The sequence below is a fragment of the Homalodisca vitripennis genome, chromosome X (genome assembly GCF_021130785.1).
Source record: "Homalodisca vitripennis isolate AUS2020 chromosome X, UT_GWSS_2.1, whole genome shotgun sequence".
Taxonomy (NCBI): Eukaryota; Metazoa; Arthropoda; class Insecta; order Hemiptera; family Cicadellidae; genus Homalodisca; species Homalodisca vitripennis.
In genome coordinates this window covers 101860009-101932097 of record NC_060215.1, presented here as the reverse complement: position 1 = coordinate 101932097, position 72089 = coordinate 101860009, and the positions used below count along the sequence as shown (strand labels likewise).

The following is a 72089-nucleotide window of genomic DNA, read 5'->3' as shown; positions in this document are numbered from 1 at the left end:
CGCGAAAAAATAACCTAGAAATAAGTGGGGTGCCAGAAACTCCTAATGAAGACACAATATGCCTTCTAAAGGACATTGCTAAAACTATTGGAGTTGAAGTAGATGTAACCCACTTAAATGCTGCACACCGTATTCCTTCCTTCAATAAGCGCCGACCACCACCCATAATTGTACGGTTCCAACAAAGAATAATAAAAGATATGTGGTTAAAGAAATTCAAGGAAACACGAAACCTAAGTGCCAAGCAAGTAAACCCCGCATATCCAGACCAACGAGTATACATCAGTGACCACCTTTCTCCGGAAAACAAGCAATTTCTAACAAAGCTAAAGGCAAAATGCAGTGAAGTGGGCTACAAGTTCGCATGGACCAGAGATGGTAAATTCTTTGTGAGAAAGGATGAAGGGGACAAATGTCAAAAAATTGATACTGTTGAGGACATTGAGAAGTTGAAATAAACTACTAGGCCTGTCAATTTACAATTTTCATGTAAGTTTATTTTATGTTATGAAAAAATATTTTCTGTTTTAAATAACTAGATCCCTAGAATAACATTTTCTAAATAATATAAATGACATCAGAGAATTTGCAAGTAAGCCTTGATTCCTTTTTCTCTTCTACTGTTAGTGATGGTTATATCAATCTGATCCATGTCAATATAAGAAGTCTTAGAAGAAATTTCAATAGTTTTCTAGCAGAGATTCATTGTGTCAAAAATAATGTTCATTTCATTGTATTGAGTGAGGTGTGGATTGGGTCCGATGAGCTAAATTTGTACAACATTCCAGGCTATAAAATCCTAGCAACTTGTAATGAAGACTACAGGGCAGGAGGGGTTGTATGCTATGTGAAGGATGATGTACAAGCGGATAAAGTAAACTTAAGCATGGTAACTGCTGATGTACTTATCATTGATATTAAGAGTGTGAGTTTGTACTTTAGATTGGTATGCGTTTATAGGTTACAAAGTTTTCCAGAAAATGATTTTATTAATGAATTATCAAATATCCTACCAAAGCTTAGTAAAAATGTAATCTTGACAGGTGATTTAAATATTAATTTACTAAATGATTGTGTAAATACCCAGAATTACCTTAGTTTGATGGATGGTTGCGGTTTTCGGTCTATGGTCAATACTCCCACAAGAATTACACACAGTTCACAATCTTGTATCGATCACATTTTTATTAAACACAGAAAATTAAATTCATTTAAAAGTGCTGTGTTCGATATTGATCTGACAGATCACTGTGCCATAGGTTTTAAATGGGCAATAAACTGTAAGGCAAGTAAAATTAAGGAAGACCGATTAAACACACAGGTTAGTCTAGATTATAACATGGTTAGAGAAAAGCTCGAAAAAACCAATTGGGAACTTTGCTACAAATTCACTGATGTGAATTATTGTTATGACATTTTCAACCAAATTTTGACTGACATAGTAAATAGTAGTAGCAAATCTAATAATACAAATTCCAAGGTGATAAAGGCAAAGTCAATTAGTCCGTGGATGACAGCTAGGTTATTAAGCAAATTGGAAAAAAAGAAAAAACTATACAGAACTTACCGAAAGAGGCCTTATGATAATGTATTTAAAAACTATTACATTCGATTCTGTAATAACCTAAAACTTGAAATTGACACCGAGAAAACACAATATTATTCCCGGAAACTGAGCGACTGTAACGGTGATTCGCAACAACAATGGAAAATAATAAACAATTTAACGGGTAGGAATTTAAAAAAAGGTGTGAATCAGATAACTCTAGATAACGGAGTTGTGGTATCGGACGCACACGTTGTAGCAGATGAGATAAACAAATATTTTATCTCTGTTCAATCAGCTGACTATCACGGTCAAGAACAAACAACAACAAACTGTGCAAGCTGCTTGCCGGCCGCGCCGCTACCTGCGCTAGTCTCGCCAGCCCATTACGTTAATTCATTTTTTATGTTTCCAACTACAGAAACAGAAGTCGAAAATATTATCAATCAGCTAAAGAATAAACGATCAACTGGATTCGACGCCTTTAGTACCAAACTTATAAAAGAAATTAAAATATTTATTACACCAGTATTAACTTATCTTATAAATTGCAGCATGACTACCGGAATTTTTCCAAATAAACTGAAACAGAGTATTGTTGTGCCTCTGTTAAAAAAAGGAAACTCCACACAATTAAGCAACCTTAGACCAATCAGCCTACTTTCAATTTTCTCTAAAATATTCGAAAAAATAGTCAATATACGTTTAGTTAATTTCCTTAATAGAAACAATTTTATTAATATTAACCAATACGGGTTCAGGAAAGGGAAATCTACCGAAGACGCGCTAATAAACTTCACTAATAAGATATATTTAAATTTAAACGAAAGCAATAAAGTTACAGGACTATTCATTGATTTTCGTAAAGCGTTCGACTTAGTTAACCACAGAATTTTATTAAGTAAACTAGAATCAATAGGAATCAGAGGAATAGCTTTAAATTGGTTTACGACCTATTTAACAGGCAGAAACCAGCAGGTAAAAATTGAGAGCTGTCTTAGTCCCCCTCTAACCATAAATTCAGGCGTCCCTCAAGGTTCAATTTTATCAGCAACTTTGTTTCTTATTTTTATTAACGACCTACTTGAACAGACTTTTCGTGGTAAAATTAGTGCATTTGCAGATGACATTGCGATTCTTTATGCGGAAAAAGAAATCGAAATTCTGCATCAAAGGATTACAACGGACATATCCTTAATGCAACGATGGTGCTGTAACAATAAAATGCAAATCAATGTAAACAAAACAAAATATATAAATTTCGGCTTTATAGACTTTCTTTTTGAAATTCCGCTTACATATCACCTACAGGATTGTACGCAAACTAGTCTGTGTACCTGCCAAGCTATAGAACAGGTTAGTCATTTTAAGTATTTGGGAATCACTATTGATGAAAAATTGAATTGGGGAAAACATATTCAGGAGCTGAACAGCAAAATACGATCTACAGTAAGAACATTCTACTTTTTAAAACAATTCTGTGATAAATTCTTATTGCGAAACCTCTACTATTCTTTAGTCCAGTCAAGACTTCAGTACGGAATAATCTGTTGGGGAGGTGCGTACAGAAGTCTAATAGATAATCTTAGAGTATCACAAAATCATATAGTGCGTATAATGCTAGGAAAAAAACTCAGAGATAGCTCGTTCCCCCTATTCCAACAAATTAGAACTCTACCCATTCAACATTTATATGTGTACAAAGTGCTGAAACTGTTTTATAGAAGAAGTGGCAATGAAGGTACAACTTTCCTTGTATATGGAACAAGAAACGTAAATAAAAGAATTTTTAGAGTACCAAAAGTAAAAAAGGAAATATTTAGACTATGCTTTCAGTACGTAGGTCCAAAATTCTTTAATAAATTACCTATTAATATTAGATCAATAGATAAATTAAACCTTTTCAGCAATAGTGTATTTGACTGGTTAATTGAGATAGATGATGTTAGATTTTTTAATAGAGTCATTGGCTAAGGTTAAAAGTTACTGTTTATTTTATATAAAAATTAATTTGGTTTCATGTACCAAATTGTATATAGATGGTTATTGCATATAATGTATAATGTACTGTGTGTTATTGAATGCATGTACATGCATTTTGTAATAGTGAATATGCCTAAATAGCGCATTGATTTTTTCTTTGACAGAAGTTATTTATATGTTTATAATGTTGATTTGTTTTTAATGTACTATGTTTGCTGCTATGTTTTTAATTTGTTTTGTTTTCTTTTAATTCGAATTGTATAAAGAGGATACTAATTGTTATGTTGTTTTTACTGTTAATATTAGATAATTTTTATTCTGACATTATATGGATAAGTAATTACTAGTTATTTTATATTGGTTATATTTTTTGTATTCTTATTTTTTAATTCATTTGTAGTTTCAGGCACCTCGGAGAGTGGCCAGCATGTAATTTAATGCAAACTGAACTCTAAAAGTAATATTAAGTTTATTTTATTTTGTTAATCCTAATCACGCTACTGGACATGTGATTAGGCTATTCCTAAGATTTTATTTTTGTACTGTTTTTGTAATTTTTTGAAGGAATAAATCATTATTCTCATTATTCTCATATTCCATCTTGAAGAAGATGATAGGATGGAGTGCAGGGATAGCATTGCCTTCTAATCTCCGTTACTTAAGTGTAGGAAGGTGAGTAAGATTTCGTTTTCACCAAATCATTCATGTATATGATTTGCCAATGAAGAAGATTTTGAATCATCAAAATTAAATTTTTTTAAGTCCTTATTATATGGGTACATTTAGGGCCGGATGGCTATTTCTTACAGACAACCTGCATAACAAATCTAATAGATAAAATATAAAAATAAATTTAAAATAATCTATATTTATATCAAAATTTTGGATTTTGTTGAATAATTTTTTTAAATAAATCGTACACATTAATTATTTACTTCGTTAAAATAGGGTATTCTATAAAGTTTTGCAAGTCATTAAGGGAACATTAGAATTATATGATTATATGCTTACGAATAGCCTCCTTGTGTAAGCGAAGGCTATTTTGTTCTGTAACAGCGAGGTAGAATATATTGTAGAGATTAAGTATTTTATCAAATTAGGGGTCACTTACCATCACAATTTTAGTGAAAATTACATGTATAAACAGAAAATTGTGTACTAAGATTTATTGTTGTTTATATACTGTAACAACCACTACATTGCTTTGTTCTACTTCTTTTTAATAGAAAACTTCTTTTTGTAAAATCACGCATTTTGATAGTTTAATTATGTGCCAATAGTAATCTCGATTTAGAATGTTTTTCACAGATTTTTAACTACGTGAAAAGAATAAAACTTGTCACATGGAGAGATATTGCTATATGGATTGATGTGGAGTTAGGATAAAGTCCAACTTACTCAGCCAGTACTGGGTTAAACAGCTATCAACATCAATTATCCTTTCTTTGTGTCTTAATGACGCTTGTATACTCAAATCTACCTTGTATACTCAAATCTACCTTGTATATTCAAATCTACCTTGTATACTCAAATCTACCTTGTATATTCAAATTCTCTGTTCAGAAAAACCCACAAACCATTAATACTTCGATCAAATTAACTTTTTGGTAATCTAAATTCCCATCAATTTCACAGGCAGTTTAACTTAACATTGGACAAAACATTATGGTCAAAGTAACATACTGGTCTATACAATTCTACTTCGAGACACATCGAATCTATCTAAATTAACCACCTAGCTATCTTTCTAACCTGCGTGCAAAACTGGTTATGTAACGCAGATATGTGATTTGAAGTAATATAACACTTACTACAAATATTAAATGTCTCTAGTAATCCATTAATAATATCAGTGAAATTCTCACCTAAACCGCACTTAGCTAAGAATTTTTCAAATTCTTTTTCTAACCTCAGACAGCACTGAACTCAATTCAATGTTCACATCATACAGCAATTTAAACCATATTAGCAGTTTAATACCATAAAGGACGTATTAAACTCATAAACACTCACTATTAAAATGGTAAATCTTAGATAATTATTTGTGATTTCATGGGATACACTTTAGCTTTCTGAGAATACACAGAAAAACGGAGCATTATAGTTATCCATAGCTAAGGGGATTCGGATGGCTCAATCCTGCCAATGGCAATTTATTGAAGTGTATGTACCTGTTTTACAGAAATTATAAAAGATATCAATACGATTTTTATTTTGGGTTTTTATAAACTCGTCTGAGGTCTTTCACCCGGAAATTTTATTGCTTTGGAATACTATATTTTAAAAAAATGTCCTTAATACGCACTTTTTTCAAAAAATCAATTATTCAAAATATTTATTCTAATATTTTACCAAAAAATTGGAAATAATCTATACTTTTACATATTCTAAAATGTAAAAAGAATTACAATTATGCTTCTCGAGTAACAGGTACATATGTTATAAAATGAAAACTATCGGGAAATTGTATTTCAAGTTAAATACTACATTAATGTAAATTAAAAGTCTACCTCAGTGGATTCCAGGTCTATGAGCTGATTTGTCTGGGTCATCCTCTGCTTCGTAGTCATTCTCCAACCGCCTTTTGGCTGGAGTAGGCTTTAGACGACGACACTTTTCATTCTTGGTGATTTTTACCTCGTACTGTTTTGAGCACACTTACAAAGCTCACTCCCGGAACAGTACCTAGCTTTTCCAAAACTTGCAACAAACTTACTCTTGCAATGTTTTCAAACTTAAACAAGCTAAAGCCTCACACACACCTAACTCAGGCGTATTCCTCATGACAAAGATTTTCTTTAGTATGCGAGACCAGATCATACTGTTTAGTGACTCGCTCGGGTAGGTGCAAACATTTAAACATTTCTTGATGAATTCGAGGGACCTAGTCTTTTGAAAATGGCTTTATGTTAGATATGACAGTAAGAGGTATGGAAAATTTGTATGTGATATGATATAAAAATCTTCATTGAATATGTATAGAGCTCATCTTGTTAATACAGGGGCAGACAGTTTTCCGAGAGATGAGAAGGGCTCACACAAGGAACGGGGATGAAAACCTCATTCTCAAGAACAAAACCGATCCCTGACATGGCCTTATAGTGGACGGTGCTAGAGTATACAGACTTTTCCAGATATACAATATATAAAGTTTTGGAATAGCAAGCTGAGGAACCCTTTTCTGGTTCAAATTGTAATCTCAGAAAAGATCCCTACTGCCAACAGGGAGTTACATATTAACTCCAACTGAGAATTAAAGTCAATCAGGTATTTGTAACCGCTATAGCTCTTAATTATTCACTGTTCAAAGCTATCCGTTGTGAAGAGTCTCTTTTTTACCCTGCCTCTAATTTGTATCCCGGACTTTTTCTGTACACTTTCCTCAAATTCTTTGTCCATACATGAAAATAAATTAGTGATGGGCTAGTCCCAACGTACTACAACAACCTGTTCTTAATATATTTTACCCTTTCCCCCTATAAGCACTGCACATTAACTTCCCTATCCACACAGTGTTTACTTGCATAGCGCAAGTGTGAGTCTCCTATTAAAACGATTTATAGATCAGCCTTCAGTGTGGGGGAAGATGATGATGTAGTGGATAAAACTATACATTTATCACAGTTATTTATGTCTTTGGTCTAGATTAATCCCAAGATACTTCATATGTTTTTGCTGTTGTTTCCTTCCATCATCAAGGGCTCTTCCATCTTATTCCTTCTAGTAATAGGGCGGCTACCGGTCACTTTAGAAAGATTGACAGAAAGATCAGACTTTGAGCAACAGTGACCTACCACTCCAAGGGTTCTATTTTTTAGCTCAGTGACTGTCTCATTGTGATTACATAAAACAAGGATCACTACTTTATCAGCATAGTCTTGAGCAAACGCTCCATTGCCATAAACAGATTGTCAAACGCAAGGTTCCACACCACTGGAGACAACACCCCTACTTGCGGACATGCTATGGTGGTCCTTGCAATAATACCTCCATTATAAATTTTATGAATGCTGTGACGTTCCTGATATGTAGCAGGTTTCAATCCATTTGGAGCTCTGATCACCGTCAACCTCTTTTTCAACATTCAGCTCTTTCATCATTAATCAGGATCTAATCACTTAGTTGCCATAAGTTACTACACGGACAGCTATCTCTACGTAAGTTATCAGGATCTGATGCGGTTACTAAGTGTCTTCTTTAGCACACTTTTCCTCCACCAACTTAACCTGCACATATTCACATTGCCTCTTAGGTCAATCAAGATAGGCTTCTGGAGCAATGTTAAATTTCCAGCTTGCTTCACCACCCTTGAAAGAGAGCCTGGTTCATCTAAATGCTCCCCTCTCCTGTCACCATAAGCTGGTTCCAACTATTAGACCCTTTCACTCTCTAGGGGGAGCAGTATCAAGAGCTCACCAGATCTGGCTCTCTTGGACAAATAGTTATTGTGGTTGGTTTTGGTTAGTACCATGCGAAGTCTCAGGGGGGGTTCACCAAGTAAGGATTGGTTGTGAATAAAATATATTTCAAGCTAGGGCTATTGTGAGATGATTTAATTAGTAGGTTCGATCGGCAACACAACACACTCAAATGAACACCTTTTATTATTTACAGCAAACCGATTATTTTGAGTTCGTTTTTAAATAACAATAGAGATCAGCAAAAAAAATTTGGACATACAAGTATAATTTGTACATACAACTAAGCAAAACTAAAATTTTATATTGGTTTCTATATTACATCGAATTAAATGTCGTAGAGAGAGTATGTTACTCAAATTCTCGACGCCTTAGACCGTGCGTTCACCGATTATCCTAAAATAAGAACAAGTCGTATGTCTCTATTAAGCCTTGAAGAAAAAGCCTCCTAATTGCGTTTATTACGATTCCACATAGGCTGCAGTGAAATATAGAATAAGGGACCTACTTGTTCTGGCAGATACGTAAAAGGAATTAGGTAAAGACTGCTTAAAGCGCAGAGGACCTTTATTCTATCTAACAAATGAAAATTAACATGGCTGAAAATATAATGGATCAAAGTGAATGTATTCCGATATTTCGCAGTGAAGAAGAAAAGAGGCTTTAGACTCACTCAGCGAAAGTTTCCCATTTTTACTATCATATTCCTATCCTGACTAGGTGTATTTTTTTTAAATCACTGACATGAACAAAATTAGCATCAAGAAGTGAACACTGCTCTTACACTTTGTGAACATGTAATATGGTTTTTGTAACTCATAAGTAGTTAAGCCAATACTGAGCCAATAATTAACCAATACATATAATACATCATATACATTTATATTGAGTTTTCGACACGTCGCTGGTGTCGTCAATATCTTGCCTTGCATACTTAACCATTAAAACTATGAAATCTTGTGGCATATTATTCCAACGACACTATAGCTAGGAATATTAAAGTCTCTCACAATTTGACAATACTCGTAAGTGGGTTGTTTTGTATTGAAGTACGTTGATCTTATTATTGAAGAAGTCTTTACTAAGAAAATCTTCTTTGGCGTGATGTATTCTTAAGTATTTAAATGGCGAATATTTAACATTGGATCTATGTTTCTGTTTGATTATTATGTTCCTTACGTGTTTACAGCCATTTATTTCTTTTACTGTAGTTGAAATATATGAAATATAACAAAACGAATGGGACAGGCTTTTGTTTTCAATTTCGTACTTGGTCTATTTATGTAACTAAAATTCCTTGCTATTTTCAAATTAAACAATAAAAGAATAAATAATATTTGTAAGGTAACTGTTCCTTTGAATTGTATGACAGTGAAATAAACATTTCATAATTTATTGTTAAGAAGTGAATTAATTCTAGATCTATTAGATGTTACATGTGAAAAGGATAAAAGACACATATAGTCTTCTTCTGGAGTAAAATTATATATTAGATGTTTTATAATAACAGAAAAACCAAGAACCTTCACTAAATTATCAAGGGAATAAGCCCATCTGTTAACGGCAGTTTCATACAGAATCTTAGTCTTTTCGGAAATATATCTAAAAATATATTCCTATCCTCGGATTTACTGTAAATTTGAATAACTTAATGTAAAAAAACATAAAGTGGAACCTCGAAGTCACGAATCGTAACTGATCAGACTAATTACTTAGATTAAAGGTTATTTTTGACGATGGAAGGATTGTGAAGGAAACAGGATTTTTCCGGACATTTGCCATCGTTCAGTGAAACAAGAAAACAGTAACACTACGTTTCGAGATCTGCAATCTGATCTCTTCTTCAGGTAAAGAAATAACCTAATACATAATTACAAACTAGGTTAAATAAACAAATCTTACTAAAGCGTTGTGGCACGCCTAAGTCAGGAATCACAACCTAGGCTAATAACCTAGTTTGTAATTATGTATTAGGTTAGTTCTTTACCTGAAGAAGAGATCAGATTGCAGATCTCGAAACGTAGTGTTACTGTTTTCTTGTTTCACTAAACGATGGCAAATGTCCGGAAAAATCCTGTTTCCTTCACAATTACTTAGAAATAATAACAATACCCATCGAAAATTGGATTGAATTGGCTACAGTAGGTTCTGATATTTTACTTTTCGCAACTGAAAAGTTCTCTTACTTGAAGTACTTTTAAACTATCAACTGATTTTCAATGTCCTAAATGAGTTGTGATGTTATACTAGTTTTTATGGATACCTACAAAATGATTTAGACAGCACTCAAGGTTACATAACCAAAGATTTAGTATCCATTTATAAGGTATAGATTCTGATCAGCATTATAATACAAATATTAGAAGGTACTTTTGATTTTTGCATAGGTCTTTTGTGAGCTGGAATAGGCTAATAAGTTGATTAGCCTAATAATTATTTAAATGTAGAACTGTAGATTTTTAATTCAAGAAAACGTACATACTATAAATAAAACACTGACATTGCTAATTTATGGGACTTACTTATTTATGGGGTTTTCCTCACTAGTCTACTTCTAAAAGTGTAGGCTTAACCGAAACAAAATAGTGCATAGGAATATTCTCCTATTCCACGAGTATAGATTGTGCATATTTTGTATGGTTATGATCTCAAACTTTTAAATTTATCCTTACTGAATACATTTCTCTATAAATCATTCACTCAGAAGCACTGAATATACATTTAATTGTTATTTACACTTTTAATTACTGATCACTTAATTGGAACGTGCCAAGCACTGACCCAGCACCACTTATCAGCTTAGTGAGCTGTTAAAATGTTGTAGAAGAGGACGAGTTTATACACGGACACAAGATATTGGGTTTTATTAAACTTTTCTTTGCTGATATTTTTACATCCATGCAGTAGTTTGCCGTTATATATTTCAAATTCAAATACCCATACACGTTTTAATAAAAATAGACCTAAATTACCAAGTTAAGTTTTAATTTATAACATAATGCTAGAAAGCGAAAACGTAGGTAGTTAAGCATTTTAAGGAATGACGATTTTCTTTGACATTATATATTTTTTTGACATGTATATTAAATTAAACATTCATAACATTAAATATTCTTTCTTTACTAAATATTCTTACGACGTAAATACAATAGTACTGTGCAAAAATTATTATTACTACCTTCAGAATATTACAAACAATTTCGCTCGTTTCCTATTGCAATTATTAAGGAGCGCAAAATAATTTAACTAAGAAATTTTAACCCAATTCATAAGAGATATGGCACTAAAACTCGCTAAATTAAAATTGACTGCTCCTGTAAACATCCAGATTCACTCCCCAGACAACAAAGTATCAATAAATAAACTCCGACACAGTTTCCCCGACACATCAATCATAGTGAATATATGCCACTAATATAGAACCTACATCCTTTTACATGGAGGTTGTTCAATTTTATATCGCTATTTGCATAATGGCGTAGCCTACGTTCAGCCTGCTTGCCTATGTAGGCTAATTTCCCGACTATTTTTTTAATAATAACCATGCACTTTAATAAATTTTAATATTGTATAACCGTAAATAATTGTCGTGTGTATATGATGTCTGGAAAAGTATGGTTTCATGTAAATATATAGTTTTTTTTTATAATTTTATTTACTAGTTGTATTCACTTTTTTTGTTATTTTTTATTGATGATTGGGAGTAGAAATGTATGTGGTTTTCATCTCTCTACCCAAACAATTTCAAATAAGTACGTAACGTTGGACTTAGGAATAGGTCCAATCTAGCGACTATTCAATTAAACACCAAAAGTAGTACAAAGACAAAATTGTAATAAAAATATAATATACGTTTATACATTTATTTTCATATTTTCAGTGGTTGCCACTAAACGCAATTTCATATATCGAAATTATATGTCAAATAAATATATAATGTTAAAGAAAATCGCCATTCCTTAAAATGGTTAACTACCTACGTTTTCGCTTTTGCGCATTGTGTTATAAATTAAAACCTAACTTGGGACTTTAGGTAAATTTTTATTAAAACCTGTATGAGTATTTAAATTTGAAAAATATAACGGCAAACTATTGCATGGATGTAAAAATATCATCAAACAAAAATCTAATAAAACCCAATTTTTTGTTTCCGTGTGTAAAATATTCCTTTTCTACAACATTTAAACAGCTCACTAAGCTGATAAGTGGTGTTGGGTCAGTGCTTGGCACGATCCAATTAAGTGATCAGTAATTGAAAGTGTAAATAACTGATAAAATGTATATTCAGTGCTTCTAATTGAATGATTTATAGAGAAACGTATTCAGTAAGGATAAATGGAAAAGTGTGAGATTATTACCATACTAAATCTACACAATCCATACTCGTGGAATAGGAGAACATTCCTATGCACTATTTTGTTTCGGTTAAGCCTACACTTTTAGAAGTATACTAGGGGGGAAAACCACATAAATAAGTAAATCCCATAAATTAGCAATGTCAGTGTTTTATTTATAATATGTACGTTTTCTTGAATTAAAAATCTACAGATTTTTTAGTTACGGTATTTAAACTTTAGCTAATTCTTAGACTAATCAACTTTAAACCTGGAGAATAAAAACACAAAAATGAATTGATAAAAGAAAAATATATGATTTCAAAAACATATTTACATAATCTGTTTATTGTATATGTTCTAGATACTGGTGTATTAGAGTTTTGTGTTGGATAAAAGTATTAAAGCCAAATAAGAGCGCGATAATGCAGAGTGGCTATTGCTGTTTTACACGACACGAGTCTTGTACCGTCTTTTGGACAATGGGGATAGTCGCAGTGTGCTTCCGCCGTAATCCATGTGTCAGGTAAACTGCTTTAATTTTCATTTGCTTAGAATTGCACCTAACAAGTTTCCTGCCATTGCTTCCTTCTTTTTCATAACTTTCATAAGATACTGCATCAACACGATCAATATCAATTGGTTGGTTGGTATCTCTAGTATTATCCTCCACTACACAGTTCATTAGAGCGAGCAGGTATATCTACTGACCGAATAAATTATCATAATCTTAAGCCAACTGATGAAAGGCTTTCTCGATTGCTGGTCAACACGGAATTACTCATTTAGAATGACAACAGAGTTAATTCATATATTAAGACTACACTCAACAATTTTATTTTGTTGACACAAGATACTTCATAAAATTTAACACAATTTAATATAATATCCACTGAATTCAATAGAATTTAATATCCATGTTATTCGATTATTGAGTCTAAGCTAGTTATACATTTCAGATGAAAATCAAGCTGCTTAGGCAAGTCAAGAAATAAGACTGCAGTGTGTAGCATTATCGTACTCGCCCAGTTGACTGTTGATGGTAACATAACAAAATATATAGCTTATAGTTATAGAAATTAGGGTCTTTTATCTGTTGTTCTAAACATCAATGACATTAAGACCGTGTTCGAGGAGCTCATTAAGAAAAAGAAGGACCTATAAACAGAACTTTACATGACATAGAAAGCTTATAACAAGTAATAAATTTCGTAATATAATTGGATGGTCCATCCAGATAATAAAGCCATCTTATGAGTTCTTAGATCAGCAGTCTCATTATTATGGCTTGAATTGGCTATCCACGGCCTTGACATTTTCAAAAGTTGTATAAAACAACCTTCTATGAGAGCTTTTAGGGTGATAGATACTAACGAGTTTAGTTCACCTACTACCTCAATGATCTCAGATTCTAGTTCAAAATCAAAGTTTGCATTGGAGAAAACATCAATTTCTAGATTATTCAAACTTTACACAAAGATAAAACTAGCACAAACTCAAGACACTATGAGGAAGTTATGCTATGGTACAAAAAGGTATGCATACACCTCCAGCACTTGGTGTAATATTAGGAAAAGTAAAAGAAGATCAAGATCTGTTGAAAATCCCCGAATAAAAAAAAAAAGAAATTTGGTTAACGGGTCAAATTTCAGATTTTCTACAGGACAACCTAAAGAAAGAACTGCTTGTAGAGCTACAAACAATTAGGTATGGAATATATTTATTGAACGTTATCGACGAGATAAACAAGACCAATAGACTTGAAGTTCTGAGAATCCACCCTTATCACTGTGAGTTAATTCCCATTGAGTTAGTCTAGAGCCAAGTTATAAGACATGTTGTCATAAGAAGAAAACACATAACGTCAAGCTAATACTGACATATATTGGAAACGCTTTGAAGGCCGTCACAAAGAATCAATGGATGAATTACTAAAAGCATGTGAAAAAAATATTAGAAGACATTTGGACAATTCACAAGATTGTGTGGACCATTCATTATTGAATTGTCTAGATGTTCAACACACTCAGAGGGATGTGACGGATGATATATTTAAACTCGCATTCTTACAGTAAAACAAGGTAATCAACATAGTACCATATAATATAAATATAGCATACATACAATAGGATAAAATAATACAAAAAGAAATGAAACAGTAGAATTTACTGTGATTTTAATACAAATAAGTAATTTTGTTGTTTAATATTATTATTGTACTATTGACCACTTTAATACTTAATAATTTACATAATTGCAAATGTTATTTAACGTGTACATAATGCACAGGTACGCTATAAACACTAACAACTAACCTTCTTCTGACACATTTTCTTGTCTAAACTTTTCTTCTTAATGAAATAAATCTGAGACGGACAACAATTTTAGTACAACCGAAATAACGTATTTAGTCCGCGGTCCGGGAGTCAATGGTCCTGAGGACGGCTAGTACCACGGGAGCTGCCGTTTGGATATCATCGCTTATGGCTGCTCCATACTGCACGGTGAACGTGAAACCGTGTATAGTTCGTAGGACTGCTCTACTGGAAATGATTTTAGCCAGCCTGTTGAAGGATTGCGCACGCTATGCAGCAGATATACATGACGAGTAGCCGTTATAAAAAAGAAACCCATCAATTCTGCAAACTATACAACATCTATTTGGTTTAAGTTTATAGTTATGATTAAATTAATTACCGGCATACAATTTAGTCTCAGTTATAGGTATAAGGACATGTAGGTAATGTCAAAGTAAGTTATATGTGAAAAATCGCAATTTTTAAATTTCATATCATATTATAATAAGATTTCTTAATCTACCAAGATATCTTCAATGCGTGGTGACCAGGTAAGTAGCCAATAGAAAGTTGACTAACCTATGAAAACACTTCACCGTTTATCAGGCATCCAGAAAAACATTGTAGAAGGCCTTCAGGAAGCTATTCATCAGACATCAGCCTGGTCTTTGTGATGAGTGTTGAGAATATCACAATTAATTGTATGTGTTATCTTATCATACGTGCGGTGTACGTTGAGTCACCTTTCTGTTGCAACTTCAAGAATGCTTTGCAACTCTAGAGAGATTTTAATTTGACAGCGTAAATCACTTTGCGATTGTAACGACTTCATCTACGATCATTTATATTCAGTTCCTTTAGCCTTGTTGAAGATATTGTTTTGGAAGTTATAGACTTATAGCCACCTTCCCTTGTCACTATTCCAGTGACAAGGGTAGAAAACCTTTTCCCCCTCTTGGTTTGGCCCTGAAATTGAGAGTAGCTACCTATCCCTTCCTTTCCTGATGGTCCCACCCCTACTTTACCAACAAACCCAGACTAAGGTGTTATGCGACCCGTGCTGAGAGTCTCGTGGCACTGGGGGTATATTCAGTGTCTACAACGGAGCCTTCTGGGAACCAGGGGACACCCAGTCGTAATTACCCTTATCTTCCTAATCGGGTCACTGGGAAGATGGACCGCAAATACCCGGTTCTCGTGGGATCAGAATGGAGAATGAACTAAACCAAAACAAAACCAAAACTGAAACTCAAGAGGTAAGCGAAACTCAACCAGAAGAGCTACCGATTGAACAACTAAGAGTGTCTGAGATGACCCCAATGGAGGAAGACAGACTTCTCTTGTCAGAAGGCGAAGTTCGGCCGGAAGAGCCAAAAAAGAAGCGGCTCTCGAGAGGCGAACTACGAAAGCGGAGGATAGAAGAGGCTATCGCTAGAGGTGAGCCGATAATCCCCCGGAAAAAAAGGCAGAAGAGGTGGGAAGAGAAAAACCGAGCTCTGATGAAACCAAACAACGAAGCCGGTTCCTCAAAAGGGAACTTGGTTGTTGTTGGGGCCTCAGAGCAAGGGAAAACTCATTCCGCACCAGCCCAAAAACAACAAACCCCAAGCTATGCAGGTGTGAAGAGGCAGCGATCGCAGCTGACACCTGAAGAACAAGCAAAGGGAGGGGAGAAAAGAAGGAAGGGGCATGATGGAGGTGTCACTAAGAAGACACCCGAAACTTATGCCGAAAGGATCTCTGTGGAGAAGCTGGCTATTGTCCGGCTCGAACACCCAGAAGTGAAGCTATCGACGGAAGAAGCCAACAACCTGAAGAAAGTGCTGGGCAAACGCGCCTTTAAGGGCAAAAACGTTAGGATGTCCAGCTGTCATGTTGAAGGTGGAGCGATAGTGGTCGGCTGTGTTAACACAGAAACAAAGGAGTGGTTGGAGTAGCAGGTCCAGGAGCTGAGTCCTTTCGAAGGGGTTCAGCTGAAAATGGGCCCAGCTAAAAGTCTGGTAAGGATGTTTAAAGTATCCACTTTTATCCCTAAGGACATCGAGGTGGACAGCAAGCAAGAGCTGTTCGAAGCCCTCAAAAACCAGAATGACCTTGACACGGATCAATGGACTGCTGTTGGAGGGAAATCTAGTACCAACGGCGAATTCCTGGTCCTTCATGTGGACGAAGACTCCCTGAAGAAGCTGAAGACTCTGGCGATGCGCCCATTTTTGGGCAGTGACAGGATCACCTTCAAGCTGCAGGGAGGTAATGATCAATAGTGGATGACAGCGGTGCTCCAGATAAACTTACACCACAGCAGAGCAGCTACGGCAACACTCTGCCAGAAGATCCTGGCTGACGACATAGGCGTGGTCCTGATCCAAGAACCATGGACCATTGGCAGCCGTGTGATGGGGATGAGCACCGCTAAAGGTAATTTGATATATGATTCTGGCAGTAACAACCCTAGAGCATGTATATATGTCAGTAACAAAATCAAATCACTAAAAATGGCACAAATGTGTTCTAGAGACACAGCCGTGACAGAGGTTCACTTGCAGACAGGTGATGGCAACATCAGAATCCTGTTTGCATCAGTTTACCTCCCATACGATTCACCAGAACCACCGCCAACTGCGGAGATGAGGCGGATTGTGGAGTTCGGAACCCTTACGCGGAGGCACCTGATTGTCGGTTGTGACGCGAATGCCCACCACACCGCTTGGGGGAGCAACAACATCAACAATCGGGGTGAGTGCCTCTTGAATTTCATAGTAGAATCTAACTTAGTTATTATGAATCAAGGCCGTAAACCTACTTTTGTACAAAGAAGAGGTACAGGGGTAAGAGAAGAGGTCTTAGATATAACTCTGACTAGCAACTATATTGCAACTAAAGTTTTAAACTGGAGTGTGCTAGATGAAGCATCTGCTTCAGATCATAAGTATATCTCCTTTGACATGAGGTCGTATAAAATAAAGGAGACCTATAGAAACCCAAAGAAAACAGATTGGGTAGCTTTCAATGCAGAGCTAAAAAACAATCTAGTAAGGGAAAATGGATATCAGGGGCAAGGGGTCGAGGACATGGCGAACTCTTTGAAAAACGCCATGATAGAATCGTACCACAAAGCCTGCCCCGTGATTGAGAAAAACTCAAGGAAAAAAGCATGTTGGTGGAACCAGGGGCTGGAAACCTTGAGGAAAAACCTTCGCAGAGCATATAATACATGCAAACGTGCAGGGAACTGGGATAGGTACTCTGCTGCCCTAACAGAGTACAATAAAGAGGTGAGAAGAGCTAAGAGAAACTCGTGGAGAGAATTATGTCAGAGTATTGATAAGGCTCCTGACTGCGCAAAACTCCAAAAAGTCCTAGCTCGAAGCCCCACAAATGCGGTGGGTACTATACTTAGGGAAGATGGGACTCACACCAAGGATCCTGAGGAGACTCTTCAGTGTTTACTGAATACACACTTCCCAGGATCGTTTCAAACCAGTGAAACAGTTGTTAGTGAATGGCGGCGAGAACCTAGAGATAGCTCGTCTAAGGTGGACTGGAACTGTGCAAAGACTGTCATCAACTACTTAGGGATAAAACGGGCCTTGGAGTCTTTTAAGCCGTTCAAATCACCAGGTACCGATGGCATTTTTCCCGCTTTACTGCAGGAGAGTGGGGACTTGGTGATACCCCTGCTCCTACGACTGTTTAGAACTAGTCTAGCGACAGGAGTCATACCCTCATCTTGGAGGACCTCTAGGGTTATATTTATCCCGAAGCCAGGCAAACCCTCCTATGAGGTTGCAAAGGCTTATAGACCAATAAGCCTAACATCCTTCTTTGTCAAGACCATGGAGAAGGTTCTGGATAGGCATTTAAGGGACACAGTCCTCATCAATCGTCCCTTACATCCAAATCAACATGCCTATCAGAAAGGTAAATCTTGTGAAACAGCCCTACACTTTCTGGTTGGCAAGATTGAGCAAGCTATTGAACAAAAGGAAATAGCTTTAGCAGTGTTCCTGGACATAGAAGGAGCTTTTGATAATACGAGTACTCACTCTATAGTGTCTAAGCTTACATCCAGGGGTACGGAGAAAACTGTTGTTAGGTGGATAAGTAACATGCTTAAGAGCAGAAGAGCACATGCATCTCTGTGCGGAATCACAAGAGAGGTCAAAACGCAGCGAGGATGTCCACAAGGAGGTGTATTATCACCAAGCCTGTGGAACATTGTTGTGGATGACTTACTCTGGACTCTGAATGAACAGGGTATGTATGCTCAAGGCTATGCAGATGTTGTTGTTATACTCATAAGAGGTAAGCATATGGTAACGTGTCTGGAAATGATGCAGAGAGCACTGGCCATTGTGGAGCGATGGTGTGACGAAGAAGGACTTGTAGTAAATCCTTCGAAGACCGTCATGATACCATTTACAAGAAGAAGGAAACTGGAAATCACACAGCCAGTCCTATGTGGGGGCCAGATACAGTTAAGCAGGGAGTTCAAATATCTAGGTGTCAAACTGGATGATAAACTCACCTGGAATTGTCATCTGGAATACATAATCAGACGATCTCAGACTACATTGATGATGGTGAGACGTGCAGTAGGATGCACATGGGGGCTTAGACCCGACATGTCACACTGGCTGTACACCAGAGTCATTAGGCCAATGATGGTGTATGGCTCAGTGGTATGGTGGCCAAAAGTCCAACAGGTGACTGCCGCAAAAAACCTGTCAAAGGTACAGCGGTTGGCATGCTTGGGGACAACGGGTGCCATGAGAGGAACACCAACCGCTGCTATGGAAGTAGTGCTAAATCTCCCACCCCTAGACATATTCGTCATAGGAGAGGCTAGGATGGCTGCCTACAGACTGAAGTGCAATGGGAACTGGCATTATCACCATGCTAGTAAGCACTCCAAGATCGTTGACATTCTCAAACTGGATATTCTAGAAATGATGTCTGACAGAATGGCAAAGGTTACGGACTGGGAAAAACCATTTCAAGTCAACATTGATGAGAGGAAGGAATGGTCAAAAGGTGAGCCTGACTACATGAAGAAGGCTCTAACCTGGTACACGGACGGGTCAAAGACTCTGAAGGGTACTGGGGCAGGGGTCTGGGGAGCCAGACCGAGGGTTAACTTAAGCTTTAGCCTAGGTAAACTGGCAACTGTTTTTCAGGCTGAAGTTACAGTTACTTTGGCTGAAGTTACTTTGGAGCAACTGCTCAAAATCTAGAGCATTTGGTGAGGTGGGTATTGCACATGAAGGCTCTCCTTTTTACTCTGTGATTTTGGAGGTCCTCCCTCGATGCAGACCTCCACTAGACACACACCTCTTCTCCAATAATGTCACCTGGGAGACTGGCTCAAACGTCTGTTATCGGTGGTCTTATACCTGTAGTAAAAGATATTCGTAGTAGTTACACACAATGTGAATTAGGTAGAGAGATTGCATGTGCCACGTGTTTCCACCTTTGTATACTTTTTACTCTCAAATGAACAGCAGTGGCAGTGGAAATAAACACAAATTTAAAATTTAACTACTATACGTGAGCATGTTGTTTTATTGTAACGATTAATTGTTTAAGAGGCCCCGATCCTCTTGTACGCCACATTCTGCCTGTCCTCATGGGTCACTGACCTTTGCGAGGATGTGATAAAAACAATAAGAGGAAGATTCAACACCGTACCAATTCAATAGTACAGGTAAAAAGTGCTACGTTCATTTCCAGGAGTTGATTTTGTGGTATCTCTAACTCAGATCCAAATTCCAACGTCAGATCCCTTGGCCATCAACAATCCCATTACTTTGAAATAGGTTGTTGATAGTGTGACCGAACACAGAAAAAAAATTCCTTCCATTACTATAATTACAAAACAATTACCTCAATATTTGAAACTTTGTTCAATCTTTGTCTTGGTGAGACTTCTTGCTAAATATTTGGTTCCTATGACAGTCTACATCACTAAAATATTTTACCCCGCCAACTTTTCTTGCAATTACATACTAAGTTATATATTATATTAAACGTTTTCACAGTATATAAGTTATCATTATTAAGTCAAAGGGGGTTAATTAGGTTTAAATATACGCTCCAATTTGTTAAACAATTTTTGTGCAACTTGGCATAGGTTAATAATATTTCAATTTAGTTTGATGCAATTAAAATTACCTTAAAACGTCTTCTGGTAGCAAACCTACTGAAAAGGTAGGCAATTGAGCCTTGATAAGTCAACCGTTGTGATTGGTTGGTGAGTTGTACAGTAAACAGCTGATTCGGGAAACAATGGTTCATTGGTCTGTCACTGTACGTGAATATTTCAATCCAGTAAGGAATGGTATTGTAGGCACTAGGCCGCAGAAAGAGATATAGAATTAATGTAGTATATACAGTTTAGTAAATAAAGGCAAAATATAGAGTATAATTTGCACAAAAAATATATACATAATTATTATTCAATAAAAGTAGCCTTTTCATATTAGGCAATAAAAAACAAGTTATTTAATGCAATAAATACTTAACATACCGGCCGCCTTGAATCACCTTGGGATTCAATGAGAGAAAGAGCAACATAGGCTCAAATTACAAAGGTTATAGGCGGTGGTAGAGAGACAGTTAATTAATTGTAGAGGTGTGGTAAGAGAAACACCTTCACTGCTGGACGAGTGAGAGTTCCACTTGAGGTCTTGAGATGTACCACTCGAACTGTACCATCTTGTCCTGGAGTGACATCAATGACCCGTGCAAGGGGCCAAGAGAGAGCGGGAGTATCCTGATGCACCAGGACGAGGTCTCCAGGTTGGAGGTTGCGGGAAGGAGTGCTCCACTTGAGGCGCTGCTGAAGAGTCTGGAGATATTCTCGCTGCCAACGCTTCCAGATACGTTGGTGCAGCGCTTGAACCAGCTGCCAGTGAGAAAGGCGGTTCGTGGGTACGTCCAGCAAGTTCTCTTCAGGCACGGAAACCAGAGGAGAGCCGATCAAGAAGTGTCCAGGCGTCAGTGGGAGAAGGTCGTTGGGATCACTGGAGAGAGCGGTGAGCGGGCGGGAGTTGAGCATCGCTTCAACCTGACTTGTGAGCGTCATGAATTGAGACAAAGTTAGTATGTGAAGTCCCATGACACGTTTTAAATGGTGTTTAGCACTCTTGATGGCACTTTCCCAAATTCCACCTTGAGCAGGAGTAGCAGGAGGGTTGAAGTGGAATCGCATTGAACGGTCAGCAGCACAGTCACTATAAAGGTCTGTGCACAGGCCACGACGAGAAACGAAGCGAGTGAGAGCACCAAGGAAAGCTTCGGTGGACAGGTCCGTCACCACCTCAATGTGAACGGCCTTCGTAACCATACAAACAAAAATACAAATATAGGCCTTAATAATGCAGACAGAGCGTAAATTATGGACCTTGAGCGAAAAAGGGCCACCATAGTCCATGCCGGTGGAGAGAAAAGCTCGGGCTGGAGTAATGCGAGCTTTGGGGAGGTCGCCCATGAGAGGGGCGTTATTTTAGGCCGATTCTTAAAACATCTAAAAATGCGAGATCTCACCACGCTGCGTGCAGAGAGGATCCAGACTTGCTGGGAGAGCAGAGAGAGAGAGAGTAAGCTGCGCGCCAGCGTGGAGATGTTTGACATGGACATGGTCAATGAGGAGGTCCACGACAGGGTGCTTCTTGGGCAGGATGCACGGGTGAGACATGTTCGGCGGGAGGTCAGCGTGGCGCAGTCTGCCGCCGACGCGGAGAAGTCCATCCGGACCCTGGAATGGGGCGAGGCGTTGAAGTCTGGTAGAACACGTCTTTCGGTCCCGCAGTAGAGCCAGATCTTCAGTGAAAGCTTCCTCTTGCACGGTCTTGAAAATTCGCAGCTGGGCGGAGTCCCGTTCTGTCTTGGAGAGAGGTCCGAAGTGGCGGTTTAGTGAACGACAGTTGTGGATAAAACGCAAGACGTAGGCCATCACGTGCAACAATTTCCTCCAGGAAGAGTACTGGATAAGGAGGTCCCACGTAGGCGGTGCTGTGGCCAAGGCAATGACAGGAGTGGAATGCTTCAGCTCCCCTAGCTCCTCCAGAGAGACCGAGTCCAGGCTGGAATCAGTATCTGGCCAGGCCGAGGAGGGGAGACGCAACCAGTCGGGTCCATGCCACCAAAGGGGATGATCCACTAATTGAGAGGGAAGGATCCCACGGGAGGCGCAGTCAGCAGGATTGGAAGCACTGGGTATGTAGCGCCAGCACTCCACAGCCACAAGCTCTTGAGTTTGCGCCACACGATTAGCCACATAGGTTTTGAGGCGATAAGAAGGTGTTTTGATCCACGCGAGGGTCACAGTAGAGTCGCACCAGCAAACAATAGAACCAAACTTGCGGGTGGGAGCCAGTTGAGTAACACAATATTTCACAAGTTGGGCCAGGAGATGAGCTGCGCATAGCTCCAGTCGGGGCAGCGTCACTCTTTTGAGAGGAGCGACGCGAGTTTTAGCCATAACTTGGCTTACGTGCACCGTGTCATTGGAGGTAGAGCGGATGTAGACTACAGCAGCATAGCCTAGTTCTGAGGCGTCAGAGAAACCGTGCAAATCCCAGTGAGTAGCAGCAGAGTAGGGGATAGCACGAGGAATTGTAATAGTAGCAACGTGCTTAAGTTCAAATAAAAAGGCGTGCCATTTTTTGTATATTTCTGGAGGGAGCGTATCATCCCAATCTATGCCAGAAATCCATACGAGTTGCATGATATTTTTTGCGAGCATTATACAAGGCGCCAAAAAGCCACAGGGGTCATAGACTTGAGAAATGAGACTTAACACTTTACGCTTAGTGGGGTTTTTACAAGAAAAATTAAAGTTAAACGCAAAAGTGTCAGTCAGAGGGGTCCATTTTAGGCCCAAAATAGAGAAATGAGGCTCCTGAGAGGGTTGCAGAAAAACTGGGATTTCCCGATGATCTTCAGGAAGGTGTTGCAGAAGTCTCGGAGAGTTCGAGACCCACTTCCGGAGCTCAAAGCCACCGAGCCGAAGGAGTTTGATGAGTTGATCTTGAAGTTCAGCGGCGAGTTCTTCAGTCTCAGCTCCGCAGATCAGGTCGTCGACGTAGCTCTGGTGCTTGAGAATCTCAGCAGCATGAGGGTAGCGGTGACCTTCGTCTTCTGCCAATTGATGTAGCGTTTTGATGGCCAAGTAGGGTGAACAGTTCAGGCCGTAGGTAACTGTCGTGAGCTTGAACGTGGACATCAAGTCGGTAGGGTGATCACGCCATAAGATCAGTTGGAAATGTTGATCGTCAGGATGCACCTTGATTTGGCGGTACATCTGTCTGATGTCACAAGAGAACACTACGTTCTGAAGGCGGAAGCGCAGAATAATGTCACAAATATTATTTTGCAGTTTAGGTCCGGTCAACAGAGTGTCGTTGAGAGAGAGTCCGGAACTGGTTTTGGCACTGGCGTCAAAAACGACGCGTAGTTTGGTGGTGCTACTTTGTGCCTTAAAAACACCGTGGTGTGGCAGAAAGTAGTGGGGAGTGCTTAAGTCAGGAGTAGGGCAGCCCTGCATATGGCCTAGAGAGAGATATTCATGTATAAAATCAGAATATAAATTATAATACTCCACATTAGTGGGAGCGTGGAGCTTGCGCTCGAGTGAATAGAGTCTACTTTCAGCATGAACTTTGGAACTTCCCAGATGAGTACTAGTGTTCTTGAAAGGGAGGCGGACCATATATCGACCCTCACGGTCCCTGGAGTGCGTGGTAGAAAAATATTCATCGCATTGAGTTTCCTCTGCAGACCTTTTACTGGGAGCAGGCAGTTCCTCTTGTATCCAGAAACACTGCAGAGAGGCGTGGAGGTCCACCTTAGCAGTCGAGAGAAGAGAGACAGCCATAGTAGAGACAGACTGCGTCAGTGGTGTGCAGGGAGCCGTCCCCATCAGCACGAAACCAAAATAGGTGCCCAGGGCGTGAGGTAAATTGAGACCAAGAGAGTAGGTCTCGTGAGTAAGAATATGTGGAAACAGCGCTCCACCAATAAGTACGTCAATGCCACCAGGGAGGTGGAAGGTTGGATAAGCCAGTATAATATTTTTAACCTTATTCATGACCTCCTGAGATATTTGCACTCGTGGGAGGTCTACAGTGATTTGTGGCAATATGTGGAACGAGTGCGGGGCGGCAACTGGGTGGCCAGCAAGAGTTTCCACGCCCAGAGTTAAAAATCCGCGTGTGTGAGCAGAGGTTTGAGAAAGGCCGGCGACATTAATAGTGGCCGGACGGCGCTGTGTACCAACAGTTGGGAGGCTTTCTCGCTAATAAAATTTAGCATGCTTCCTGAATCAATTAAGGCACGAAAGACATAAGCTTGTCCGTTAGAGGCGGTGAGCTTGACAAGAGAAGTACCCAGAAGAACCGTGGTACTAGGGGCGAGGTCTTGATGCAGTGTGCCATGAGCGTGTAGTGTGGTGTGTTCGGCCGGGCTAGGAGGTGAGAGCGCTGTGGTCGCAGGCGGAGGGCGGACAGCAGGTGTAGGTGTTGCAGGCCGGCCGCCGTCACGGCCGTTCTCCACAACGGGACGAACGCGGTCCGACGTACTAACACTGGACCGTGTTGGCCGATCAGTGAAGTGTAGCAAAGTATGATGACGACCACGACATGTTCGACACGTGAATTTAGACTGAAATTCACTTAATCTGTGCGTCCCCAAACAAGAAGAACAGCGGTTGTGCTGTTTAATAATCCCGTGCCGTTCTTGAGGTGTCTTTTGGCCGAAGCTGGGACAGCCATAAATTTTATGACCGCTCTGATGGCAATAAAAACATGATGGGCCTTGTTTATAGGCCGAGGAGGGTGGAGAGGAAGCCGCTAACAAGCTCACGTTTTTAAGAGACGATTTGGGCTTATCAAATCTGGGTTTTGACCCAAAATAAGAACTTGAAGCGTTCTTGGGGTCCACAATATTGTCATGTAGACTACTGTCCTCAATGTGGCTGCATTCCAGGTTGAGAAACTCAATTATTTGTTCAACCGAGGGCAAAGTATGAAGCTCTTCCTTTTTTCGAAACTGTTCTAGGCGTCTGACCATCCGATTATCAATCTTGCGTAATAACAAGGCTGAGAGAAGTGGGTTGTTACTAGTGATGTCATTGTTTAACGCTTTAAGTGATTGTGTATGTTCGTGAAAAAGATTAAGGAAAGCACGGATATTCTTCACAGATGTGCTGGAGATGACAGGAAGGTCTAGTATTTGATTTAAATGTAGTGTGAGTAGACGCCTAGTATTATGGTAGCGATCCTTCAGCAGCTGATAAGCGATTGCATAATTTTGCTCAGTTATATTTAGCGACTTTATCAGAGAGAGTGGTTCGCCTGAAAGCACGCTCAAGAGATATTGAAATTTCATTACATCGCTTAAGTGCGCATTGTTGTGTACGGCTTGTTCATAAACGTTGATGAACGTACAGAAGTCCAAAGCAGCTCCGTCGAAAGTTTTTAATTCCAATTTCGGTAGCCGGACGTTGACTTGAGGGGAGGCAGGCGGAATAGTTTCGCTTTTATTAGCTTTAGCTTGTCTCTTGGTCTCAATCATAAGCACGTTAGCAGAAATGTAATCAACTAACTCGTCCACGCTCGCTAATGCGGAATAGTTAGGTGTATAGTCGGCATCTACTTTTAATTCCAACTCGTGGCACAAGTCTAATATTTCTGAAAATTCCTGTCTAAGTCTCTGAATAGATTTAGCTCTGACAAGCAACTGCTGAAGTATATTTGGATCGGAAGTCTTCTTAGTTAAATCATAGATACTTTGTATCTGAGAAAAGAGGTGTTCTCGCTTTGCATTGGCCACTTTAAGAGACATCGCCATGTTGAAAGTGTTTGTAAAAATTAATCAATTTGAGTAAAACTTCAAAGGTGAAAAGTAAACAAAATATTGTCCTCTTGAAATGAGACAGTGATAAAAATAGAAACTAAATTATTTTCCTCTGAAGTATTTTCCCCAAGAAATAAGAAGTATCTAAACAATATAATACAATGAAACACAATTTAAAAAATATTTATGATACAATATAAATAAACCTTTTAACACTTTTTGTAAACTTTTATTTTTGTTACTATGTACATTTCGAAATCATTGATTTCATCTTCAGGTACCAATTGTTTAGTTTTTTGAGGTAAAAACTCAATAATAATGCAATAAGTAGAGTAGGCTCGTATAGGCCTATAGTAGAGTTTTGTTTTGAGAAAATAAAATAAACTGTTATTATGGCAAAACGTAAACAAAACAAGTTGTCATTAAATAATAAACAACAATTAAGGTTATTGTTGAGCTAAATTCAGCTATAATGTAGCAGAGGCTCTGGAAACATTATGCGCACGTACTACATGTAAACTGTCAGTGGTAAAGTATGGTAGTGTTGTGACAGTAACCATAAACCATGCATACATATGCGTGAGCTATGTTCAAATAGAAATTATAATAAACCATTGTGAGCAGTAAGTAGCTTTTTTTCTTTTTAAGCTGAGACTAGAATATAGTGTTGACAAAATAAACATTTAATTTTGCAATAAGGGTGCAAGTCCTGCTCAAGGTAAAGTGTCAATAACCAAGATTGTTTATATTTAAGTTCGCGTAACCTGCTTAGAATAATGAGTATTACAAGTAGGGCTGATAACCAACAAGTATTGAGAAGCGGTAACCATTAAACACAGTAATCAGTTCACCTGTGCTGTAACAGTCTGAAAGCTTGTTTGTTAACAAACAAAACAATGCAGTCGACAGAGCACCACAGCTGATATGATCAGACGTCACAGCTGATATGATCACAGCTGATATGACTGGAGAGGGGACTGGAAAATCGATATGCACGGACTTTGCAATCGTGAAAGAACCTGAAACCACACTTTGAAATATGCACTGTATATAGCTTATAAGAGTTGAGATTGCACTGATATTCACCAATGGACTAAAGTTCTTATTATCCGGCTCGCTAAGGACCATGAAAAGAATGAATTTTGGTTATGAGAACCGTTAGATAATATTTTAGAGGCTCGATTAAGAAGGACCACTTCACACTAGGCAGTGAAGACGCCGAACACACTGATTTTAACAAGAGTTCACTAGGTTACACATAATGAGTTTATGAACAGTGCATATTCAAATAAAGTGCAGAAAATAAACAGTTACCTTTGTTTTCATGAGAGGTACCTAACCGTAGTCTGCTGTTGTTGAGGGCCAGGTTGTGATCAGTAAGTGTGGAAATAGGCTGCTGTCTTGTCGGCAGGCGTGAAGACGGAAGATGTCCTTCACGGATTCACTCACGCACAATACGACCGCAAACGAATAGTTCATAACACTGTGGCCAGTCCTGTAGAGCACGGTAGACGCGGGTGTCCGGGAGCAGAGACGTTCTGGTAGAGATTGCCAATCCAGAGCACTGACTTTAATGTTAATGTAAATGTACAACAAATAGAGATAAACTAATATTTAGATAAGAGAGTAACACAGGGGGGAGAGAGTAAGTATGGTCATCAGTGACTAGAGAGTACATAAGTGCCCCAGGCGGGACCGAGAGTATAACGAGCAAGCGTGCCGTCGCTTGCAAGGTAGGCAATTGAGCCTTCATAAGTCAACCGTTGTGATTGGTTGGTGAGTTGTACAGTAAACAGCTGATTCGGGAAACAATGGTTCATTGGTCTGTCACTGTACGTGAATATTTCAATCCAGTAAGGAATGGTATTGTAGGCACTAGGCCGCAGAAAGAGATATAGAATTAATGTAGTATATACAGTTTAGTAAATAAAGGCAAATATAGAGTATAAGTTGCACAAAAAATATATACATAATTATTATTCAATAAAAGTAGCCTTTTCATATTAGGCAATAAAAACAAGTTATTTAATGCAATAAATATTTAACACCTACTGTTTTAAATAATTTACGTTCGATGGTGGCCGTGTAGTGAAAATGACGCAGTCCTAAATCTTATTTTGCAAGTAGAAGTATCTAAGTTGCGTCAACTTCACATTACTTCTCTAGATGTCGCAAAGGTATTTGATGGCGTGATTCACTTTGCACTTACTTATGTGTAGTTAGGGCTAATAAATAGAATTTGAAAGTAAATATCAAACTTACATGAGTTCCCCGCCGTAGCATAAGGCCGACAGATCTATCGTTATCGATGCTATCAAGTTTAGGATCAACTAAAATATATAAGCCAACCAGAAGTAAACATTTGTGGGATTCTCCTATGATTAGTTTAGAAGATGCGTTAATTTCTTAGATATCTGTCATTCAAAATTTGAGTTAGGGTGGGAAAATCACTTGTATTTTCACCTGATAACGGAAGTTCTTTTGAAACTTCTGCAGCAATAGATAAATCTGTGCTCATTTCTACTTAGTAGTTTATATCACCGTTAGTAACTGTCACTGTAATTTAGGAAACTTTCTTAGACTGATAGGTTCAACTTTCGGCGATTAATGTTGTTGACCAAAAACTGTATTATTGACTTTTTAATGTGAGAATGCACTAATGGAAAACATTAATGGAATAATCATTACTCTTCAGCTTTCCACCTCTGGTTTCGTGTTTGCCAGTTTGCACAGCTTGTGCATGTTGTAATCTAAGAATATTAATGTACAATATCGGGTTATTACAGTAGTTTTTGGTCCCCAATGCGGTTAAAAAGAAATTGAAGAACAACTATTACTGCCTCCCACAATAAAAGTTGTTCTTCAATTTCTTTCAATATGATGGACTGGAACATCGCATTCTGTTTGACGCATTAGAACTTTGAAAGAGTCCAAATACCATACAGTGGGCGACACTAATTGGCTTTTTGTGTCAGTTGCCGCCGTTCAATTTGTGTAAGACCACGCGTGATTTTATAAGTTATGTTGTTTTCACTTCAATTTTAAAATGCTGAAAGATATGTGCTTCATTATATTGTTGTTATTACTAAATGCGATATTTTGTTTCAAAACATGTTTTGACAACGAAATTAAAGAGACAAGAAAGCTGAATAATAACACTCAACTACAAAAGTAATAAGTATATCAGGCAACTTAAAAATTGAACTAATTTTCGAAAAAACACCACATTTATCAGTTTTTAACAATTAATAATAATGGTTTTTGTTTTTTCTTATATTAATTTCACTAACCATACAAGTTTGTTTCAAGCATTTCGTTATATTGGTATTGTTCATCAAATACTAAATATCATGTCTATAATGTGATACCTAAAATTAAAAGGTCTCTATTATTTTACCAGCATATATTATATAAATCAATAAAGGTATTCCTTTTTCTTTCGACCAAAGTACTATATCGTCAATTCTTGTATCAAAGAAAATGAATTAATAACTAAACTTATTAAACTCGATAAGTGTAGGAAATAGGATTTTCTCGGATATTTTCCATCATTCAGTGTTAAACAAAACTAAGTCACACTATGTTTCTAGATCTGCAATCTGATCTCTTGCTCAAGTGAATAGCTAACCTAACATATAACTAAAATCTAGGTTAAAATAAACAAATCCTACCAGAGCGTTGTGGCACGCATAAGTCAAGAATCGAACCATCCATGTTGTGTGTCAGCTCAATGCTCACTAAATTCTAACATGCACTCATTAAAAACAAAACACAACACTAATTATTTAAACTGAACTACAGAATACAGCAATATAATAAAGCTATACAATATAGTTTTTTTGACAAATGTTTGGAAGAATCATCGTCCAAACAAACTTCAAACAAAGAATTAGATGATATAAACACGTATTGTTTGTAAAGCGAAAAAGTTTGTACAGAGGTATTTCTGTATTTCTAATTTATAACATTCATTTCTAGAAGCTATGGGCCGAAACTATTACATTGAATATGTCCATCTATACGTGTCTACACGATATATTACTGTATACAACTAAAAACCTCAATGTGCGTTAAACTTACGCATCAACGCCCAAACGAGATTTGTTTTGTTTCACAATTTTATCTTTATTCATATATTTTCACGTATATTACAGCATACACCAGGATTACACTATAGCATGAATCACACAAGATAGTGTACTTGTTTCAGCATATAAAGAACCTTGTTCAAACTCTATCTTTATCTGGTACGTTATCTTATTTAAACTAGCCGTCAACTTAAGTATATAAAAGATTAAAATGCTTTCCAATTTTATTCCTTCTTCAAACTCCGATGAAGCAAGGTAAGTTTAGCACTAGACAATAGCTCTTATAAATAATTAAGTACATACTTAGGACCTTTTTAGGATCAAATATAGGAGTCTGGACCCTAGGCTACATTTACTTTAGGTTCACTCTTTTAATTCATGATTTTTTTTCTGTGATTTAAAAAATTTATAGAGCAAAAATTGGTTTATCCTGCATTTTTAGATTCTTTCTAGTATGTTTTCTTAGTGGTATTAAAAAATATGTTTCTTTTTTTGATGTACTTTAATATTTAAGTTAATTCGCTGTAAAGGATGATAAAGATGTGAAAGTTATTTCTTTTCATATCTTTGTAGATAGGTATAAATAATAAAAAGAATACGTAGTAAAAATGCAAGTAACTTTTCTTTTGCCTATTTCCAAGGGAAATAAATTGGTGATTAGATTAGTTGTTTGGCTGTGAGAGAAAAAGCTAAATTAACTTAAATTTCGGATATTAAGCACTGATGATTTTATATAATTCTAAAACAGCTCTTCTTACTGATTAAAACATATTAAATGTATTGCTGTAATTATTCAGGGATGTGTCTCCACAAACAGTTAAGTAGTATTTATATTTTTTATTAACAGTACATTAAAAAAATATCATCGAAACAAGAAAAACAACAAAAGTTTTAAGGAATAACTTGTAAATTCGTAGTCAAAAAGTATGCAAAGAATATTTTATTAAATGCAATAAGCATTCGTTGCAAACCATTTAATTTCGTCCGATTCGCTGATGGTAATTTAATATATTTAGTTACACAGATCAGTAGTTTTTGTACAACTGAAATAAAACGTTAGTTATATTTACTGCTGAAATAAAGCAGTAAAATAAAACTGAATTTCTTTTAAGAAATAAAAACAAGTCTATTGGACGTGGAATCTCATTTTAACTGCATTTATAATGAAGATTATTAGCTCTGACGGGTAATATTACATTTATATAATACGTTTTATTCATATCATTTAACAGTTGACACTATAATATGAGCGAATTAATTAGTTTTTGGTTTAACCCTTACATACCAAATTTTGAAAGAAGTTTCAAGACTATTTGCCATAATTATAATTTTACCCTTTTTATTAGTAAGTTGTCCTTTAAATATTTTACATAATGAGTCCCTGTTTTAAGTTTAAGGCAATTATATATAAAATCTCTTGTATTGCATATACAAAAAGACAAAGATTTTATCTTTATAGCGCTTCACCACAACTATACTACCAGAAATACAATACAGTTTGGATATCAGATACCAAGACCAAATTGTTGCATAGAAAAATTTAACTATTTTTACATAGCTCATGTGTTTTATAAAAAACAACCAGAGCACATCTTGGAGGCAGAGGGTGGACGTGTAGCCGAGTACAAGCGTAGAGTGGGTCTGTGGTTGCTCAACCTGTGTGTGTGTGTGTGTGTGTGTGTGTGTGTGTGTGTGTGTGTGTGTGTGGTGTGTGTGTGTGTGTGTGTGTGTGTGTGTGTGTTGTGTGTGTGTGTGTGTGTGTGTGTGTGTGTGTGTGTGTGTGTGTGTGTGTGTGTGTGTGTGTGTGTGTGTGATTTTTATAATTATGTATGTACAAATTATTAAATAGTGATATTCTTAATCATTTACTCTTTAAAAAATCGTGTATTTTAATCCGTGTCTTGAAGATACGGTTTTTCTGCTATCATATTTCTTTGCAGGTAAGATTTTTACTCTTATGGAAGTTAACTTTGCGTACTGTTTCATTCTAATCATCGTATTTTACACGCTAATTTTAATTATTTCACCGCGTAGCCTTCATGCCTTCTACCAGTCTATAGTTACTTATCTAAATAACACTGAAATATAACGTCAGGTTTTCCTTTCTAATGCCGATTTAAAATTACGTAGGTACAATACCAAATATATTAGGTGACTTTATAATATAAAGCTGGTCCTCATTAATAATTTGGCTAGGAACTTTGGCTTTTATTAACGATACAATGAATCCTATATTAAAACATTCATGTTTACGCTGATGATCGTAGGTTGTCGTAACCGATATCCAGAATTAACAATTTAGCTGTGCAATTACTCATTAATTGACTTCATATTCCCAAACCTCAATAAAATGTTGGTAGTTGCTCCTAGCAGTAAAATTAATAATTACAATCCTTTTTACGGATTACGGATGTAGGATCAGTAATACGTACGAACAAATCGAGCAGTATCTTGATTTTCAGTTACTCGAAAATAATGTTTCCGATCACGTGGAAAATGCGGTTTTAAATTAAATTAGAAACCTACAACATGTTTTATAAGACAGATTCTCCTTCCAAACGACTTGTTTATTTAAAAATTCTGCATGGTCAAAATTATATATCACTTCATGCATGTCCACGTATTCAAAGATGTTACCGAACGTTTAGTTTTTGTTAGTGGTATAATTTCAAATTACATTTTCGTAAAAAAACGTTTTCTTTATATGTAAAACGTGATTAGAAATAAATGGTGTAGCATAGGAAAGGAAATTTGGTAAAACCCATCGGTGAAAACAATTTTCATTCCATCGGTTACGTGGTTATTCTATCATCAGGCATTGCTATTCATCCCATAAATTAACTTAACTGTGTCAAAAAAACACATTTAAAATGTAAAAAGTAGACGGAATTTTACTCATGCTCGTAAATATAATTTATGATTACCGTCTCAGATAGGTGTATCTTGTGTATCTTCTTGTGTATCATCTTGTGTATCTAATTTGTGTATCTTTCAGGGGCTCGTAAAGTAATATACAATCATATATACCGTATGAGTAATGAAATATCTTAAAGTAATAAAAGGGTTCCAATAGAGTTTCAGACCTCCCACTACAGAGCAATAATATTTCTTTACAAGTTTCAAGTTTTACCGTACAGTTTAGTTGCAAATTTGTTTCAGAACGAAATGATGTTGAGTTCGAGGAGGCTTTGGAAACTTCTGGTAAGATTTCCTTAATACTAAGGAAGTTTAAAACAATGTAACTAACTTATATTTTTCATTCAAGCAATATCTTTTCAAGTTATAACTGAATAAACGTGATTAAAACAAATCTGAGGTTCTTAGTAAAAATGTAGTAACTCGGTTCTTTAAATAATGTGTATTGTACAATTTTACCTACAAAAACTAATTAGTAGAATATAATAAACATCATTGATAATGTTAAAGCTCTGTTTGTAGGTTATGGAAAGTTTAACTTATTCATCATATTACTTTGTGGACTGACAACATCAGCATCGCTCGTAGGATCGACAGATGTGTCCTACCTACTACCGGCTGCTGAGTGTGACCTACAACTCACCTCTCAGGACAAAGGGCTACTCTCTTCTGTATACTTCATAGGTATCCTAATTTTACTTTTTGCACAGAGACTAAAAATGTGGCAGACCAGAACTTTAGTACTGGTAAGGCCTTTATCGTGACTTCAGCTTAGCAGTGTGAAGTGAGGAGTTCATGAGAAAATGGCAAATGTTACTTTAGTTTAGTGTTATTACATTTTTTACAATTTCTATGGAAACAAAAAGGTGGTGATTTATGTTTCCCTCCTTGGGTGTGGGTGGGGTTGTGGTTATATGCTTTACATTCTCTGCTAGTCTCTGTATAACTAAAAAAAAAAAACAAGATATTTTTATCACTAATAACATTTTGCTCCTGAATCCACTTGTGATCTTTTGTTCGGATTCTATGTATTTCAAAATATATAACAGCATTGAATATATATATATATATATATATATATATATATATATATATATATATATATATATATATAATATTATGTATAATATATATAGTATTATTTGTGTAATACATTGTATATGTTAAATACATTTTCCTTGTTACATTAGTTGTTCCCTAAAACCTATCATACAGATACAAGTTTTAAATAAAAATAAAAGACAATCTCCGGAATCGTTTGAAACCAAAAAAGTGCAGTTTATTTAAACACTCACTCAAAACTCTCCATGTACGGTATATCACATTCACTCTACTTCCGTTCTTTGCTAATAAGTACACAACAATAATAGTACTATTAAAAGTTATGTAACATGATAATAGAAAGAAAACAGGACGATATAATCGAATGATCTATATAAAAGTTTTAAAACTAATACTTTTCACAATGTTTAAATTAAATTGTTTTAAAGGCCATATAATTTGTATCGATGTGTTCTAAAAGTGAAATTAAACTAATATATATGAAAAAGTTAAAAATAAATTAGTTTTTGGGGAAATTTCCTTTTAAAATAAACCATATTTGGTTTCTTAAGAATCTCTGTTCACACCAAAATATTATTATATCTATTTATTTATAAATCTTATATGTAATTGACTGAGAGAAGACCCCTAATCAAATTAAAAGTAGGAGATGATAAGGGGCGATACGAGTGAATGCCGTAATGTAAAAAATGTAAATTTAAAGAGTTGATAGATTTCTAAGGTAGAAAAGCAAACCTGTAAGTACTTTTGAGGTAGTATAAATAGGTGTAAAAATACATGGAGTTTAATTTAATAATGTTATTAAAGCAAAGTTAGTAGGGTTTTTTAGTCATATGCAAATTTGTAGCCCAAAGGCGGGAGGTTGAAAATGTCTTTTTGAGAACACTTTTAATATAACGTCAGTTTCAGTACTAGACTCGGAAACCCATTCGGATATTTTTGAGATTTCAGTATTACTGAAGGGTCGAGTGAATCTAGTCCGCCCTCCCCTTGCACAATATAATCAATGGCAACCACAAAACTAAATAGTTACCGATGGGAGGGATATCGTTATATAATAAGTAAGAAGATAAATCCTAAGGATAGATTTGTCACTGAAAAATAACAATAAAAACATTTTATTCAAATTGTAAACTAAATACACTCCTATATAATAACAAATTCTCATCATATAAAGCAGTAAACTATACCTCATTGAAAGTATCGTAGTATTTAGGGAGTTTTACAATTTTACCATAAAGATTGTTACAAATGTTATATCTTTTTGTAACAACATCAATCATCAAAAAAGTTCCCTAGATATATATCCTTCCTAGAAAATAACAATTTATCCTTTCCACAGCGCCAGAAGAAAGTCAACAAGGAGTTATCTTGTTTAAAAGAGGTAACTGGGGTAAAAATCAAGAAATACGTTGTCATCAATCCAATAACGTCGATCAACCACAGTGTCAGATTGATGAAATAGTTAGGCCCACTTGTTTTGCCAAATCGAACTATGTGGAAAGTTAAGTTGGTTTGTTTGGTTATTAAAAATGCATATACTGATTATGAATGTCACTGATATTATACCAAGAACAGAAATACCAAATACCAAGCACTGTTCGAGACCTTTTTTAGTATCGTTAGTATTCCAGAATGTTATTCGTTAGTATTCGTAATGTGAAACAGTTCCCTGAAGAATGATTCTACCACGATGAAATACGATACACAGTAATGCCACCAACCACACAAGGAGAGTACATTTTAGGTGGTTATTGGCAGATTATAGAGTTTAGATTAAATTAAAGGAAGTAGAAATATTTTACGAATTGCATTGGCTTGAAATTGTTATAAAGTTCTCTGTATCATGTAACTGCTCGTAATTAAAAAACTATTGTACGTCTTTATATAAGAGCCTCATGATATTATATTTAGCTATTTTAACTTTCAACTTTTAGATGAATATAATTAAATTTTTAAATGTTCGTTGACTTGACCTCGCTCAACTAGGACATCCCGAGACGTTATCTGACTCCGGCACCACACTGATTCGTTATCTCTGTGCCGTATTCGTGTTTCTAAATAGTTTTGCTTGTAAAAAATCGATACAAGTAATTATTACTTATATATATATATATATATATAGAATTTGTCATGTCATAAAATCTATTTTATTACATGAAAAATCCAGTTTATAACTGGATGGCAGACCACGTGAACTCTTGCGAGCTTAAAAGTAACATCACGTCGGGTGTCTACGTGATCAGCAAACACGTGACTACACTGTTTACCCCTACTTCACTGTTTATTTTTAGGAATTATTTAATAGGTTTACTTCTTTATTAAATCGGTTTTGCTGTTTTTCGTAATATACAGTATTATGTATAAAATTATGATTTCGTATCATTTACTTCAGTCACGTGCCAAACTAAATCAAAACAAACCAATTATGATGGTTGTTACAGCGATTTAGCTCCATTACAAACCCATAATCTATTACAGTCCAGTACTACTCCTTTTTTTATAAATTAACACCTTAATTTTACCAAATGTGATTTCATAAAACGTTTAATGTTTTTAAGTTCTTATTTCTAGTCTGCTTAAGAATTATGGAAAAGGATCTCCATTACATGAGTATAATTCTTTCACTATGGATCAAGGTGAGCACTGAAAATGTATATCCTAAGAGAAAATATATAATAAAACGGATCAATATTGTGCATACACCAATCCGTTAGTAAGAAAAAATTTGGATTTACTCTTGTGTTTATGTAGAGCACAATTATCAGTATATTTACTACCTTACTTTTTCATGTATACTACTGCCTCTTCCTCCATCGTTATTTTGTATTTATATGGCTACCAATATAAGCAATATTAATACGGTACCTATGGTATTATTTTATGTACCAACATACAATAAACAATACCACTCCCAATACGCATCAATATTAAATATTTTATGTTGGTGTATTAACCTGTATTTAGGTGTAAATTATTTATTACTTTATTGGATATTTAATAAATTATTAATACTTGTCTTCAGGCACTGTAGCAGCGTCATATTTGTCCGGATACTTGGCAGATACTATGGGAAGAAAATATGTCCTGGTCAGAGGAATGTCGCTTAACGTCCTAATGTACGTTTTGGGAGCATTTGCTCCTAACTTCTGGACCTTCTGTGTTCTAAAAGTGATCTCAGGGGCCTTGTGAGTAACATATTTATATAAATTGACCGTTGCTTCTTAAAATTTCAAACAGTAAAGTAATAAACTAGTCACCCCATACATATCAATTTGTTAATTCTTGACAAATTATAAAAAATCTGAAGCAATCATCAATAGTTTTTATTTTATGCGAGTAGGAACGTGAAGAAAGGTTTCTTCAATTTTTGAAATGAACCATTGCATTTCCATGAATTGTATTTAAACATCCTTGTTTTCTTATAAAGTGTTAATTTTGCTATTTATGTCACTTTCTTACAGTGAACATTATTAAAAAAAAACTACGCATATTAAGAAATAATGTGAAACCAACAGCATCATCATTTATTACATCAATAAATAAATGAAATATTATGTCAAATAATAATATAACCATTCTGGATATGTTGTTAAGTTATAATATTAGTTGACAAATGAAGAACGTAATGACATATTAGCGAATAAAGAATATTGTGGGTATTTATTACTGTACGGAATATTATTACAGACTTAGCTGTTATTGTTTATATAGTCATTGATGTATGATGTTTATATAGTCAGCTGTATCTATCCCACACAACCACAAGCTATTAACCACTCACCACTCACAACCATTGGTCACCCAACACCAGTAGGTTATTGATCACCTACCACCAGTAGGGTATTCCGCTCATATAAATACCTTCTCTGCAGATCACTAACTTCTGAATCAGCAATTTTTTTATGGCAAGCTGTCACAAAAACAGCTATGATAATAAACCGTAAATCATAAACTATTATTTATGTTTATGGTTTATCATAACCATAAATACCATTTCTAATTACAGAAGAAAAGTTTCCTTTGAGATATATTGGCAGTCGAAAAACTAAGAAAATTAAAACATGTTATTCTTGTGTAAGAACATAACTAAATAAAAAATGGAATTGCATGCATAAAAATATGATATGTTGAGCTCGTCTTACGTTACATACAAATATAATGCTATAATTTTATATCATTAAACTTTTTTCAACAATAAACTTATAAAATGAGGAAGAACTAAAGTTTAAAAATTAATTTAGTCATTAGTATCTTATTATAAGTCCGTAATTAATCATCAATATAATGCTATTTTTTTAAAGGCTTTCCCGATTTTTACCACATTTTATACGCATATTCAGTAGGTTTGAGAATAGGCTACTATCTATTTTTCATACCCCGAAGTGTTCAGGGTGGTCCACCAATTAAATTTAGAAGATCACAGTTTTCAAAGCGCCTGCATATTTGAAACTGCAAATACGAGACAGTTACGTTTGTTATATAGCCAAACACTATTTGAAGACGCTAAGTTGAGATGTATATTAATTTGTGTTTAAAATAAATTATCTATGGTTGAACTTAAAGTTAAACGTTACTTGAATTATTGTGTGTCTGTAAAATTAACTTGATTTTTTATTCAACCATAAACTATTCAAACGACTGCGTTGAAATTTGACATGGAGATTCTTAAGGTCCCTGGGAGGAATATATGCATATTCATGTTTCTAAAATCCCTCCGAGCTATGCCCCACTGGTCTTTGAAGTAGCAACATAATCCCTCTAAAGTTCTGAAATATTAAGTAAAAGAGCATTTCTAATGTTATCAACTGTTCTGTTTAAACATTGAATATTATTTTAAATTTGTTTACATTTATAGTGAGTGAAAAAAATTTTAACGTCGATTTAGATTTCAGCGATTAGGTAAGTACTTATCTATTTTACAAAATATCCCAAAACATAAGATGGTCAGAATTTGACACCGAAGACCCCCTTTAAAACATTCGGCAAGAACTATGCTAGATGAAAATTCGCTGGACCGTGCCTTTGAACTAATGTACTAATTCCAGCTCTAAACGTTCTAAAATATTAACAATGGTTTTCAGTTAAATAGGAAACAAACGCGTAGTGTAATTATTAACTTACTTTTAAGTGTGCATTTTAATCAAATATTAAATATTAGATCTAAAAGATAATGTAACTATCTAGCAAAGTAAATTAAAATAGCCATAAATATAAACTGTTAACGTGGTTTTTTATCGTGGCAACAAGGCAACGTCAACATGGGTGTCGGAAATATAATTCACACGAATCAAAAGTCTTAACACAGGTTTGCGCCGTTGGTTGTAGAAAAACATCCGTATATAAGTATTGCTTTTCACACGAGAAATTATATGTAGCATGCTCTTGAGTAGGGAAACTATTCAGTTTGTATGTGTTAGCTAAAGATTAGCTAGCTAAAAATATTGTAGAATCCACTGCGTTAAAGGATTGTTGTTGTAAAAGTAATAATATCATATATGATAATTATCTATACAGAATAAATCATATTAAATGAGAAAATATAAATATTTTATGTTTTTGTAACTTTTATATTCCGTCATCGTTTACAGCGCTCCATGCTGTACACCACATTCACACATACTAATAAGAATTTATATGGCAAAACAACGTTAGCCGGATTAGCTATTATAAATAAAACTTTTCTGTTGAAAAATTAAAATCTGATGACAAAAAATTGCATATATTTTAAGAAAATTAGTTTATAATAAAAACATATAATGTGAAATTTTTAATCTCAAAGCATTCAAAATAAAGTATTAATATTATGTAAACAGGCAAACCGAGTCGACACAAATGTTTTAACTGTTTTCACTTGGAGATGTATTTTGCTCGTTGGATTCATGTTGTATACGATCACTAACATATTTTTAGTTGGAATGAATTGTGTGGAATTATTATTTTTAAATATACATGCTTTCACATTCTCTCGCTGGAAAGAACATTAAACCTATAAATTAGTTTCCAGATCGTTCAAGTTGTCAGATATTACTTTATGTAATATTTTCCTTACACTATGCACATAAAACATACTTCATAGATATGATTGTAGATTTTATACTTATTTGAGATACTCTATTTCTTCGGAAAAACTAGTTTAATGTTTTAAACCATTTACACGATGTAGAAACATTATGATTTAAAAAAGAGCGTTTAATGAAAACCGACAGTTATATTTGTTAAGATCCATACACCACTATGATATGCACAATTTGCTTCAGGTTTACCTTCTACAAATATCTCAAAGTGCTTTTTCAAAAGGGGTAATGAGTGATAATCCAAATCAAAGATCTCGGCCATGCGTGCTCTTTTACAGCTGTCATAGGTAGTTTTCTCTATTTTTTAGAACTATAAATTTTATAAAATTAATTAAATAGTTATTGTAAGAGGTGAAATGTTATGTAAAATATAGTTAAATAAAAGTTTCATAGTTTATATGCCATTGATATAAGTCAAAATGTATAGTTAGATACAATATAAAACTTCAAATATTTAAAAAGCCACATAATTTTTTTTTAGTTCATATAAACTGTCCTAAAGGATTTTTATTACGTTATCATAGGTTATTCTAGTCTAAAATTTATATTACAATGATTTTAAAACAAAAATCACTGTTATCCGACTAGAATAACTCAAATTAAAAAATTAAGTGTTCAAAACAACCATGCCGCAACTATAAAACATTGAAAAAGCGAGGTCTTACTTTATTTCAGGGATAAGTAATACAGTTATATACCACATATTCTGTGAAACGTAACAAACTTAGCGAAAAAGCAACAATTCTAAAGTTTGTCCGATACCAATGCATGTATCTATGAGGCCCCGCACTCTAAGATGAAGACAAGCGAATGGTTTCTCACGATGTTGTCTGCTGATACACCATGACCGTAGAGAACTGAACAAATACAATTCTGCCACTCCATTCTCACGCATTGAAAGAACGGCACACAATAAAAGCTACGTTCTCTCTCACTCCAACCACCTTTACAAACTTCAGGATTATTATCTAAAGACACATAGAGAGGTTCCCGGGGTCCAGATGAGGCTGGGATACTAAATGAAGTGGCTAGACCTGTAAAACATCAGATTTTTTTATTTTTTTAAATCGGGAATTTAATAAAATAGACAGGAGTTTTTCTAAGGTATAAAACAGCATTGCCTTCATGTTCAGTAAATTAGTTTCTTACTTCAAATAGCATGTGGTTGATTTCACAGCACCTTATAGGAGAAATAATTAATTATATTAGAGCTAAATGAACTTTGGCGTTCGATAGAAAAATCTTAATACCATAAACATCAAGTTACCTGGATATCTCAGTTCAGAATAGATAAATCCAAATTATCTCAGGATAGAACGTCTACAAATTCATGTAGTGAAAATATACGTGGAGTGTTCTTCAGCCAACAGATACAATAACTACAAATCTCAATAGAAGGATTATCTTCTCTCTCTCTCTCTAATAAATGCAGAACTTGTAATGTTGCTAAGAGTTTCTAACTATGTAGAGTGTTGCACAGTACAATATTGTGCAATGAATCACTTTCTAAGAACAATAATTCTCTAGTACAACTTCAAGCAAAAGATATCTCATTAGAAACACAAAAAACATATATTACATATACATTTTAGGATGTACAACTGAGTTTTTTGGTTACCAAATCAATTATTTACTTTCATTCCCCTCTTATTCTCGTTATGTGTTCAAGGTCGTGCCCTGCCATGATTGCCACTTTTCCATTCCTTGGAGAGCTCACACCATCCAAGAGGAGGTCTCAGGCTTTTCTTATGACGTCATCAATGAAAACCCTCTGTATTCTGTACTGTGGATGTAAGTACTTAATACGGGGTTCAAAAGAGTTATAAAACTAGTAATAACTAGTAAGAGTTATATAAATAGTAAAATGAGCATAAGGGTTTTTTATATTTAATATTTAGTACATTTCTCATAGATGTTCAGAAATAATCGTTCGTATACGAAAAATTATACTATATTTTGTTGAAATACATTAGTCAAACAATCACTTATTAATAGTCCTGGAGAAATGTGTTTATAGATAAAAGAAACAAATTGGGTAAGTTTGACATATAATATATTTGATTCGTGATGTTTTTTTGTAATGATAGTATGGTAGGTTAATAATTGTTGGTAATAGTTTATGTAGTTATTGCAATTATTGATTTAACGCTTTTTACAGTAAAAAGATATATCTCAAGGGCGATATATTTCCTGTTTTATAAATCCTTCAATTCCTATCATATTTTCCGTAGCATTTAACACTTTTCTGTTTTATACTATTAGAAGACCATTTTACAAAATCATAATAATATGTTACTTTTAAAACACGTTTTTCATCATCAAGAATACTTTAATCTATTTTGCCTCATTTTCTATTTTCAGGTACATTCGTGGACTCAAAAAAGTAGCATATTAAGATTTAGCTATTTTTAGAACCATATTTTAGTTTGATGGTTTTGAAATTGTTACAGGTTTAATGCTCACGCTTATTGCTTCATGATATTTGCAGAAGTAACTACTTTTTATTTTCGTGAAATTTAGTTGACACTGTTATATTTAGCCCAAACACTCAAATTCGAAGGATGGGGTAGTATAATATTTTTCACCCTAAATGGTATAAGCTCTAAAATTCTTCAAGATACGCTGGATAGTTGATACATTTTTAGCTATGTGACATTTAAATTTAAACAAAACTTTTGGTGAGAAGGAAAGTGTATAGATGCAGAAATTTCTCTTGTATATAATTTAAGAATAAGGTAAGGACCGTGCATTGTGCCATCAACAGATCACGTATAAAAACACCAACGATTTCAAATGAATCGATTGCTTAATGTGACACATGTACTGCTCTATCGCAGAACTAATTGTTTTTAATTTTCGTCAAATGTTAGGTACCGATTGTGTGTAACTGATATACATAGTCTAGACACCGAAATTTGTGCATAACACTGTTATACTTAGCCCAGACACTCGATATCGAAGGATGGAGTGATATAATGCTTTTTACCGCAAAATGGTATAAGCTTTTAAATTCTTCAAGAGATGGTGGATATTCGATAAGTTAATTGTCAAGCTATGAGACATTTGATTTAAACAAAACATTTTATGAGAATGAAATCGTATACATCCAGAGCGTTCAATAAAATGTTGTATACAATTTAAGAAGTTAAGTTAAGATTCTTTTATCTTCATAATCTCAAGCTTATTCACATATTCTTCTATTGAGGTACGTAAGAACCATGTATTGCGCCATCATCATCATCACGTAGTAAACATTTTTAAAGAGAATAATATTATTAATTTAATAATAAAAATTAAAACAATATTGTAGAAAAATAACTAAATTATGAATCTTTTTGATTATATGATTCTAAAACAATTTCCATGTTCCTAAAGAAACTTTAGACATATTTTAGTGTCATATTTTAACAATATCATTCTAAAAAAGAGTAATATATTGTTTATAACACAAGGTTGTCCAAATTAACAGTGTAATACTAGTTATATAAATAGATATCAGCAAATAAATGCTTCTCTTTTTAAATGATCAGTTAAATAATATATTTACCCTAATTATTCAAAAATCCGTTAACATGTTGCTTTATGTATACTAATATACCTTAAATTTAACGGAGTCAGCACTTTTTCATATATAGATACCATAACTACTGTAAAGTGAGGCACTTTTCCTTTGAATATTGTGTATAATGCTGTCACTGTAAAAATATTATTTCTGTTAAACTTGGGGAGGTCTAGCAACCACAATTTTCATCTACATAGGCTACTGGTCTGCTTGAGGATCTTATCAAACAACATAACAAGGAGATACTTAACAAGATTCTACTGGCAATAGTTTCATTATGATAGGAGGTAAAGCATTGAAAATATATAAATTGTTCTTCAAATGTAACAATGTAGTATAAGGTGAGCTAAAAGAACACATTTTTACAACTAAAGTCTGGAGGATCCCTTACTATACGCGAAACTGGGTTAGCAAAACAAATGATTTTCTGATAGAAAGAATTCTTCAGACCTGCCCGGTGGTGAGTGAAGTAGATTTGTTCGTGCCAGTCGTTAGATAATCCTTACGAGTGATAGTTAAATAATTATTGCACACTACACTCATAGCTTGTTGCACGCAGATGTTCAATTTTGTGTATCTTATGACGCAATAACATAAATCTTCTTGGCTTGGTAATTTAATTTCTTATTTTAGACATCTCTTAACAATTTTAGTAGCAACCATTAGTTATTGAAAAGTATATCTTGTGAGCTAATAATAATTATCCTGTACATACTTAGGCTTGCCAGACGTCCCGGTTTGACCGGGACAGTCCCGGTTTTGAATTACGATCCCGGTGTCCCGGCCGGTTCACTACGCGTCCCGGATTAATTGAAATTTGAACCTATCCTAGGCTCTTTTATTACGCAAACGCTATCAACAGAGTGCCGTAGCCACCGGCCGCCGGCTGCCCCGCGCTCGTACCTACGCGCATCGTCGCCCTCCCACTGCCACTAATGTTACACCCCCTGTTAGTCGCACAATAGACTCGTCTGTTTGGGCGATCAGTCAAGCCTTGACTGTCAAGGCCGCTGTCGTTATGCATGCATGCCTGTCAGGCAACGCGATCTGAGAGTGATTATATTTATAATTGACATTATTTTTGAACTGTTATCTGTGTGATTATTAATTATTATTTACATTATTGTTACTTGTGAGTGTTATACATTTTTTATTTTCGAAAATGCCGAAACGTTCGTGTAAATTTACAGAGGACTTACAAAGTGAATTTCCTTTTTTAAAAAAGGTATGTACATCTTCTGGACTTATTATAGATGATAGAGTGAGGTGTTCACATTGTAATGCTGAGTTTTCAGTTGCCCATGGTGGTCGATCCGATGTAAAAGATCATGTACAGTCTAAAAAACACAAAAATAGTCTATCATGTGCTGCTAGCTCATCGAAATTAACAACATTTTTTAAGTCTGGCAGTTCTGATGACAAGAATCTAGACTTAGCAGCGAAAGAGGGAACATTTGCATATCACATCGCAAACCACTGTCTGAGTTTTAACTCAAGTTCCTGTTCAGCAAAATTAATTTCTAAGTTTTTTGAGCCCAAATTTTCACTTGGTAAAACTAAGTGTAAGGCAATAATATTGAACGTTATAGCTCCATTAGCACAGGAAGAGCTGAAAGAAGACTTAACCAAATCCAACTTCGTATCTGTAACTATGGATGCGTCAAACAGAAAAGAGATAAAACTAGTGCCAATTATTGTGCGCTACTTTAACCCCGATTCAGGAGTCCAAACAAAACTTTTAGATTTCAAATCAATGCCAGGTGAAACGTCTGAAATTCTTGCTGAACATTTATTGTCTGCTTTGGTAGAACATGGTTTAGATAAAAAAGTTGTTGGTTTTTGTGGGGACAATTGCAACACCAACTTTGGCGGGGTGAAAAGAGGAGGGACAAACAACGTTTTCAGTCGACTCAAGAATAGCCTGGGACGGGAAATCAATGGTATAGGCTGTGCAGCACACATTGTGCATAATTGTGTGCAACATGGAGTAGATAACCTACCAATCGACATTGAGGCCGTAGTAGTGAAGATATATAAACACTTTCACATTTATACAGTGCGTGTAACCAAGCTGAAAGAGTTTTGTGAATTTGCTGATGTAGAGTACCAAAAACTCTTGAAACACGGGAACACCAGGTTTCTTTCACTGATGCCAGCTTTGGAAAGAATTTTGCTGATTTTTGAAGGGTTGAAAGCGTTTTTCTTGGATGAACACATGTGCCCATTGATTATACAGGCCTTATTTGCTGATCAAAAAGGTGAGGTCTATTTGTGGTTTGTTCACGGACAACTTGCACAATTCAACAAGGCCATCCTGGGAATGGAAAAAGACCACGCCACAGCTACTGATGTTGCTGAAGCTCTTAAAAATCTAAAAAGAAATCTCACAGAAAGGAAGGCGTCAAACTTTATCCCCATGACGGCCAAAAGCAAATACATGCTTCTTGATGAACAAGATCGCATTCAAATTAAACAAGAATTTGATGGATTTTATGACAGATGCATCGCATATTTGAACCTTTGGGAGAACAGCTTTGGACACGCTGAGAAATTTTCCTGGGTAAATCTGGCCACACAAAATGTTCTTTCATGGGAAAATGTTGAACATTCCGCTGAACTTATCCATGGAAGTCTTCCTAATCATGGCGATCTAAAAGTGAACGTTGACTTTTTGTTTGACGAAGTTGTTCTTGCCAAAGACTATTTTCAATCCATCTGGGAGAAGTGGACAGAGGAAGAAGCTCTAAGTGATAAGCGTATTCCAAGTGAAGAGAAATGGCTGAGGTTGTTTTCTCACTTTAAAGAAAACCATATAACAGCAAACAACCTATTTAAAATTATTGAGTACGTGTTCTGCATGCCGGGGACATCAGCACCGGTTGAAAGGGTGTTCTCCTTGATGAACAATGTGTGGACTGATGATCGTGGTTTGATGAAAGAGTCAACGGTAAAAGGCTTGATGACTTGTAAAATTAACGTTGGCCTCAGCTGTGAAGAATATTACACCAAAATAAAAAGCAAGAAAGAAGTGCTGAAAATAATTTTAGCCAACGACAAATACAAGTAAAATGTAAAATCTTAATCTTAAACTTATTTTAATGTGTGTTTGTCTTTTGCCACGAGAATAAAATGTATTCATTTTCATTTATAAATTATAATATAATGTCTAATTTACTTGTTCCTGCATATACCTATATTTTTCCAGACCCCAGCTCTTTTGATGGGCGGACCCCCCAGCCCCCCCCTTTTTTGTCCCGGTTGAGCCTTCAGAAAATCTGGCAAGCCTATACATACTTTACCTAATAACAGAATTATTATGCTTGTCACCAGTATTCTGGCAATAAGCGTGTGCGGTCCCAGGTATCATCATAGTGAGTCGATCGCCACTCTGTCATTAAATTGTGTATGCAATACACCAGCATTATCAGTGTTTTATTGTACTATAGTAGTTCTTTAGGTTATTGATATACATATCTGCCAAATTACTGTTTGTAAATAAATAATGCCACTTTTAATACTATATTCCCAGCCCCTTGCTACGCGTGTGGGAATATACGAGTTGGGAGTTACGAAGGAGCAGTTGGTGCTGTGGTTGGAGACTCCTGGTTGCTGGTTAACCTAGGTTGTAAATGGGCTAGATTCGCAACATGGCTGTAGAATATTGATCATAAGTCCTGCAAACTCAATCCAGAATGTTAATCTAGGAGCTCCAGCATCTTACTACGGAGCAGAGAACCTGAGATGAGTGCGCACAAGGACTCTGCCACCGCGCGTTGGAGTTGTTGGCATACTCTAAACCCCACACTCTCCTTTAGTGGTGATTATAATTCCTTGTGGTAATGAACTTGGTTCACGCACCTGTTTGAACCATAAATATAAAAACCAAAAAGCATATTCCTGTCCATCCATCGCGTTTGTTGTTTTATTCCTTTTTATCTGTGGCCCTTATAATCCTGCAATCACTCAGCCAATTGTAGCCTGAGCCGTCCGCGGGGGTTATATTAATATTCTTGTGAGGATGTTCTTTCACAGGTAAAAGATTACTGATACAGTACGATTTTATAATCAGTGACATTAAAATCTTTTGCGAATCCCTAGAAAAACAACAATTGATGATTAGTAATTTCATGCTTATCATATAACATCTAAGTTCAGTATTACTGTTTCTTGTGAATCATTCACTTTAACCGGAAAAATATTATTATCATGAAGTGACAGATTTTAATATAGATTTTAGTATATTTTTGTCCTTTTTACAATATAGCAATGTAATATGCAATTGTTAATAAGAGACGCTAAAATATAAAATAAACTGTAACATTGTTATGTTCGTATTTCATTTTTGTCCTGATATGATTTTAGAATACTATTTAATTCTTGCCAGGTAACCGTTCATATGTAATAATCGGCTGCTTTAAATAATATCAATGATCCAATGACAAAAACATTTCTTCTAAAGTGTAGAGTTAATTGTGATGTGCGCTATAATTTAGACTTCCACCGTTTTTTAGGTGTACTTGATAAATCAAAACGCACAAACCGATTACTACGAATGTAGCTAAAACTTATCTAAAAATGACTGTTATTGACATTTTTGCAATATTTGATTAGCCAAATAGCACATTCGTTTTAAATTTTATCATAATATAAATTTATGAAAAATTAAAATCATCTTTTAAAAATAACCAAACAACCTAATTATCGGTGATTTATTCCCAAATAAAAAGATACAATCGTGCCAAATCTTGTTGCCGTGTGGGCCAGCGAACTTTTTTTAGCAGTAAGCTTACAGTAAAATAAGCTGCGTTAAGATTTATATGTTTAATAGTTATTTTTTTATGCTAATATTTATTTTTATAAAATTATAAATTAATTTGAAACTTTCATGCTCTTTAGCTAATCAATTACAAAAATGTCAGTAACAGTCATTTTTAGGCCCTCACTGACGGATAGTCCATGTTTGCGGTAGAACATACACCTTAGCTCGCACGACGCGACGGGGCACATAAACGGTAAACAAGGTATGACAAAATAGGTAAAACAATACAGTAGAATAGTGAGATAGATAGGGTGATATGGGATAATGAGCAGAGAAGTGAACGTATAGAGGAGAGATATAGACACAGAAGTAATGTGTGAGGAGGCGGTTCTGCTTAATTAAATAAAAATATTACTCAATGTAACGAAAAGTAAACATACCTCTTCAAGCATACAAGCTTCAATGTTAAAAAAACCAAAACACAAATTGGAAAGAGTAAGAGGTAAACAAAAGATAAAACTGGGTCGTATATCGTCTGATCCCGGATGAACGGCGGTAACTCTGGCAAGAGTCCAAGTGGGGGGAGTGAAGTTGTATGAATTAACAGCAAGTCCAATTGCATCAGACATTTCGCTTGCATTATGTAAGGAACTAAAAATCCACAAGGGTCATATATCTTGGCAATGACACTCAGGATATTAAGTTTTGGGGAAATCACTTGTGAGAGATTGAACTTGTGAGCAAAGTAATCACAGTAAGGAGACCAGTGATATCCGAGGATAGAGACGTGGGGTTATTAAAATTCTTTCAGAAACACTGGAGTCTCGATGTGGTCCTGGTGTAGAACCTGGAGAAGCTGGTTACAGTTGGGCGTTTCCGGAGTTCGAAGCCATTACGATTGAGTAAACGTTGAGTTGTAGTTGGAGGTCTAGTGCATCATCCATGGTGTTTGCACCATTGATTACTTAATCCACGTAGGTCTGAGATAGCAGTACTTCAGCTGTCTTGGAGAAATCATCACCTTCGTCATCCGCAAGCTGACAAAGAGTCCTTATAGCAGATACGGAGAACTACTTACACTGTAAGTGACAGTGTATGCTTGTATAGAGAAATTTTTTAGAGGAGGAATTACGCTAGAGGATGAGTTGAAACATCTGGTCAGCAGGGAGCATGCTTATCATGCGGTACATTTGACTGATCTCACAACAAAGCACAATTGTATAAGCCCTCAATTGGAACAGGATGTCACATATGTTGGTCTGCAGCCTGCGACAGTAAGTAAGCTGTATTGAGAGAGAGCCTAGTGCTAGGTAGCGAGCATCAAATATAGTAAGCAGTTTAGTGGTGTTACTACTTTCTTTGAGGACCCCATGATGGGGCAAGAAGTAGTGAGGTGAGGATTTCCATTTTTCGCACATACCCTAGCGATTAATATTCATTCAAGAAATTAATGTAGAATTAATTGAAATGGGGCTAAGCACGGAACTTACTGTCTAGAGAGTAGAAGATACGCCCAGCAGTAAGACGTGATGTTCCGATGTCAGAATCTCTAGAGTCAAAGTTTAGATAAAGTTTATATTTCGTCGACAGTTTTTGGCATGAAGGGGGTTAGTCTTGCTGTCGAAATATTCGGAGACGATTTGGTGCAAGTCAAAATCATTGGTATAAAGCAAAGAAATCGAATAAAATGATGAGAGATCTAGGAGATGCATAAGGAGCTTCTCCCATGATTACAAAACCAAAATGAGTTTCAAACGCCTGGGTCATCTTGGGACCCAAAGTGTAGCTTTCATTTGTGAGTATTTGGGGAAATAATCTTCCTTGAAGCAATACGTCGATACATCTTCGTAATTGAAATGAGGGAGTTAGTAGAGTGTAGGCTTTGCTGAAAAGAGTTTTGACCCCTAAATATAGCATGCCTTCTATACGGGTTGCAGTCTGAGCTATACCCTATCTGTAGTTTTAATCGAGCAGTACTCTATAACTATATATTTTGAACCGCAGTTAAGGGACCATTTTGATTGGCGAGCTCATTAACTACTGCCTGGATAGTTGTCAACCTTGTTTTTATTACAGCAGTTGACTGTTCAAAGGTCAATAGCTTGATTGTTTTATTGGTGGGGTTAAATTGTCAAAATAAAACAAAATATATGTAGTAAAACAACAAACTCAAGGAATAAAAATCAATTGAACGTTCAATGAGAGGGGCAAGCACGACCGAAAAACATTAATATATTACATAATATAGATCAACTCATCAATTATTAGGTGTATCGAAACATAAATTTAATTAGATTAAATAGAGAGCCGATAGTTACACAAATAAAACAACAGAAATTATTTAGTTTTAAACCAAATTACAGGAGTTGATAACTTAAGTGTATGTAAGGCATCAAATACATTTAAAATAAAGTAATCATATTTATTATTATACGTTTAAATGAGACAATCAAACTTTATATGAAAAAGTATACAGTAATTTTATTGAAAAAATAAATAGAACAAAATAATTGATTGTAATATACAAAGTATAGATAAAAACTGTTTAGAATCAACAATTTACTTAGGATTTGATTACAAACAAACCTATTACATTTCAATAATAGTGTTGAACCGCTAAAAGTCAAACGAAGTAATAAACTATATGGAGCACAATTAACTACTAAAAGCTTTCAAGTGAATTTAATCTAGAATTAAAATCAACATAATATTTTTAGATAAATGTCACAAATACAAGGGTCAATATACCAATCACCCCAGACAACAAGTATAATCGATCGAGCAGTTCATAAATCCAACTAGAGTTCAGTTTCAATATAGAGAGGGTTCTGTGTGTTTGCATGGGTAGATAGACCTATTCCTGGCGTAAACGCCACTGCCGCCTCTACACGGCTCGCTTGAGGGGGATTGTAGCACTCTTGTCACTGAGATCGTACACTCCATTATAGCCTACTTATTATAGGGAGTACATTCTAAATACTGTTCAAATAATGAGAGTGACAGAGCGAGAGAGAATTGGAGGGGGAGATCAATAGCAGAACAAAGTCATGCATCAATTTATGTTAGTGACAAAATTACCTTACTTGCTTACTTTAGCCGGTAGCTTCTACAATAGCCGTCAAAGACTCTGTCCTATTCGTTACAACGAGTAAACATAAAAAGTTTTTCATCACAAAATATGGCAAATGAACTAAGTTAAATTTAAATCCAGAGCGTGATTCTATAGCCCGGAGGACCAAACAGTGTTAAGTTCAAGAAAGAGAGACATCCAAACAATGTCGAGAAAATAAATAAAAAGAATCAATACATTATGTGATAATAGTTATTTGTAAGAAACGTTCGGAATCTCCAGCTTCTGACAATGACAACTCACTAAGAGATGTTGTCTTTCACAAGTACCACAAGAGGTGTCCCTGGACAAGGCTCACGAGATCAGAGATAGACGAGATCACAGAGAGCTCCAGGGGGGGGCTCCAGAGGGCCACACTGGCGGATAGCCTACGTTCGCGGGATAACATTCACTTTAGCACTCACAACGGGGCAAATAAAGGGTGAACAAGGAATAAAAATAGATAAAACAATACAAGAGAATGGTGAGCTAGAGAGGGTGAGATAAAAATAATGAGAAGAAAAGTGAATATTAAGAGGATAGACATAGGTACAGGATTAATGTAGACGGATAGGTCGTGTCGACAGAGCGACACTGATCGTGCCGGTTCGAGCGAGACCTACAGCCCCACAGCCAGCCAAGGGGCGCTAGCGGTGGTGGCTTGACCCGAAATTTATAATTGGGCAACCGCTGATTTCAATCGCTCACTTATTGATTAAACTAAATGCTAAATTTTTTTTAACTAAACACTAACTTTGTCTGATAACTGGCATGTTTCACTAAACAGCCGATTCCAGGTTGTTTTACTAAACACTGTGTGCAGTGAAATATCAATCAGATTTACCAACTATCCGAATAGTAGAATAAACAAATTCCTTCTCATGACTAATCAAAAACGAGTTTTTATTAATTGTTTGATCAAGTATAATATAAATGTTATCTTGGAAATCAATAAAAATACACTTTCATTGTATTATGTAAAAAATGGATCGTCGAGTTAAAAAACAACTCGAATCCTACACATCCTGCTTGCTTCTCTTGACAAATTTTCCATTATACTCGTAATATTTTAAAATTAGAAGAAATTTTATGTACATTTCACGAAAAAAAACTTTAATAAGAGACCTGTGACTGTTTAGTGAACATTTAGAACAAATACAGGTTTTTTGAGCGCAGGGAGTGAACGATGAAACAAATGATTAACTTAACCACATTTTTTGGTCTTGTTATTAGGCTCAACACGGTCTATTTAATCCTCGCTAGTTTCCAAGATTCCTGCTGTTTACAAAACATTTGGAACACGATTTATGTATGCAAATTTTTAGTGAATGTAATATCTTGGTTCTTCACTATTTTTTGCATATTAAAAATTGATTTTCTGATAAATAAATAACTTAAAACCGATTTCATATATTTTACCCTGCGAATGAGGCAGTTCAGAGTCATGGTGATATCCCACATTACACCCATCCTATTTGAAGACTTTTACCTAAATTCAAAATGTCCACCACTAATAACATACGTCCATAATGTTGCGCTACTACCTACACAGACACCCCATACCAGATGCGAATATGATTAATCGGACCGTTCTGCTGTTATATGTGTGTACCTAGACTTTTACCTCACATTTTAGACAAATTTTTATGTTTAACCTCTTAAAACCTAAGTCGGTGTATTTTTCCCAGTGATTGGATGGTTGACCTTACAAGGGACATGGAGGATCGACCTCGGGTTCGTCATATTTACACCGTGGAGACTGTTCTACCTCTTGTGTGGAATCCCCAGCCTCCTCTGTGCCATCATGTTCTACGTGGCTCCTGAGAGCCCCAAGTTCTTGCTCAGTAAAGGCAGACAGGATGAATCTATGAGAGTTCTGAGAAAGATATATTCTGTTAACTATGGAAAACCCCAAGAGAATTTCACAGTAAGTTTGTGTGTTTCCTCGCAATGTATATCATTTATGACTAGTTTTATTCTGTTTCTAATTTATCCAGGTGATATTAGTACATCACCTAAGAACGTAAGTAGCATAGGCTCTAAACTGAGGAAAACTTTTTAAATTATTGCTAGCAGTATCTGCATGAAATTTTCAATTGAATAAGGTGTTATACGTATGTTTTTTATTGGCACACCAAACAATTTTAAGTAGTGCTGGTCACTAGAAGATAATCTAATATCCTGATCCATTTTCTAATAATTTAAATTAAAAAACAGTGGTTCGGGACTCTTTTAAAGTGGGAGTAAGAAACGGTTTTCATAACGATCAAAAATATAATTTTAGTTTCAACGCAATATAGATGTAAGTATTAAATATCAATTCTATTTTGTATATTGTTAATAACTAAACAGTTCTCCGGTTTAACTATGACATATGTTTTAAATTTTATACATAACTGTATGAATTAAATGCAGTATTATAATAATAGAACATTACTATTCATTATTGTTTAGATTAGTAACTGTTTATTAAACTCGATGACTCGTGGGGTTTGAATAAAATGTTTGAAAAACCCTTTGTGACCTAGCTGCTTTAAAATCGACCGCGTGATTTGCTACTAAATATTATTATATGAAGGCACATTAATAACTATGGAACTAATTCAGCTATCTACTAAATGTAAGTGAAACCATTCAAATGTTAAATCGATAGTGAATTGGTAAATTTCAAAAAATTATATAAAAACCAAATGCAACCTTTGTTTGAATATACCTTATAAGATTACTGTGGTGAAATGTTTGTTTCCATTCAAATAATATATTGTATCACTATTTACAATAATACTTTAACAATCAATAGATAAAAATAAAATATAAATACCCTATTTCTATACACGTATAACATATTTGTTGTAATATTAAAATCAACGTTAAAAATCGTTTTGTAGTTATTTGAATAGATTTTAAATAAATTTTATTACTTAAATTTTAAAGTTTCTATCAACTTTATATGATGATGTTATTAAATGATCTTTATTGGAGAACGATATAATGGCCGCTTATCATTATGTAATCGATAACCCATCGATTACTACACTTAATCTCGCATCAATTGTAAGTGAGAATTAGGGTTAAATGTATAATAATAAGGTTTTATTGCGGTGATTTTGCTTTATTTGTGTCACATTTTTTAATCTACTTTAAAATATTTGCGATATTAAATAAATCTATATTTATGAGTAAAAGTATACACCGAAACAGATAAACTCTATTTACTGTTCCTGTTGCATAATTGATTTTTATTTTCTAAACACACTTATTCACTGTATGTATCTACCTAAATACTTTGTATACAATACCAAAATATGCTCAAATAGCTATATCTGACACTAAATAAAAATCCAGTATATAACTGTGCAATGAATCGTTACAATTAAGTATAATATAAAGTTTAAATTTCTGATCTTGTTTGAACACATTCCAGGTACAATCAATATCAGCAGAAGAGAACGAAAACAGAAATGTTGCTTCTACTACTCGAAATAAGGGCGCTGCGGGCACGTTAAAACATGTTTTTGACCAAACAGTACCATTGTTTAAGCCACCTTATTTCAAGAGCTTAATACTTTGTTTGTTCATAATAACTACGATTTGTATATGGTAAGTGTTACCATCGTGTTACAGTAAAATGAAGTTTACTTTTTTTCAGTGTATCTTTCATTACATAATTAGATATCACCGTTATACTGCATGTCTCTCATAAATGTTCAATACTAATAAAACAATTTCTTTGGAAATGGGATATAACAATCGTTATATCTACATTCAAATATATGTTGTAAAATCTGGGCTGAACAAACGGAGAGAGTGCCACTGATTGCCTCTAAATAGTAATTTTCTTTCATTAGTATTCAAATTGGTGAAAATTATAATAAAATTTAAGGTAAAAAAGGAAACAGGTCATTACAAGCGATCTGTAATTGTCAAAGTTTACGATAATTATTATGTATAACAATAGAAGATTATACTTTATTTTTCATGTTTAATAGTTTATTTCTGGCCCTTGATTCCGGTGTAGAATTGCTGGTTAGATTTCTTAATAGCGTTTTTTATTTCAGTTTCAACTCGATCTTCGTGTGGTTACCCGAGTTGACGAATCGAATGGCTCTCTACAAAGAACAAAATGAAGGGAGATTCTACGCTTGCGAGATGTTAATGAGAGATTCCATTTTACCTACAATAACTAATACTAGTTCACTCTCAGAGTGTAAAGTAAATTTAACAACTGCCGTATTTGTACCTAACATAATCATATCTGTGGTACTGCCCGTAGTGACGCTTATTGCTAGCGTTGTGGTGCCTCTTTTTGACCGGAGAATTGTCCTAGGTAAGAGTCTTTTTTATACATTTTTAAACCAAATTATTATTAGTTAAATCCTTGCTGTGAACTATTAATTATTGTAAAAATAACACCTAACAACATTTTTATAGTTATACAACAGAGTCTGATCCCCTTTTAAGCCTTATTCTGCCAATCCTCGTGGGCCACCTGATTTAACTATGTATTCTATCCATGTGTTTAGTTATCTACGTATTGATTTTACGCTACTGAACATATTACAACTATGAATGTATGAAGTATGTTCAATGAATTTTGAATACTTACTCGTACATAGTCATAAACTAGAAATATTGTTATTTTATTTCAATTTTACATTCTATTGAAACCCAAATTACAGAAGGTCTTGCAAGTAACGTGACATCTGAATAAACAAATCGTGCAGCATAACGTCCGATGGCCTGCTGAGTGAAGTTAGTTGATCAAACTAGATTATTTTTTTATATGTCGATTTAATTTCCGAGAAATTCTGTACATTTTTCTGGAAATGTTTCCTAGTGTAGTTCTCAAAATGTGTAATTTAATAGATAACTAATCAACATCAACAGTTTGCATGAGTACCATTTCAACGAACAATGTTTTGATTATCTAAATCTAAAAGAATCATGAATCAACAATAATTTCCATGAAACGTGTACACACATGTGTACGTTAGTTTTTCAATCTTAAATATTGTACATAAAATTCAGACATTATCATAAGGGTTTCGCGATTGGATTTGTTGAAATAAATGACTATAAGTCAATGACACTTTAGAGCTACGACAAACAAAGCTCAAAATTGTAATATTAAATATGTCCTTATTTTTATAAACTCATTACAAATAATCAGTGCCATAAGAGTAGTTGCAGTCATCTGTGAATGGTCTGTGAGGTCAGTTAAGTCGTGAACGGGTTTTTTAACATCATAGCATCTTTTTTAAATTGGGCACAATATATATTTCGTTAACGATTACTCGCTTAAATTGGACCAATGTACATTGACCATTCATTGAACTCGATAAAGTTGGCACTAAAGTGTAAAGCCTACAAAAGCACTACTTAGTAAAAAATCATTGTTTTAGTATTTAAAAATACATTTTTTACATTTTACGACTTTGAAAAGCTTTAACACTTAAATCACTCACTCACAGTAGACATCTCAACTATATTCCATATATATTGATGCATTTAATAGTAACGTTGACTGATATTTAAAGCATTTTGTTTACAGCTGCACTATTTGTTATCTGTGGTTGTATGGGTTTATCAATAAACTGGGTACCCAACGCCACATTTGTTGTGATGATGATCGGCGGCATCAATGCCTTCACCTTCGTTGCTTACAATGTGCTGACCACCATCACGATCGAGCTGTTTCCGACTTACATAAGGTATTCTTTTACAATACTATATATGTTAGTGGTAAAGGGCTGCAAATACTAAGGAGACAGCGAACAATATTCTGAAATAAATTCATCTAAGACATGGCCTGTTTGGAGGATATTGTTAATTACTAAACTACTGAGTTACTAAATTCATACAACCAGCTTCTTAAAAACATCTGTTTGCATAAGATAAGAAGAAAACAGATGAAAAAATACTGAAATTAATTTATTAAAAATCATTTTAGTGCTGAACTTAACAGTTATTATATTTATTAAATTAACAAACAATTGAACTACTAATTAAATTTTTTAAACATCCAAACAATCTGTAGGGGATATATTAAGGGTGGAGGTGGCTTTTGGGAAATATTAAAATATAAGGGAAGTGGTGTATTACATCTTTTTAAGGTCTTTTGACACAAATAATTGAATATGCTCTTATTTTATCTTGCTGTGTAGTGTACAGGGTGTAAAAATATAAAATAGCTTTTACAGATTTTTTTAGTATTTAATTTATTGAAAAAGATAATATGTAACTCAAAATTTTACCCGAAATTCATTATGAACTTACTTTTAATAAAATTTAAAAAAAATTTTAATTCAGAAAAAGTTGTTATATTAAGAAGAAGAGAAACCGATAGAGATAAAGCTAAAACTTAGTCAATTTGTTTTAATGAAAGAAATGAAAATATGCCTTCATTAATGCGGCAGTGTTAGGGCTATAAAGACATATCTAGCACTCAAGCTTTATTAAACATTTTAATTGAACATTTTTAGTTAGTTTTGGGAAGGATAGGCCCTAGTGAGTATATGTTGAGTTTCATATATTTTTAAATAAAGTAACAATAAACACCTATAATAGCTCGTTGTTATAGATTTCATAACACTCTGTACATAATGCAGCAAGATAAATTGAAAACACTGTTTTAATTATAAGTGTCAAGAGACGTTTTAAATGGAGTAACACACTACCCGCCTTTACGTTTCAACATTTTCCAAAAACAATCCCCTGCCCCCCAAAAACACTTTACATATTTTTGAGGAGTTAAATTTTATTTTATCGAATTTTTTTGCAAGAAAATAATGGAGGGGTTTTGAATCGGAGTCTTCATCTTCACTTACGACATACATCATCATACAACAGCAATCAATAGCCCAAGTGGTCTGATCGACCCTGTATACTATACACATAAAACTGCGATAAATAATGCTTCTTCAGTGTTATATTCTCATGTTTTTTTCTTAGAGCCACTGCAGTATCTCTGAACATGGTGGCGTGTAGATTTGGTTCCATTTTGGGGTCGCAGCTGTTCAGCCTTTTGCTAGACTCCCTGTGCACACTTCTGTTCAACTTGATTACTGGCCTCCTGTTCTGTAAGTATATACTCTTTATGTTAACACCTAACTGGTACCCGTTTCGGTTTAGTAACTCTACAATAGTAACTATGATCCTCATAGCGACTAGTGCATATGATAGTTAATTATTAGGGACTCGTGAGGGATTTTCAGCTCTGTTATTCAGCGTAATCTCATTAGATCAACCTTGCAACTGGTTCTCCAATTTGTATAAGTTGGCCACTCACCAACTTTAATATTATTATCATCATCGGTCTCAGTAACCTAACTTGTACTAAACAAAAGTTAAATGAAAAGGAAATCAAAAGTACAATCTGAAACCAACAGTTACAAAGTACAAGTTAATTTTTTCTAATAAGTGTTCCTAATAGATTTTTAATAAGAACCGTTAACGTGAAACATTTTAATATAAGTTGCGCTAAAATAATAATTTAGAAGTGAAATAGGAATCTAAGGATAAACAGAAATATATAAATAGAAGTAAAAAACATGTCTAAGGTTTCGTATAGTTTATGGTTAAAAATAATTATGTTTATCTAATACAAGAAACTAATAACACACGACTGAAAAATTAATAAATAGCATATTTGGCTTTTCAAATCTGGCTATTATGTGTACAAGAAATGCGCAGCTATAATGGCTGGGAGAAATAGGAGATCCATAAACGTGACCATTTAGTATCTGGTTACAGGCCTTTAAAATCGTACACTATTACGCGAGGCAAAGCGTGGCGTAAAATTTGGTCTGTTTTACAAAACCACCATTTTTTCAGCATATTTTGTTGAAAGGTCTCTTGGTGAGCATCAAATTTTGAGGTTGTTAACGCGTTATTAACAAAGATTCATATTTTCAATGGATAAGGTTAAAATGTGGAGGTTAGTTAAGACAATTCAAGAAACCGCAAACATTTTCATTTACTCCTACCCAGAATAATATGTGTATAACGGGCATGATGATTAGTGGATTAATGTAACAATATTGACATACCCGTAATATAAAACTCTTAAACATAGTAAAGCAATAATCCGTTTTACTTAACTCACGCAATACTAAAATATCACGATGACATAGTAACTAACATCAACATAATGTACTACATTGCCTTTGTTTTTTATGCTAATGTTCGCTTTTCTTCTTGAACATGTACAGGCTGTGCGGTAGTGCCAATTTTCTTCGACCTGAAGAAACAACCAAAACAAGGAGATTTGCCTGGAAACAAAGCAACTGAAGTGGAGGGACAGAGTTAGAACTGTGATGTAACACTGTGAATAAAATTGTATGATAATATAGCAAAAGGGACATACAGTTTAGTGTTTTTGCATACCTTTGTCAGATGAAACCGAATTAATGAAGGGGATACAACTCCACATGATGGATTGAAGTCTTTTATGATTTCTGAGACAAAGGTGCTAGAGAACCCGAGAGACTGTATTTCATTGTATCTTGTTTCTGAGACTCTTTGTGTTGATAAATACACGACAAAAAGTGAATAACTTGTGAACAGACTAAGTTAACAAGCTTGGTGCTTCCTTTAACAGTATAACTGACTAGGGCAATACAAAACTAATAATAACCAGTATTATAAGATTGGAAAAATCTATTACGTCAGATTAACCAGAAAAGTGATTATTTAAAAAGTCTTTCTGTTTGAAGTACAATATCTCATAATTGACTTAAACGTGTTGTGTACTTGTTTTATCTATACAAAAAATTTTAGTTTTCTTAGATAACAAACACACTGTACAGGAGGCAGCGTTAATATGAATATTTGCTTGCTCGAGACGTTCTGATTATTGAAATGTTTTGATTACCAAGGAAATTTTATCAAACATCAGAAATACACAAAAATTAGTTTCTCACGCACTCATTAGGATTTCAAGTTGTAACATTTAAATCTAAAATTACCGACTGAAGGTCGTTCGCAGGACCGTGTCACGTTCGAATTGTTGTGGGTTCGGATTAATGCAGCCTGCCTTTTTATATCATTAGATTCTTATGGTTTAGTTATGTAAAGGATTTTAATTGTGATTTATATAGGTACTAACAAATGCTGTCTAATATAATTGATATCATTTTTTAGGGTAGTATTTTATATTGATAATAATTTAGAACCTTACGTTTAGTAAAATATATACTATATAATTTTATAAATATATAAATATATTAGCCGAGATTAACGTATTCAATAGCATAAAATCTGTTTTGACTAGATTTTAATTTTGTATCTTATCTTCGTATTTTAATTTTGTATCTTTGTATGTATTTTATATATATATATATATATATCTAGGGATAAAGCTTGAATTTAAAGTTTGTCACTAAATGGAATTGACTTAAAATTGTATTATAAAGAATAATAAAGGCACTTCAAAATATATTATTTTATTGAAAGGCTCTTCATTTCTAAAACTTGTGGTGTTTTGTCAATGCTGGATACTTATATGTATACTTGGGTCACGATAGCAGTATTATAGGAAAGCACAAGCTCAGGGATTTATTTATTACGTTCGATAAGAGCGATCTTCAAATAAACTAAATAGTAGATTCTGCGGTTTTGGGGCGGGAAATTAGTGAATATTCGTAGGACACTATTACTCTGAATACATCTGGATTCGTTTAAAGTTCAAAAAATATACATAGACATTGTAGTTATCGTATAATGTCACCTTGACTTTGACAAATATTACCGGGGATATTTTTCCGGCAGTAATGTTAATGCATTGAAAGATTACGTGAGATTGCTGTCTGGTAACCTGTAGTTAATTTCGCTGCCGTACAGGTTGAGGCGTATTCAGATAATTACCCTAATACTTAAAACCATTTTCCGGAAGTGGTCAACCACGTGGTGATCCTAACACCTAACCAAAATTACATTCCCCCCAAAGGCCCGGATCGGTCATTATGCTGGGACACTCCTCTAGCCAGCTTTGACTTAGAATTAGATATTAATATTCCCCCATAATTAAATCCCCTAAAAATTAAAGCACGGCGTGACCCTCGATACCCGAACCATGCTGCCCGTATTCCCGATCGCCACAACCCCCACGATCCCCCGCCTAACCTGCCTAGCCCGACATAATTTATTGGCACCTAAATGGTAATAAAAATATATATTACACTTGAGATTTAATTTAACACTAGGACCAACTCACGGATACCCGTCCAGCCTGCAGCGTCGGTCAGCGTACACGTCCTCTCGCTCCTCTCCCACAAGTGCGTTCTCGACCAAACCCGTTCACCGATAATCGGCCTGATTGTGCCCGTTCCGATATTCGGTCAAAGGTCGCCCGTTTATCTCCTGCACACTGACCGACCCGATCACCGTGGCGGTTACATGCCACAACCTCCCCCTCCGGCGGGGCCGACCAAAAAAATTATTTCTATACGGATACGACGAAAGGGTGGGTAGGAAGGGATAGGAGAACCCTACTTTCAGTATAGCAAATTTTCCCATAACCCCATCCACAATCTGGACTACTCACGGAATTTTGGGTAACTCCCCCCCCTATTTGAGGGAGTTGTCAGCTCCCATGGGATACGCCTATAATCCGGGAAGATCCACAGGGCAATGTATACCATGTTGGAGCTGCTGACATTAAAGCATTCGAGCTTAATTGGGGAGCCATGACATGCTGATGTAAAAAAAGTAGGAAAGAAGGATGGGTTTGGCAAATATATGTAAATATTATATTACAATTTTTCTCCACATCGCGCGACAGCATCCTCCCCCGGTGAACAAAATTTTGATATGAGGCCTCACATGAGAATGGTAGCATTAGCACTTTACTATTATAGAATTAAGACAGCCGTGATTGTGCACTGGGTAAATTAACAAACGTCTGCATTAAGGGCCCATGGTTGTAGGTTTTATAGTTGTGCGCTTAATCAATGGGTACCCACATGGAGTCACTTCAGGAGTTCCACTTTTATGGTAATAGTGGTTTGTTATGCTGTACAAGAAAAATGTATTATTAGACACCAACTTGTGGGTGCTGTGGACTCCATAATTCATTATTTTGCTGAACCCATGAACAACCATTTAATTGATAATTCAATCCTGCAACCAAGCAAGTATGATACTGCGTGCACGATTTCGAGATTATGTTATCAAATATGGTATATGCCGTCTACCATTCTCATGTTTAAAAGTAATACTACTCTGCCAAGTAAGGAGCTATTGCGGCGCACGATGGGGAGAAGAGTTCCATTTTCATATCCGAAATCGGATATCATGCCAATAGTAAGGATGGGACATGGGGACCGGGATATCAGCAAATGCGTGCAAGGGTTGTTTGAAACCATTCCACCGATCTAAAACAAAAGGAATACTCAAAACTGCCCAATTATAATAACACATAACCTAACATGCATAAAACCATATATATAAAACTGTACAAGGTTACACTTACATAGGTAGGAATAGAACAGGAATTGGAGGACATTTTCGTAAGACGAAAGAAACAGCAATAATTGGCAAACCGACGCAAATCATACACAGATCATACGCAGTCGATGTTTCGTGTCCGGTACATTAGTTTATATAACTGACTCCCTATTGTGACGGCGCCTGAGAGTCCGTTTTTTGTATACGTCTATTCTATACCCACGTAAACAAACATGCGAGTATAATACCGAGTAGACCAAATCCTAACCCTTATACTAAAAATGAAATTAATAACGTACGCATGCTTATTCAAACAACTAACTTAACTAAACTACGTTTGGATAACCCAAGATCTGGCCAGACCTATACATATATACATTTCTGTGTAACTTTTAATTTTTGTGTGAGTACTTTCAGTGCAGCCAAGCCTAAATGTAGAAAGACATGACATTCCAACAAGTAGGATCCTGGACCCTGGTTACTGTTGAGTGTCTTGCTCAAAGAGAGTAATTAAAAAATACATACAAAAAGTCACTCTCCTTGACCAAGGTTAATTAATTAGCAGTACTGCTTTCTAAAAAAAAAAATCAAACTCAACCTGGTTCCCAGTGCCCGATGACCACACCGAAAAGTTTAATGTTTAGGGGCACTGCTTCTCTAAGACAACCCGTCCGTTCTAGGCGGACCTCGAAAAGCCATACCTCAGACCAAACGAACCACAATCGTCTATGGGAGCAGATGTTATCCCTGTGTTTAAGTGTTAAAGTGAAGGAGTACACATTGAAACTTAAAACTAATATCACTACAGAGAAGTGTCCCCTACCGACCGGCGCCCCAGGAGTTAATGAGTTGGTGAAAAGAATCTCTTTAAGTGGGATACGTGTGCCTTGCGCACAAATTTTCCGGTCGATGGGTTAAGTAGCTTAACAGTCACCGGTGATGTGAAACATTCTATCACGCAAGGTTTAGACCAAAGTGGTAGTAACTTCTGATTTATGCTATCCGCTGCTCTGCTCATAGGATTGCTCTTATACATGACCCAATCTCCCGGCTTAAATACAACGGGCATCCGTCTAGCATTATACAACCTCTCTCTACGTCTTCTGGCCTGTTGTAAGTTTTGTAAGGCCTGATGCCATTTTTGATCATTTGGGACTATATGCTTTTGATTAGGTACCAATGAATCCAGATTCCAAGCCAATTCCAATGAATGAGAAATTTCGTGACCCAAAAACAAACTGGCTGGTGAAGCTTTGGTGCTGTCATGCAATGCAGAATTAAATGCCAATTGAAACCAATGAATGTTTCTGTCCCATGACTTGTGATCCTGTTGATGAAATATCCTGATAGCGACCTTCAGATTTTTGTTCACCCTTTCCGCGTGCGAGGGATTGGCATAATAGGGCGAAGTATAAATGTGTTGAATTCCATACTCTAAACACATGTCTGTAAATTTTTGGGAGCGAAATTGACTTGCATTGTCGGACACGAGATATTTAGGAAACCCGAAATACGAAAAAACATGTTTAGTGAGAAGTTTCACTGTTGAAGACGCAGTGGTATTTTTAACCGGTAAAAGAATGGTAAACTTTGAAAATGCATCCACTACAGTTAAAAGGTACCGATTTCCCTGACCTGATCTTGGTAAAGGTCCTATGTGATCAATAAAAATTTTTTCCCATACTTGATCTACTATTTCTGAAGATAGATGACCTATTTTAGATGTAGGAGCTTGCTTTGATCTCTGGCATAAATAACACGACCTAACTCTGTCAGCAATGAGATTGGTTAGATTGTACGCCCAAAAGTAACGAGTAATACGTGCTGATGTCTTCTTGATTCCTAAATGAGCAGAAGTTGGTGCCTCATGATAGTACCTAAAAACCAGATCTATTAATCTTTGAGGTAAAACGACTCGTGGTTTAGTTTTTCCTGGTGGCTTATATAGAAGGACACCGTGCTCTACGCTGTAGTTCTGATACTTAACGGGAGTTTTGATAATCTTTGCTAGCTCAGGATCCTCTTTTTGATGTTGTGCAATATCTTTAAACGCTTCGGGTATGGCAAATAAGGTCATAGTAACATCCTTCTGACCATCTGACACCCAACTACCCTCCGTGGAGCAGCTACTAGTTACCCTTGTGTCCTCATTAACATTGGTTTTTTCCGTATTCTCAAAAAGTCTAGACAAACAGTCTGCGACCACATTTTCCCTGCCTTTAATATGCTGGACCACGAATTTGAAAGAATTAATTAACGATACCCATCTTGCGATCTTACCCGTTTGCTGACGAGGATGGTTCAGGAGCCATGATAGTGCTGAACAGTCTGTGTGCAACTGGAATTCGCGGTGCTCAAGATACTGCTGAAACTTAGTGAAGGCAAAAACTACGGCAAGGCATTCCAATTGTAAAGTAGTGTAGTTTAGTTCATGTCTATTTAGGGCCCTAGATGCAAATGCTATTGGAAGGAGAGACCCGTTGTGCTCTTGAGACAAGACCGCGCCGACCGCCGAACCCGATGCATCGGTGTGCAAGATGAATGGCTCAGAGAAATCTGGGGTTTTAAGCACTGGTCCGGATACCAAACATCCCTTAAGACTCTCAAATGCCTTTTGCTGTTCAGGACCCCAGACAAACTTCACTCCCTTTCGCTTTAACTGATTCAAAGGTTGTGAAATCTCAGCAAACGATTTAATGAAGCGAGCATAAAAAGCACACATGCCTAGAAATCGGGACAACTGTTTAACATTTTTTGGTATTGGGAATCCCTCTATTGGTTTTGCTCGATCAGAGTGGATGGAAATTGTCTGGTTGCTGAAAGTGTGACCCAAAAACTGAATGCGGTTTGAGGCAATAGTGATTTTTTCTGGGTTGACGGTAAGACCTGCCTTGTGAAGTCGTGATATTACCTCCCTCAGATGTTCTATGTGTTCTTCAAAGGTCCCCGATGAGTACACACACAAATCATCAAAAAAATTGTAAACATATCTAAACTTAATATCACCAAAAATTGTGTCGATCAGGTTAGTCAAAACCATACTTCCCGACGCCAGACCAAAAGGCAAGAAATTAAACTCATACTGTTGCCATGGAACTACAAATGCCGTATACTTCTTTGAGTCTTCCTCCAAGGGGATTTGTAAATACGCTTGATTTAAGTCTAATAAAGAGTACCAACGACTTTGACCGAGATGCTGAAAAGCAGATTCTATTGTTGGCATAGGAGTCGCTTCAAGATCCAATATGCTGTTAATACCGCGATAGTTCACAACAAGTCTACTCTTTCCACCCTTTTTGGGGACTAAAAAAGCCGGAGATGCGTATTGAGATGTTGATGGACGAATGACACCCTTGGAAAGAAGATCATCTATGTGCTCTCTCATCTGCTCCAATTTTGGTGGAGCATACTGATATGGACGTGCCCTGACGATCTTCGGTGAGTTGACTCTAATAGTATATTTAAGGAGGTTGGTACGGCCTAACCTCTTAGTTATGGTGTTGGGAAACTCCGCAATAAGATCCAAAGCCTGCTGCGTTTGAATTGGGTTGAGGTTCTCACCCAATGTCACTGGATAATCACGGCTACTCTCTACAACGGGAGACAATAACAGACACTGCGGTGTTCCGTATGGAAAGGACAACGTACGACTAGACATATTAACCATTGCTCTAGTTTTGGATAAAAAGTCCGAACCCAATATAATAGGCACTGGTAATTTATCATTAATCAGGAAAGGTATATTCCATGATAAGTTTTTAACCTTAATATGCAACTGTGCCCCACTACAAAATTCAAGGATATCCCCATTAGCCGCTAGAGCCGTCTGTCGAACACAAAATACCGATTTGACGATTCTAGGAATATTCCTAACAGTTTCAAAACACTCCCGCGACATTAGTGTGAAAGAGGACCCAGTATCAACAAGTGCTCTCTGTGCCAATTTACCAAAAGATATATTTATAAAACAAAGATTTGATTTTGGAACCGACGGAGCCATTTTTGACTTTGGTGAAGACCTTACACTTGATAACGGTTTAGAGTGAAATCCAGGAGGGGCGGCACAACAAATTGGAGAATCATTTGCGCCCATTAATGACCTCCCTTGGCTTTTAAATTGCTAGATGTAAAATGTATATTATTTTGGTTAGACGACCCATGATTGCTTGATCGGTAACGAGAATTGGTGAATGAACGTTGAACACGACCCTGAAAATTTTCATGATTATGGTCAATGCCGTGATTATTTCTACTCTGATTGCCGTCTACCGAGCGGTTATGAAAGGATCGTTCATTCCTTCCTGAATTTTGTGCATAATACAAGGTTGAACCAGTATCGTATTGCCGATTATAGTTCATATTCCCGTGCCGTCCCTGGTATTGATTGGGTTGTTTACTCGCGAAAGCGGTGCGACTGTTGTTTTGGCCCCTAAACCGATTGTGAACATCCTGAATATGCCGGTTGGAATATCCCGTGGGCGTGCCACCACTCGCTCCGCTGGATATAGCATATTCCCTATGAAATTGCATTTCAGTTGTCCTAATAACGTCTATTCGAGGGGAGAGTGCGTATAGATCGTCAACTGTCGTTGGCGGTGGGAAACCTGCAAGACGAGCACGCGTAGCCGGATTGAGACCGGTCAGGATAGTATCAAGCAGATCCTGCTCACCAAATTCAGCCAACAAAATATCGGCGAGTGACTGAAGATCAGTTACGAAATCAGCCAATGTCTCTTTAGGTTTTTGCACCCGGTATAGCATTTCCGATACACACTGCTGCCTCACTCGACCAGGAAGAAAAGTCTCTAAGACCGAGCATAATACTTGACTCGATGAGTATTTTTCAACTATGGCTCTATTCCAAAGCGCCCTCAGCTGACCCTCGGTTTTAGGTAAAACATTTAGAATCACATTATTCGATGGGACAAGATCGAGCTTAATTACTTGCTTGAAGCTAATAAGGAAACGTACTAAACGTCTTGGATCAGTTCCTGACACCAAAGGAAAGCTATCAATCATATCAGCCAAAATCTTGGGTAAATTAAAGTTTGAGTTATCATTTCTGGAGATTGGCCCAGATCTAGCGTCCCCCAAAGCTGCTGCCACCTCCATGCCTACCGCTGCTGCAGTGGTCTTAACCAAATATGACCATTGGTCCTCCGTGGCTATATTTTTTGGTGCCTCCTTAAGATTTGGGGTAGTTCTCGCCTCATCTTCCAATTCCTGTATTTCCTCCGATTTATTGTGAATTGGGCCTAGTAACTTTTCGACCTTATGATTTATGAAATCTTTAAGAAGAGTTCTGTTGGCTTCCAAGGTAGCTGCTGGCGTGATATGCCAGGCCAGGCATTGATCTTTTGCCTGACTTGACCTTAGTTTGTCCACCCAAGAAGTTCCTTTTGGTCGCGATTCCCATTGATATGGTGGTTGTGCTTGTTCCTCTACCTCATGTTGTCCTATCGAATTCTCAGCCATGATAGCGGGACAAAATTACAATTATTCAGAAATTAAATCCCCTCTGTAGACTCAAAATAGTACACTAACCGTACACAATGTATGAAACGTATTTGAATTGTGGGGGGGGGGGTGAGATGGTCACGGTAATACGGGTTCTTTTCCCTCTTTGAATAAATGTTGAACCCCTAAAAAAAATTATTTTGACATCTAAAACTTTTCTTTTAACAAACCAACCAGTATTTCATAACCTTTCTTATTAAGATGAATTCCATCCAAATTTTTTGACCTAGGATAAAACGTATGGAAGTATTCCTCCGAATCCAGATAACCGCTTAAAGATATAATTTTAGTCGACTGATCTCGCAGAGTTCCTAACAAAACATTAAAAGAATTTATGAGCCCGATTTGGAATTTATTGGTCGCGCATTTTGGAAACATTGGCAATTTCACAAGTAACAGAACAATCCCTGGATACCTTCTTCTAAGTAACCTTATTAAGGACAAGTATTGATCTTTTATAAAATCAAATGAGTCACTACTGAAAACATTATTAGCCCCTATGAACAACACCACTGGTACTGATGGGTCTATATGGGGTGCTTGTTCTTTAATATGTCTTTTAATATCAGCTATTTTAGCTCCAGAAAAGGCAAAGTTAAATGTGCTTACCATACCCGAGGTTTGTGAGCTACTGTGTTGCAGATGGTAACCTAAACGTTTAGCAAGCGAATCGCCACATATTTGAATGCTGTGTATGTCAAAATTAATATTACCTTGTGACTCAGCCATATATACTTTATACCATTAACCCTATGGAAACAAAGTATTAATAATTATGGCAAAGGTTCTCGGCAAACTAAAAAAATTCTATACATATACCTAAACTTTACGATTAAGTTACACGATTTAAAATACGCGTAATTAAGTGACACCTATACTTATTTTCCTTGGGAGGCTTGGGGGGTGTGTTCTATTAATGGATCGATGGCTAACATGGTCATTTTGGCTATTTTAACGCTTTTATAATAATAATATAAACAAGTCTGCAATTAAATAAACTTTCAGATAATATTATATCTTGTTGATATTCTTGATTTTGTCGCATAAAAATTGAGTATAAAATTAACAACATAATTATAACCATGAAATATAACAAATAACAATATAAATATATCTATGAAATATAACAAATAACAATATAAATATCTCTATGAAATATAACAAATAACAATATAAATATATCTATGAAATATAACATTAATAGAGGTAAAAATCTGTACAATAACAATTAATAACTATGTAAATATTACGATAACAAATAACATATTTTATAGGTGGAGCGCTGAATACCCAGTTATCAACTATCGCCATTATGGAGGGGTTTGACCTTACACTACGGAGACTAGCGCAAAATAAGATACGCCAACTATTCTCCTAATTTTCTTACAAGAATGTCGTAAGAAATTAATTCACTAAAGCTACTTTAGTACTGGCAACTGTGCAAAAGAGGGCATCATGTTATTGACAAATTATCGTGAGCCTTTTGAACGGGTTTGATAATTATAGTTTTTATATATATAATTTATAAATAATAATGATAAATAAAGTTAAACGCGGATTTTGATTTTTTTTTCATCCTAAAACCAATTAAAAATTGTGAGCAGGCTAATTTGGGAGTTTCCGGAATAGTCTTATAACGTCCGTGCCGAATATCCAACAATAATGTACTAATTCTAACTCTACGCACCTTGCAAATAAATCTACGATATAGAAAAATACATTGTTAAACATTTAGTTCTTTCCCGCCAGTTATAACTCATCAAGTACCTATTACTTTCGTGGTAAACAAACGCGGTAAATTAGTCATTATTTGGCTCAGTACCCTTTATCCAATGTTACAATTAATCCCTACAACTATTAAGTAGGTAAGAAATAAAAAATCTTAATTCTAAATCGTGTTTTCTACAATCTAAAGAAAAGTTCACTGAAAAGCGTTAGTGTTAAAAGTAGCAAGGTTTGAAATGGCGTGACAATAAGTATTAAGGTTTGACTTTTTCGAAAATGAAGCGCTGCAAAAATTTGCGTTCCTTAACCAGAAATAAAATATTGAACTAAGTCAAATCCGTAATATTATTCGTTTCAATGAGTTGGGAAGAAGGTAATAAAATAATTCCGTGCCAGGTCATGCTAACCCTCCTAGCGATAAGATCTTTATTTACAATCCAATTAGGTTATCGTTCAGTGGTGAGATATTAATTTAACCAAAGAATTGCGTACCACAGCTTTATATGAGTCTTTTAAACTAATGTCTCTTTTAAATAACTGTAAATAATAAGGTGAACAATTAATTTTGAATTTATTTAATTCCATATTGTATTCTAATCGAATTGGTGAAATTATACACTAAATGGCATTGCATACCATTAAAATTACCTACTGTCTGTGGCCCGTTCAAATGAATGATGTAACTAAGACTAAAAATACCAATCGTACACACCTTACTGACCCCGTTAGGTTAGCCGGTCATCCTGAGATAAGCGCTGTCTTAATGCACTTATTTAAATAGTGTACTATTTGTGAACACAAACCATTATCTGTCACCTAGCAACCAAGATTAAGTGCAAATTTGGCTTTAAAATAGAATTGTCAAGACCCTAGTTAGACGATTAACTGTTTGCCATAAACAAATTCTTATATTAAATAACTTAAAATAATTAATTAAAACTCAAGCAGTGATCTCTGAAAAGAATACATAACAGTGGCACCCCAATAATATTTATTGAATCATTCCCTATATAACAAGTGTGAAAGTTGTTTTGTTTTATAGTTAATCCCCACATAAAAGCAATAAAATATGATTTAATTCTTCTTTATTGTGAATTAAGCTTTCAGGGCTCCGACAAATTATGGCTATCTTTAAAATAAAAGAAAAAACTACTCAATAATCTCTGCGAGACATTACAACGGTTTTATAATGACTGTACGATAAATTTTGAATATAGATGAAAACAAGTGAAAATTTTAAATCTGGTTATATGACTCATTAAATTATTCGGAATAATGCTGGCTAGAGGAGGAAGTAATTAAGAATAGAAACTTTGCCAATATTTAATTCTTAAAATGATCTGCTACCATTACTGAGACGTATTCAGATAATTACCCTAATACTTAAAACCATTT

General features: G+C 35.6%; 1 protein-coding gene across 1 annotated transcript; it reads left to right on the top strand.

The window, feature by feature from the left end:
• The first annotated feature begins 33633 nt into the window (after positions 1–33633).
• Positions 33634–61436, top strand: LOC124369759 (synaptic vesicle glycoprotein 2B-like). Its single transcript, XM_046827840.1, has 10 exons — positions 33634–33723; positions 33961–34122; positions 37526–37688; positions 42247–42368; positions 53696–53934; positions 55432–55607; positions 56066–56334; positions 57559–57718; positions 58959–59086; positions 60218–61436. The coding sequence occupies exons 3-10, from the start codon at positions 37570–37572 to the stop codon at positions 60313–60315; spliced, it is 1311 nt and encodes a 436-aa protein (XP_046683796.1). The 5' UTR covers positions 33634–33723; positions 33961–34122; positions 37526–37569; the 3' UTR covers positions 60316–61436.
• The last annotated feature ends 10653 nt before the right edge of the window (positions 61437–72089 follow it).

Excerpts from the sequence above, each read along its gene's own strand:
- LOC124369759 (XM_046827840.1), top strand. The coding sequence starts at position 37,570 with ATGGGAAGAAAATATGTCCTGGTCAGAGGAATGTCGCTTAACGTCCTA. Across the intron at positions 53,935-55,431 it reads AACCCCAAGAGAATTTCACA|GTACAATCAATATCAGCAGA; the intron begins GTAAGTTTGTGT and ends AACACATTCCAG. Across the intron at positions 55,608-56,065 it reads ATAACTACGATTTGTATATG|TTTCAACTCGATCTTCGTGT; the intron begins GTAAGTGTTACC and ends TTTTTATTTCAG.